This window comes from Apteryx mantelli, chromosome 25 (genome assembly GCF_036417845.1).
Source record: "Apteryx mantelli isolate bAptMan1 chromosome 25, bAptMan1.hap1, whole genome shotgun sequence".
NCBI lineage: Eukaryota > Metazoa > Chordata > Aves > Apterygiformes > Apterygidae > Apteryx > Apteryx mantelli.
The window spans coordinates 1,831,325-1,903,062 of record NC_090002.1 but is presented as its reverse complement, the minus strand read 5'-3'; the positions used below and the strand labels follow the sequence as shown (position 1 = coordinate 1,903,062).

The following is a 71,738-nucleotide window of genomic DNA, read 5'->3' as shown; positions in this document are numbered from 1 at the left end:
CTCCCTTCTCTTCCCCTTTGCTCTTCCCTCTTTTCTCATCTCCCCCTTTCCAGCCCCCCTTTCCCCCCCACCTTTTCTCTGCCTTTCTTTTCTCCCCCTTTTCTCTTCCTCCCCCCCCTTTTCCCCCTTCTTTCTTCCCCCTTCTTTCTTCCCTTTTTTCTCCCTTTCTTCTTTCTCCCCCTTTTCTTCTCCCCCCTTTTCTCCCCCTTCCTCCCCCTTTTTCTTCTCCCCCTTTTTTCTCCTCAGTTGCTCTCCCCCTTTTTCCTCTCTCCTTTTTTCTCCACTCTTTTCTCCATTTTTTCTACCTCTTTTTTCTCTCCCCCTTTTTTCTCTTGCTTTCTTATCTCCCCCTTTTTCCTCCCCTTTTGTCTTCCCCTCTTTTCTTCCCTCTTTTCTTTTCTCCCCCTTTCCCACCATTTTCCTCCCCGTCTCCCATTTTTCTTCTGCCTTCGCTTATTTTCTTCCTTTTTTCTCCCCCCTTTTTCTTCCCCCTTTTTCTCTCCCCGCTTTTCTCACCCTTTCTTCTCCACCTTTTCCTCTCCCCCTCCTCCCTCCCTCCCTCCCTTTTTTCTCCACCTTTTATCTCCCTTCTTTTTCTCCCCTCCTTTCTTTTCTCTCCATTTTTCCCCACCTTTTTTCTCCCCCCTTTTCTCCCCTGCTTTTGGTCCCCCTCTTTTTTGCTCCCCCTTTTTCTCTCACCCAGGGGACACTCTCCATTCCCAACAGGAGAAACACTACTGGTGATGTGCGGTTGTCCCATTCCCCTTTCTCCATGAATCACCAGCAGATCAAGGGAGGTGATCCTCCCCCTCTCCTCAGTCCTGGTGAGGCCACATCTAGAGTACTGTGTCCAGTTGTGGGCTCCCCAGTACAAGAGGGATGTGGCACTACTGGAGCAAGTCCAGCGAAGGGCTACAAAGGTGATAGGGGACTGGAACATCTCTCTTATTAGGAAAGACTAAGAGAGCTGGGCCTCTTTAGCCTGGAGAAGAGAAGGCTGAGAGGGGATCTTATTAATGTGCACAAGCATCTTAAGGGAGGGTGTCAAGAGGATGGGACCAGACTCTTTTCAGTGGTGTCCAGCGACAGGACGCGAGGCAACGGGCCCAAACTGAAACACAGGCAGTTCCATCTGAACGTGAGAAAAAACTTCTTCACCGTGAGGGTGACAGAGCACTGAAACAGGTTTCCCAGAGAGGTTGTGGAGTCTCCTTCTCTGGAGGTGTTCAAAACCTGCCTGGACGCGATCCTGGGCAATGTGCTCTAGGTGACGCTGCTTGAGCAGGGGGCTTGGACTAGATGATCTCCAGAGGTCCCTTCCAACCTCAACCATTCTGTGATCTGTGGTTACAGTTAATGCTGTTTTGCCGGGGGGAGGCGAAATGGGATGAAGTACCATATGTGGGTTGCTTCTTCACTTTACAAAATGATCATGAAGCCAGAAAAAAATGTAAACTGATGGATAATGATTCTAACGGTATATATGTCTTGGCTGATAAGGTGCAGAAGAAACGGAGACCGGAATGTTGTTCTGCATGTGATATTGGGAGAGGTTGTATTAAACAGTTTGAGGAAGCAGAGGAAGTGCAAATGTTAGTAGAAGTTGTATGAAATAAGGCAAGGGGGGGATGAAAACCCCTCACGATTCTATGAAAGATTTTCTGAAAGTGCTAGGAAATGGCCTGATTTGGATCCGGAGGATGAAGCCAACAGGAAAATGTTTAATATGTTGTTTACCGGGCAGTCAGCACCAGACATTAGGCGAAAGCTACAGAAAGTGGATGGCGTAGGAGGTATGTCCATTTCACAATTAATAGAAATAGCTTAACAATAGGGAGGAAGTAGAGAAGAGAGAAAAACTGAAAGAGAAACAGAAGGATCGATGGTGACAAGCTTCTCTGCTAGCAGCTGCTATTGCAGGAAATATGTTGTTTTGTAGAGGGCTGGGAAAATGGGGTGAAGTAATGTATGTAGATTTGTTTTTTGCATTAAGGGACCACCGTGAGTGGCAGAAAGATTGTGGGATGATTCCAAGGGATCCAATGGTACTAGCACTAGAGAAAGAGGGAACGGGTCAAAATTTGAAAAGGCGTTGTTGCGCTTGGAGTATTGGGAAAAGGTGTTTGAAGTGTGGACGGGAGGAGGAAGAAGATTTGGAATTGATGGTCGCTCCCCGACAGAGGTCTTTCAAAAAATATATGAAACTTCTCTGAGCTGCAGCTTTCTGCTTTTTACTGTCATCTTTACAATAATAGTTGTTTCATCTGCCAGGTTATGTTTTTTATATGACATTTGACAGCTATATATGCTGTTACATGTTAATGTATAACACTGGATAGTCACTAAATACAGAACTTTCCATATAACTTGTATCTAGTTCTTCTTCAATGATAAGTTTTGACCAAGGTAGATATTAAAAGGGTCCTTTACAACTTTTTTTCATGTAGTGACAATACAGAATTATACATGAATTATATCTGTGTTTGTCCTCATGTAGTGCATATTTGTTCTATCAAACATTTAGTTAAAAATCTTTCAAGGAGCCACTCAGGGAAACAAAGTCAAATACTGCTGAGTTGGCTAACACATTTAGAAGTACTTCTAGTGTTTTCATGCCTTTGGAAATACTCTGCAGGGAATAGAGACTTCAGGAAAATAAAAGGCTGTTGACTTTGGGAAGTCTGTTAGCAAAACTTGGCATGCATGCCCACGTATGAAAAATGTGGGACTAAAACATTACTGTTTGAGATTTGCATGTTTGTGTATACCTGTTATACAGAAATATATCTTGTGTGCGTTACTAGGTGTTATGTGAAATGCGTAACTAAGAGTGTGAGAAATGAGAAACAATCATAAAGCACCCTGAAGAAATCTTAATTTCTTGCGTGCAGCTAGGATATATAATGTGTTCCCCTTTTATATGCCTCATGTTTCTATGAAATGTAAAAGGCTGATGCCAGGCCAAAGAGCTTCCCTCCTTTTCCGTTTATTTTGACAGCAAATTTGCCTTTCCACGTCTGGTAGTGATGCAAGACGGCATGTGAGGACATCTTTGGTATCATCGTCTGAGGAAAACGGTCCTTCCTTGCCCGCTTTCACTTTCAAAAATGTCTCGAAGGGTTAATTGTCACATGTGCCTCTTGTGGATGGTAGGACTCAACTGCAGTGTTGATTGTACCCTGCCGTTAATCCTGCAGTTTGATGAATGGACCTTGAATAGGTGAAGAGAGTATATAGTGGGGATGTAACACAGGGTTAACTGTTCTTGCTGCTGTGACTTGCTGGAATAAATCACTGTATCTGTCTGCCGAGAAGTCCTGAGGGCTGACCCACCCTGTCTTTAGCTGGGCTCCTGCTCCTTCTGTCACCGAAATCGGGAGTAAAAGGCTTAAAAATGTAAACTTGCTGTACTTTTTTATGACTATTTAAATTAGCATACAGCGCACTTTTAAATGTGATTTTTTTTTTTTTCTGTGTTTGGCATAGCTGGTGTGTAATGCATTTAGAAAAGGAAGGTTTTTTGGTTTGGGTTTTTTTTTAATACTGCTTGTATTCTAAATATTACAGGATGTGTTGCTATACAGAATCACTTAGCTTTGGTAATTGTTTTTAGTTAGCAGCTGGATTTTGATTTGCCACACCATGTTAAAAACCAAAAATCCCCTCTACTACACCATCAGAGTGAAAGCCTGTATTTATTTTAACAGCATACCTGAGAGAAAATAGGGTGTTTTTTTGTTCCAAAGGTCAGATTTTTTTCAACAGTCCTTTTTCCCAAAAAAGGTTCTGTATATGCACTGACTGGACCCAAATCAGTTAAGTAACTGAGTAATTAATATTTATGTCAGTTGTTCACTACTGCTATTCTTTTCAAAGCTTGGTAATCTCTGAGCAACCATTAACCTTTTTCCATTATTCTTATCTTTTATTCCAAAATTAGAGTTTTTTCAAGTGCTCTCGAAGGCTGTTACTCCAGTTGTTACTTATTTTAGAACAGGTTATTAGGAATAAAACTGAGGATTTTGATCGTATCTGCTGTTTGATGTGAATGCACAGTTTCAGTAGAATCCTGAATTTATCATTGGTCAGATGTCACTAAAAATTACTGAATGTTAATTCTCAAGCAATGCAAAGATTTTATACCTGCAGGATCCGAGAGATTTCTGAACATCTGTAGCTAAATAGGTTATTTATGGGCAATAAGTAAGTTTATCTATTATTACAGCTTCACAGCAGATTTTATAGTGCAGTAATGCAAGTTTGGAAGGTCAAAGAAGTCAGAAAGCCTGTTCCTTCTTCAAAGTGAAATCATAACTGAGTTATTAATGATTTGAGGACTGATCGAGCGTGCCTTGGCAGGAGAGGAAGCTGTTTGCTGTAGTGAGAAGCTTGGGTTCAGATGCTTTTTTCCTGAAAACACTCATCCCAATTTCTCAAAGCATGTGATTGCACTGTTCTCGGTGGGACCTGTTCTGTATGGAAGGGCGTTTTAAAATTTTCTTTGTAGCCCAATCCTATACCTCTAGAAGCTGGCTGAAAAAATTTCTGTGGAGTTCAGTGGAAAAAGGTAGGAAGATTAGTCTCCTAATTAAATGTGCACAAAAAATGCTGGGACATATTAATTCTTTCTGCCCTAGCCAAATACTGTCTCTTTTATGTTATACATACTATTTGAATGTTTTTTGCTAGGAAAAATAAATGTTATTTGGACTTCTTTAATAAGTACATTCTGTAGAAACCTTAACAACAATTTTGTGATAGGAAATTGCTATGCAGGAGAATACTGAAATTTTCTAAGCTTTTAGTTGAATAGCTGCAACAAATTCCACAACGCATTTTTCAATTGTAATGGCTTGTAGCAGTGATCTAGCTCTCATTCTGTTCTCTGATTTATCCGATTATTGTTACTTTTTCCAAGAATGGCTTAATCTGAGAATTGAGTTGAGAGAGTTTTCTCCCCCCCCCCTTTTTTTCCCCAATACAGACCTGCAGGTAGCACAGCCCTTCCTTTTCCCTAACGTGTCCATATAGTAAGTCCATGGGCACTCTCTTGTTGCTGTGCATCCACAGCTGAGGGCCTTACAGTCCTTGTTTTGCAGTGTCAAGGGTGCTGCTCTGGCCTGCTCTTTGGTCGGCAAGCTTCTCATTAGTCCTGCAAAGCAAAGGAGCCCAAGCATGACAAGCTTCTTGGAAGTACCACTGCATGGAAATCCTTTCAGAGAACCATTTGGATATTGCGAGTGTTCCCGGGCGGTGGCGACGGGAGGTGTCGGATAGCTCTACAGGAGTTGTGCGTGCCAGATAGGCAGGGGCTGCATTCAGAGCTGGCGTGATGGGTGCTGGGTCAGCGTTTCTTCTCTGTACAGGCACAGAGGTACCTGCCGTGGCTGTAGCCACCAACTGCAGTGACGCCTGCAGAAAGTATGGTAGTATGTGAGAAAGTTAACTTTGGGATTGCCTCTATCAAAGGGCAATGGATTTACGCTTCTAGGACTGGGATATGTATGTCACTAGTTTCTCCTAGAGCCACCAAAATGTCTACATCTCAGCCTCCAAGAGGAGTTTCTGAAACAATGGTACGACAGAAGCTGTCTTGGCATTGTCTATGGCCATGATCTCTGAAGAAGCAGGAAGAAGCAGTGAGTTCATTGGCTTTAACCCTTCACTCTCCCTCATACGCTCTCAAGTTAGTGCTCTGGGCAAAAACTAGGTCTGGAACGTGTGTATACGCTCCAGCTGGAGACCACCCTTGGTTGTGCCTCCTCGCAGCCATGTGCACTTCCCAGGGGCTTCTGCTGGTATGACTTCACATCCATGGTGCTCTGAGACAGAGGAGGGGAGAACATCTCTTCATACTTAACTTCAGAAAAAGTCACCAAGGCCAAAAGTAATGGAAAAATTTAGCCAAGTCTGAACCTACCTAGCAAACCCTCAAGAGACTTGTGTTTAAAGTCAAACACAACTGTACAAACCTTTACCCTAATAAATATCTAAGCTATAAGCAACGCCTAGATAACAGCACAGATGGAGAACGTGGCTGTGCCAGCTGTTTGACTTGGGCTGCAGACTTAGCTCGCGTTTTTGTACCCGCTCTTGTGAGTTCAGGCAACAGCAAATGTGAACTTTGAAAAAATATCTGCCTGGGGTTTCTTGGCACAGAGGTGACGTCCCATCTAGGCTCTGAAAGATGAACATAGTTGGGCATCAGGCATCTGAGGGTGATAATTGAAAAGGAAGGTTCATCTGTATTTCTCTTGTTCAGACTTAGACCTTCTATTTGACTCAGCTCTCTACCTCTCCTGAAATCTTTCTGGCTTGGCTGGGAAAAGTAATAATTGCAGTTGACTCTGGTCAAAAATAACAATTTCACAGGCCGCTGTTCAAGCTTGCAAGCTTCGTTCAGTTATAAGTATGTGGTGGTGTATCGTTGTTCATTTTTTGTTGTTTTTTTTTTAATTGATGTGAACCTACCTATAGACTATAGAAATACATAGCATAGGAATACCTTGACTCATAAAGACTTCCAGCATTTTATTGTTTTCAGAGCGTTTTACTTTATTGTTTTATACACACTGAAACAAATAATTCTAAAAAGATTTTTGTACGCAGTTTTTACAAAATTGGGCTCTTTTTGTGGTATTGGAAAGCAAACTTGAGAAGCTTTTATGGAGCAAATTTAAGTAGCCTGTTCTCAAAAGTTTTACTAGGATTTTTAATCTCTTTAGGGGAGGAAGGCTTATGTGATTTGTGTTATCCTTTCTATCTCTCTACCCATCTCTTCTAGTGAAGATGGCAATCAGACAGAAGAGACACTCCCAAACTAGTGCTGCTGTTGTGCAAGGGTGGCCCACTCGGTTATTAAAAATTGGTGAGCCAGCTGCTGCCAAACAACTGTGCTCTTAGAGCACCTGGGTTAAACACAGGGTGTGATCTTTCCTGCCTGGTGGCAAAGGTCCTGATCAGTGTACTGTGATCGTGTATCAGGTTGTCTATCAGAAAAATGTCTCAGGCTCTCAGAAGAGGTGTCTCCTTTCTGAAGTCTCTAGCTTCCTAGCTGAGACCGGAGAAATCTCACGCTTCGGTCTCTCTGGCTCTTCATTTGTGTAGCGCTCCAACAGAAAGCCCAAAAGGCTTCTGGTTGTCCTGTCCTCCTTTTCTCCCACTCTGCACGTGGGCATGCACATGTTATTTGAAAACTGTCGTCTCCAATCTCTAGGCACTGAGGTGCTGTAGAGTCAAAGAGCAAAGAACAGGCTCCTCACTCTGGAGAGATGAGAACTTTGTGCCAAATTCAGATGAGCAGCAGCTAGGGCTGAACAGGGAGGTTGTGATGTGTCCTGAGTCGCCTGCCCAGCTGCGTCATGGACGGCAGAATCGCTGCTCCTGCCTATACTGAAAGTAGCTCTAAGGATATATGATACTGCAAGAAAGGAGGGGAAAACCCCCTCCAAAACCTCAAACCTACCAACATTAAAGAATATTCAAATTTGTGATTTCTTGTGTACTCATCTGCTGCAAAAAGGCTGATGCTTCTTTCAGTATTAAGCAGTGGAGATGTGCTACCATCCCATTTAATGCAGTGGGTTTTTTTCAGTGTATGGGTGTAACCCAGAGGCTGTTGAAGACAGAAATAAATAAAACTGTGATCAGCTCCCATTTGTATGTTTGAAAGGCTTTTCTGATTCCTAAGCTTTATTTAAATGAAGGCTCTCTCGATTTCTGTGTGTTTAAAATAATAATTGTTTTGTTTTACTGTGCTCAGTAAAACATGCTTGTTTATGGCAACTTCAGTTATCTGTTTTTCCCCCCCAAATTGCACCAGGATGGAAGCTGTCATGAAATGGGGACTCTGCTAGCCAGAATGAAATGGAGTAGCCAAGATTGTTGGAAGCTTGCAGCTAAAACAAGACGTGATCAGGAGCTCTGCATCCCCCCATGGGCTATCAGGAGTATTTTAACTCAGGCCTACAAAATCTGAAGTACCTAAGAACCTGAAGTATTTCAGTGGTCCTCTAAATGCTGAAGCTATTTGTATTGTGGAGCTGTTTCATGTTTTGTCAGCCAAAGTGCCAGCATCTTAGGGGATGAAGCCTGTTAGTTTTAGTGGTACAGGAGGAAACATAAATGGCGTGTTAAACACGATAGTGCAAGGTTGACGATGAGACATGGGCTCACAGAGCAGCTGCAACAGTTTCTAAACACCTGTGGGCACTGCAGCGGAAAAGACCTCTAGGGCAGGATTTGAGAGAATAATATTACAGCTTTCTGGATACTTACAGGGAACTCATTCCTGCCGTTTTCCTGCTAAAGAAGAGAGTTTAATAGTGCTCACACTGAAACAATCAATGTTGATGTGTTTGTGGAATGAAGTTCAGGTAGGTATCCCATTACTGCATAAAAGGTGGTGATAGAGCTGGGCTTGTCGTGAGGAACCCTGAAAGTCAAGTGTTGCAGTTTTGTGTGAAGTGAAACAGATGGAGCAGGAGACACCAAAATTGCTGTAGAGAGTTGTAGAGAAAGTGTGTATGGATGTGAGCATGCATCTATAGCTAGGTTTGAAGTGATGGTCTTAAAGACTCTTTGAATATGTACGAAAGGCAGGATGGGATTTGTTAAGGACCAGTGGGGAGAGGCTGTAGTATGCAAGGTGCATGATGATGAGGGTAAGGACGAGAGATTATCACTGTGAAACCTGCAATTTAGCTAAAGCTAAAAGCTGAGGAAGTTCTGTAATTTGGTTTCAAGTGCCCCTAGGAGTCTCAGGAGTAGTAGGTGTGAATGTAGTGTTTCAACTCTGTGCCCCTTGCAGTTCCAGACTGCAGGTGACATAGTCCTTGGGAAATTTTACTCTTTGTCTTGTGCGTCGTGCTTATATGCGTGATGAAGATCTGCTTTAGTCTGTGCTGTCTAGCTAGTGGGAGATCTAGGCAGCTTCGTATTGTTCAGAAATGCGTTTTGTGCATTTTGGCACTACGTTTCCTCTCCTTGTTTATGGAGAATCCTCTTAATTTCTCAAATCGGTATCTTTTCTAGACTGGGTTGAGCAGTGAAATGGAAATTGTCTCTCAGGAATGAAGAGGCATTTTCAGGTCACAAACTTGAGTGGTCATAAACATTTTACATTGCTGATAGGAAATTTAGGATAATTACAGGCTCTCAACACCCATGCATGGGGTGTTTTATTATTGAAACAGCAAGTGAAATGGTGACAAACATATGACGTATTATTCTTTCTCATGTAACTTTTAAAAGCATAGTATTAATTAGCCTAATGATTGTTAAGTAGTCATTTTGCTTTTTCAGTAAGTGCTGCTCAACTCCTTCTTTGAAAAGTAAGCCATAAAGACTGCAAATAGTTTGCTTGCTGAAGGATTTGTTCAGTTGAGGATATAGCAATTTTAAATATTTTTAATTACTGAATAACAATCTTTGACTTAGCATAGGTGTTAACATCACAAATATACTGTCTGTATATTTTATTGACATTTATTCCCTTTCTCAGTATCTGATACTCCTTTCTGAGTTACAAGTTTGTAAATGTTTGATATGCACATTTAATTTGCATTTTAATCGTATGTGCCAGTGGCTATGGGTTTACAAAACCTGTTTTTCGAAGTGACCATTTCACTGTGCAAGTCATGCACTTATCCTGTCCCAAACTCCTCTCGGGTTGATCGGTGATGACGCTTGGGGGTTTTATCTATAGATCCATGGCTCGACCAACTGTTTGGACTGTAGAGGTGACTAGTGGTGCTTTTGTGGCTGAAATGCTGGAGGAGGACTTGATGTCTCCCATCCCAGCGGGTTATACAGCTGTTGAGCAGTCAGCTGTATTACTTGTTTCAGTATCCCTGCATATTGTATTTCATTCTTGGATGCAAGGTTTTTTTGTTTTCTTTGGTTGTTTTCTTTTTTTAATGTTAGCAAAGTTTTTTTTTTTTTTCCCCCCTGTAAAATGGTTCAATATATTTGGCATTTAGATCTGGACTCTGGATTTGCTGTGCTCTGCATGACGTGTCTACTAAGATAATAAGTATGAGTGGAATGTCTGGTTACTTCTGGCAATCTTTGACTTAAGAACAACTTGAATGCAAAGTTCTACATTTTTTTTAACTAGCTAAAGCTCAGTACTGTTTTAATGTTAATGTAAAATGGAACTGAAGCTAAATTTTCTCACAGGAAGTGGGAAAAGAACTGGAAAAAAATTCATTGTTATGAAGCAGCCATTTGGTTATATTAAACCACTTTTTTTTTATTTTTACATCATCCTTACCAAGTGACCATACTGATTTATATGGATCTCTCCTCTCAGTAAGTGTTGAATCTGTTGTCTGATTTCCACTAATGTTGACATTGAAGGGAGTATGAATTGCTAAATATTTAATTAAAGTTGACAGCTAGATGGAAGAGAGAGATATAGATGTGTGTCCCCAGTGAGGGAGAGGCTGTAATAAGAGCAAAACAACGTAATCGAGTGAATACTTCAATATAAATTGGGTATTGAACAATACATAAACAGAAAACCCCTGGGGCTGCAGTGAGTGCAGCTGTGCTGTTTGACATCATAGTGCTCACGTTGGAAAGAGGTGTTGTGAAAGTCCTGCTGCAGGGAGAACTTCAGCTGAAGCTGATGCGGCACGAGGCAGTCCTGCCAAGGTGAAGCTGCTGAGATGCGAGGCAATCATGCCAGGAGGGTTGGAGCTGGAGGCAGCCAGGTTTCCTGAGTTCAGCTGCTCGCAGAGCTACTCGTTTGATCAGTGTCTTACCATAACATGCTTTGCTAGGGTCTCCACCTAAGCCGCCTCTTTCTTCTGATGATCTTTGTAATGGGCGCAGTTATCAGTTGTGCCAACCCATACAATGGCATAAAACCAAGCTGTGTCTTTTATGCCACGTGCCTTCCAGTATTCCTCCTTTTTTGGAGGCACAGGCAACCTCTGCTTCCTGACTGTTTCTCGCTGTCCCTTCCAGTTGCAGCCTCAGTCCACGGTTTCACCATGTGTTGTCTTTCCTGGCGGTACGATCTTAAGATATCGCCAGTGTCTCTCCTCTTCCTTGCCCAGGAACCATTTGTTGTAGTGCTGCAGAACTCTCTGGTAGTTTTGCTAGTGCCACCAGTTGTGTATCCATGCTGAGAATCGGCTCCCTGGTCTGATCTGGCACAAGCATTTCTTCGTCCCCTGCACAGCCTGGCTGTGCAATAGCTGTCAACAGAGATGAAGAGAGAACATGCCCTGGTGAAGGAGTGATAAGACCGGTGTCTTAATCCCCACTGAAGACAGCATATGTGACTGCAGCCTTGGTCTGAATTGGTTGTCGCTTGTTCTGCTGAGTCCTGAATATCCTGAACACCTATCCTGAAAGTGTGTCCATGTAATCATTAATTTTTAGGAAGATATGTACTTTGTAGGTAAAATTTCCGTGGGTAATTAGAAATGATGCCCCAGAACTTCAGCATCTGGGTTCATCCAGATCCTAAAATTCTTGCAGCTTCTGAAAATATGACATGTCAAATATTTTTTTGAAGGGAAGAAAAGAACAAGGTTCTTAACGGCCTCAGGATACGTGTTGCAGCACTGGGAACGAGAAAGCTCCAGGAGCTTTAAAGCCCTGTTCCCTCTTTCTGCGTTAAAAGTAAACTAAGTAAAAGGCTGAAACTCTGACAGGAAACAACTGTGTTGTTGGCAATAATAAAAGAGTGCTAAAGTTTGCCTTGTGATTTCTGTGGACTCTTCGTTTTGACGGACCAGATGAAAGATGCCCTTAACAAAAGTGGGTGTTGAATCTTAATTTAATCTGACTGTCAGCAAAAGCAATCAAAGTCATGTTGGCATATTAGCATTTTTGATAGTTACTAAAAGGAAATTTGAAATGTAGTAGAATAATTAATTATGTTAAAGAATAACATGGGATTGCTAGGGATTGATCTTTGTAGGAGAAGCATTACTAAGAATGTATTATTGACTGTTTAGGGAGGGTAATGACAGCAACTGTGGTGCGCTAAGGGAGATCAGAGGTGCAGCATGGTGGGAAACCTGATAATGATGGTAGACTTGCATCCCTCCCATGTAAACTGGATGAATGTCACGTCAGGACTCGTATCAAGACTGGATTTAGAGGTTGCTTTATCATGGAGCAGCTAATAAAGAAGGAGGCAAGAGGGGAAGCAGTTCTCAGCTTGGTCCTGAACAGCTCCAAGAGTCTCCTGCAAAATGTAATGATCAGAGCTGTTGTACAACAGAGATCATAATATAGCTCGAAGCACATCCTTGCAGGAGTGACCAAAGCCCTCCCCAAATCCACTGCAGTAGTGCCTGATTTCAAAGAGAAGAACTACGTAGAAATGGGGAGACTTGCTAAGGGGGTGCTAGGAAAAGTAGGACCTTTGCAGGTGATGTGTAGACTATTTCAGTTTGTGATTTTGGAGATGAGATGAATGCACACTGCCTGTTCAAAAGGCCTTGAGAGAGGGCCAGGGGACCACAGCATGATTAAATAGCAGAATAAGGGGCAGCAACTGGAATTACGTGGTCTCCTTCAAACAGCTGAAGCTGCTGCCAGATAGTGATAGTGTTGCTCATGTTGTGTAATAAAGCTTTGGAACATATTTTATATGTTAATATTTGGTCCTAAAAGCAATGGGAAAATTCAGGGGGACCCTTTCCCTCTGCCCATCTTACGGCATCCATTTTTTTATTCTCCGTTTTTATTAGTGGGAAACAGAAACAGAGAGGCAGAGCGATTTGCCAGCAACATGCCTGTCTGTGATGGGGTGAAGAATTTAGTTTAAATTTGCCTAGAAGTTCCTGTTCTTGCAGAAATATCTTTGAAAGACAGGCCTTGACAATTTTCAGAGAATGGCTAGATTATCACAGAACTGTTTTGCATTTGCACAGTACAATTCTCTCTTCAAACGCTTTCCAAACAGTTACGGTAAGGAATCAGCAGAAAATAAATGCATCATAAAAAGAGCAATAACGCAATGCAGAGCATAGAGAGCACAGGATTTAGCTACTAATACTTTAGGAATGCTGAGAGGCAGGCGAACACAAAATTCAACAGATCAGCAAGTACAAAACAAATGAGGGTTTCCCATGGTTTGATCCACTGCAGTTAAGGATGCCAAGAGGTTAATTCTCCGCTTTACTCTCCTCACCGTAACAACAGATCTTTTGGTAGAAGTGTGCATCTCTACGTCTTTCACGTGTGGTTCTGGGTTCAGTGCTCCCTGTTGACTACTGGACTTGTGAGCAATACCTAAAGAGCAGCATGTGTTAGGTACCAAACAGACCTTCATCAGAACGGTGCTGGGTAAATGACTGCATCTTCAGTGTATCGACTGCTTGAACTGTGCTTTCACGTGCAGAGTGGGTTTGACATTGTTTTTACCTTGAGACGTCCTGCTGGTTCACTGCGGGAAGAGCATTTCTTCACTTAACCGGGTCTGAAGTTGCTGTCAAAAACTGCTGACTCTAGAAGTTACCCGCAATAGTTGGTGAAGAAAAGTTGTGTTTGCAGTGAGATGATGGGGTTTATGTATGGTTGTACTTCTGATACGTGTCTATATCTTCAGATTAAAAATGTTGTGGCCTGCCATAGAAAAAGCAAAAATGCTTGCCTAAGTTGCAGAATTGGCAGTTCTGCAGGCTGCCCCTCAGCTGCAGAAATAGGAATGACCGAAAAAGGTTATGCGAAGAATGAGCTGTCCATGATCACTGGGGAAAAGCGTATGGGCAGCCCAGAGCAAAGCCAGTGCCCAGGCCGGCGGATGCTGAAGGAGATGGATCACTTTAGCTTGTATGTTGGCACATTAAAGCTTAAAAACCCCATTCTCTGTTTTCCAGACAGAAGCAGTCTCCGCCAGCCAAGAAACCAGCAAAAATATTTCACAATGGACGTAGACGATGAAGAAAACATGAGTAAGACGTGTTTATTTACACAGCAATAAATGATGTAATCGCTTCTGAAGGTGACTTTCTCTCCCTAGCACAGCGGGTGACTATGAAGAAATTTTGTAAGCACAAATTAAAACGGTTTCTTTGAATGTTTTAAATATGCTATAGAAGAATGAATCAGAGCTTTTGCACTAAAAGAACTTTTAAATACATATGGCTATATACTAATCTAGTTACCCTATGTGTGTTTCATATTTCTCTTCCAACACTTGGCTAATCATGCAAAATATTTATATTTCAAAATAGTCTGTAGTTTTGTAACATGACTCTTCCTACTTTGAACTGGCAATGAAATAATGATGACAGTTTTCTCACATTGATTAAACAGTTTGGTACACTGCAGCGATATCCCACATATGGGATTGACGCATCCCGCTGTGCTAGCGTAGGTAGCACAGAAAACCCTTTCTGTGCCCTGGCTCTGTACTGTGTGTCCCGGCTTTCCGGCTGCTCTTCTGCAAATTCCTCACCTCCCAAAAGACCCGCAGGTAGGGTTGCAGGTCGCCTTGTCCTTGAGCTAGGTGAGATTAGTTCAAGAGCAGATTTTGTGCGAGGTTTCCAATCCAGGTGAGAGCCTTTTGTGCAGTTTTAGTAGGCAGGTCATTAGGAGGCTTCCTGGAAATAAAGATCGTGATTACATGAGATGGTGAGGGAAGAGTACTGATTTGAAAGGTCAAAGGCCTGCCCCAAGTGTGTACAGTGCCTCAAGCAAAGATGTTGAAGTCAGGACCATTTCTGTAGTCCTTAGTGCACAAACCATGCTAATGGTGGCCAGCATCGTTCTGGGCTTCTTGGGCTTTTTCACTTAGAATGACTGCAGTGTTTGTGGTTTGCTTCTTGCCAGGGGTGTTAGTTATGCAATGCAAGATACCTCCGCGTTCTGCCATCACAGCTTTCATGCTGGCAGAGAGGTAAGAAGAGACCACTGGAAGAAGAAAAACAATCTGGAAGAGGGAGAAACGCTGGAAGTGCAGATGATAAGCATTAGGGTGCAGTTAGAGGTCAGGATGGGCAGACTCAGGGGGAGAAGGGAGAAATGAAGGAGGCTGAATCAACATACATAAAGTAAGTGGGGGAGAGCAGAAGCTGGAAGAAGGAAAAGCAAAAGGAGGAGCTGAAAAAAATCACAGTGCTCAGCTCACCACGTATCTTGGATGCCTGATTGTTCTCATTAGACAGCTAATTGTTCCAACCCTGGCCTAGTGAAGTGTTTAAATATATGTTTAAGCACAAAAAGAGTCAAATATAGTGACCATCTTAATGAATACGTTGGTGAAGTGCTGTGAGGCTGCTAATCCTGCGGTAGAATTTAAGATCCAATAACTTATGGAGAAAAGCGTTCTCACTAAAATATTGTTAAAAAATATTTTAAAGATTTTTGGCCTTTCAACTATTGATTTATTTTTGGTGTGTGAATGAGAGAAATGTTTTGTTGCTGCTATGCTTATGTGCCATGCTTGACTGTAATTTATTATAGAAAATGTAATAACAAACATGTGCTTATTCCCTCTGAATGACAGTGGCTAAATGCTACATCTCTCGCAATGTTTTTGAAGCCCAGCACTATAGGAGGCTTTAGAAGAGAACAGGTGAAATTCAGTTTGAAGAAGTTACAACACCTTTTTCTTGGGAAATGTTGTATTATCATGAAAAGAAAACTAAAAACCTTAATTGGTTTCGAATGCATCATTTTTCTTCAGCTGAAAGAGTGAACTTGCCTGGAATGGGTCTGCTACCACTTTCTTTTTGGTATAAAAGAAATTTCTTCAGGTGGATGCTAAGAACACGTTAGCTGTTTGTTTAAGTGGCCTCCCTAAGGAGGACTTTAGAGAGGTAAGAGATGTAATTGGGGAATTCACATAATTTGAAGATAATTGTCAGATAAAACATGCTATATTCCAGTAAGGAGTAAATCTGAGCATGAACAAAAGGTGCCTTGCTGAGCTGAAGAAAATACAATCTCTTCAACAGTGACATTCTGTAAATGTCTTCTTAAAAAATATTCAGTTTTTGTCTGCTTCTGTGTGTTTTTTTTTTTTTTTTTAATGTTAGTGCATTCAGATAAGAAACTGTTTGGATTTATTGAGCTTTTTATCTTGTCAGGAGTCTGCCTCCATGGAGTTGGTTGCAGGTTTGGGCCATGCAGTTGTGAAAATTTAGTTGTCTCCCAGAAGCACATTTTCAGATGCCTTTTCTGTACTGTATTTTCTAAGGGAAGCTAAAATAACAACATATACTTGGATGAACCCATATAATAGAAGGTATAAGAAGGCTCTCATGCATCTGTATGTCCACACAAATAACATGAATTTGAAATGTTATCAAATTTATGGGAGAAATCCAAATTCTTAAGTTTGTCACCCTTGATTTTTGCAAAGATTTTTCTACTTTGTATCTTTTTATATTTTTATATCCTTTGAGATTGCAGAGTGTGGTATCAGAAGCTGGCTGTTAAAACTTGTATTGTTTTATGTAGCTCCTTTTTGGGGGAAGTATCATAAGGAAAAGAAGGTAGACATAAGCAATATTTGTAGATTGTAGTTATAAAGTTAGAATTTCTCTGCAGAAGCTAGAATTCAAATTGTATTCATTCTGCAGAAATTTAAGGCAATGACGATGTTACATTAACTCCCTTGAGAAAATACAATTTTTCAGACCACGGGTTTTAAGTACCTTCTCCTTTTCCTGTTGAACACAGAGAAGATGTGGCAAGAGATTTAGGGTTTTCTGTTGCTTGGCATTAAAGGTATTTTTGCAGCATTCTGAGTTTCCTAGAATCTTTTTCAAGAGTGTCTCCAGATATTATCTCAGTGTCAAATCAGATACCCCTGCAGTCGCTTCAGTACAACAGAAGTAATCTGCTTGACATAAATTCACATTTTGGCCTGTTCTTATCCATTACCTTATGGGGAAGGGAGAAGTGGTGGATTTTGCAGAACGCTTGGGATACTAGTGAGTGACTGAATTAACCTTTTTCTTTGATTATGTTTCCCATATTTTTTCTCTAAAAAGATTCTCGCAAGAAATGCCGTGATTTTGCTCTACCTCTGTTTTATCTGGAAAAACTGACTTTTATAGAATTTCCCCAGGCCAGTAAATGAGAGCAGCAGTATACAGGGTGGATAGAAACATCCTTCCCACTGTGGTTCAGCTAAGAGTCATCTAAATTTAATTAAGTGTGCTCCATATCAGACAGACAGAGTGGGGAGAATGTTACCTCTCAGCAAGTAAGGGAAGTTCCCCAGTGGATAAAGCATCTTACTTAAAGGCACTTTTTAATTACAGGGGGGAAAAAAAAAAGACCAAAACCAAAAACCAACACACTCAGCCAGAATGTTTCTTTACTAGCATAAAAGTTTTTATCCATCTTTCCCTTTTAGAAGGTTCTCAGCTTAGTAAATATCTGGAAACAAAATGTTTTCGTGGCAGAATTTATTTTTTCCACTGGAGATGTCGGCATGTGATACTGTCAGAAATGATTTTTGCCAAGGCACCTTCCATAGACATCAGTGAAACCTCTAGTTCAAACTGCCAACTGTTTTTAGTGTCTGGAGAATAAACTAGTCTTATAAAGAATGTCTTATTCTTAAGTTAAAGGTAGTGTTAACGTTTTAAAAAGCTGGATCCTGTTGTCAAGTGCTTATATCTCTATTTAGACCACTTTAAAATGCTGGATACACAACAGCTGTTATGGACCTCAAAGGATTCTCCAAAGTATTCATTACTTTTAAAGATTTGAAAACTTATTTAAAAACTAGTATTGGTCTCTGAAATTCTTGACTTTTGTGTTTGTTTCCCACTGAAAGCTGTATGACCTTACAAGGGCAAGACATATGAAGATAGCATATGGTCACTTGTCAACCACAATAAAAGTTAAAAAAAAAAAAGAAAAAAAAGAAAGAAAATGGATAATGAAAAGCATCCATTACTGAACGCAGAGATTTTTTTAATAGTTCAGACTGTAAATTTTTCTCCTGCCAGCTCTCTCCTATGCATTGCTAATAGTGTTTTAGCATTTACAGTTCTAAGTTTCTTGCCTTATTTTACCTGTTATTTTGTTGAAAGCTATGATACCAGCAGCAAAGGCGTTAATACTGGGCTTCGAATCAGATGGACAGAACTTGAAAAGAGCGAAGCTGGCTTTTAGAACGTACATGGAGCAGTCCACATCTTCCATGAGTTCTGCTTTGGAGCAGTGAAATTTTATTCCCTTTGAGTACTGCTGTTCCTAACTAGAGTCACGACGGGATTCTCAATCAGCGAGAGCTTTCAGGGGTCAGGCTGCCCCTTCTCATTTTCTCTGAAGTGAGCAAAAGACTCCTGAAGGCTTCTGGTCTCTAAAACAATGTTACCAAAACCAAAAAAAAAAAAATTGCAAGGGTACATCCACAGTGCATCTGGTTCTTTACTACTGTCTGTGGGGCTGCTTCTCCCGTGTCCAGAAGCGCACAGTGGAAATAAAGGGATACTGAGAGAAGAACTAAAGGGAGAACAGAATGAATAAGTACAGGTTAGAGTTTTTCAGTATGAGAAGGCCTGACAAGGTTGCAGTATTACAGAGATCTGTAAAATCATGAGCAGCATGGGGTGTTCATCTAGTATTGATGCTGCAGATGGTGGGTTCAAAACAAGCACGGGGAGATGTTTTCATGCAACATGTAATGAACCCAAGGAACTCATTGCCCAAGACTTGGAGGATGCTGAAGTGGTTTACATGGTCTTGAAAAGCGATTAGAAAAATTAATGGAAGAACAACCCATCAGAGGCACACTATCACTCTCTCTCAGGACACCCCAAAGCTGCAGCTCACTGCAAGCTGAGAGGTTGTTCTGGGGAAGTATCGCTATGTCCTTGCTCTGCTTTCATACCCTTCTCTTGGTGTCTGCTTTTGGCCCTTGTCAGACATGGGATATTGGGCTGGGTGAGCGTGAGCTAGCAAGGCCGTTCTTCAGCTCTGCGCTGGGTTGAGAGGCCTTGAAAAGAGCCATTTCTGAATGGTGGGGAAGGGCTGGGTTGGAGGAGTTATTAGACATTGGAATATGGAAGAGGGTTGAACAAGATGACTTCTCTCTGACTTTCTCCCTAACAGGTGGTGGTAGTAAATCTTACTTTTTGACTAGTCTGTCAGCTGTTCTTCAGTTCTAAGATAATCAGGGGAACTCACAACTGCTGGGCAAGACAGGCTAAGGAGAAGGACTGAAAGCAAATCTTCACCCTCATCCTGGGAAGCAGCTGTCCTTTCTTCCGGTCCCATGATTTTTGGTGACTTTGTGGGTTGAAACAGATCAGAGTCCCTTCTGCTTCTCGAGGGAAGTCTTGTCCTTTCCATCACATCCGAGGCTTGGATTTGGATCTCCTTTGTGTTGTACGAGTTTGCCTACTCTCATAGTCTCCCAGCTTTGCCTCAGGCTGCTAGCTTGCTTTCTCTCCTAGTTTCTTCCATCCTGCAGGTTCTCCAAAGCTAAAGTGCCCCATAACTCAAAGGCAAGGAGTAGTTTTCTTCCCTTCCTTTTGTTTTTTTTCCTGAGACAAGGGAAGCATGCAAGTTTCTTTCCTGCTCCCTACAAATCCCACCTCTTTGACAAGACATTGTTTCCCATGTGTAGGTAAAGAAGTGGATTTAATAGTTCCTCCGACTGCTGTACTCTGTACAAATTTCTGTTTTTAATGTTCAGTTGGCATATATTCAATTCATGTTTTCCTCTTCTGTTTTCCACAGATGTTGGTCCTATTGTTAGCAGTCTTAATTAAAAAAAAAGAAAGATACAAATGGAGGCTATGGTGTAATGTTAATTAAATGACTTCCATTTTAGCGTAGAAGTTGCATTGTTTGCTAGCAGACTCCTGATGCTGCTAATAAGAACAATGTTCCAAAATTGTGGGCTTAGATAAGATATAATTTTTAGAGATCACAGCTTCAGGTAAGAAACTCACTCTAAGCCAAATTTTAATGTTTTGTTTTATTTTACTTAAATTCCTTCAACGTAGTACAATGAAGAATATTCATGCATGAACACTCTGTGTTGACTGTTGCGGTCCTATAGTATTCATTTTGCGGACAATATAATTTGCGATTGAACACTACAAATGATTACTAAATTAAGGACATTTCTAGTGATGAAGCACTTTAGAGTATTTAGTGTTTCACTGTTATATTGATTTGAATTTAGCATTCAGTACTGTACAATTCTTTGCTATACCATCGCGACGTAACAAAATGTGTTCCTACTTTGGCTTTTTCTTTTGATCGTCTTTTTTTTTTTTTTCTCCCTCCCTCCCTCTCTCTCTCTTTGAGCACCGAAAGGAGTGACCTATCGAGCTTTTGCTGGAGGATGTTATAAATGAAAATTTAGTAACCATTCCATCAGCTTTGTAACCTGGGCGAAGTGGTGTGTGCACTTTAGCTATTCTTAGGGAAAGGTTATAGTGTGTTGGAAATTCATCGCTGTGAAAAAGAATTTCCACCTTGGTTTGCTCTAAGTTTGATTAATATTTATCACCTGTGAACTGTGTGGATGTATTATAGTACTAGATATTTTGAAGTCCTGGAACAGAGAAGTTGGAAACACTTGACCTACTAAATTTGCCTTTTCACTTGTGTATGCCAATATAAAGCACAAATAATTCATTTAAGCAGTTTCTTTACAGGGTAAAACCGAGGTCTTTGCAGTTGTAGCAAAAATAATTCTTAGAATATATGTGTGACATCATTACTCAAGCTTTCTACTTTAGGAAGTAAATCATTAAATTAATATAACGATGTCACATTGCTTTTCCATTAAAGATATCATCATTGTGATTATGCAACATTTGTCACACGTCTTGTGTTCTGTATAGCCTTAATGAAGGATCTTTATCATTATGATCTTTGGTTTTATCACTCTGGAATACCAGTTGATTTTTACTTTGCAAGGAATTGCAAAATTGCATGTAAATAACAAATACAATGTTTCTCAATAGCTGGCTTTGTGCAGACATATAGTCTTGTGGCACAGCTGAACTTAAGCATAGAACTTAAGCATTTTTTACAGCTGTTTTTCTGAGGAAAGATGGAATATATCTGTGGCAAATTTTAGTTCAAAATCTAAGACCATCTATCCAGAGAGAAGCTGAAGCTAAGTTTAGCGCGCTCTACTCTGCATTGCACTGCATCCTTGCAGCCTTATTTAAGAGCCTTTTTGATGCACAGAAAGGATGAGTATGTGTTTGGGTTCAGTGCAGATGAGCTCGGGCTGTTCCAAGGTCAGATTTTCTGGGAGAAGGATTCTGCTCTGTTGGGCATTCTGCCGGAATTAAACTGTTCTTGTTGCTGCCGCGTGGCGGGAAGTCAGCTGCTACTGAGAAAGCGGGCAGCCGTAGCTCCTTAGCAAATTATGGTGCGGATGAACATTGAGGAAGAATGTCGAAAAGAATTGAATGCAGAATCTGTAGTAGCTAAAGAGAAATATAAGAATATTGGTGCACCTTCTGGTCAAGGTGCCTACAAAAGAGCTTAACTTTTCTTGACTCAGACTTTATTTATGTCATTTCTCAATTTGAGCAAATAAAATCACTGAAGAAAAACTGTAGCCGGAATAAAATAAAAGAATTTAATATCAATTTCCTGATTTTGGTCTTCAGCATCTGTTTTTATTTTACTTGTGGTAGTTTTTTGTTTTATAGGTGTATATTGCAAATAGTATAAACTGTATTTCTGGTCTAAAGCCTTTTTCAGGCCAAATGTAATTTATGAGTAAAAGTTTTGTTCCAGTGTGATTTGAATGCAAAATAAAAGCTTCGGTGTTTTATTGCTGTAGGAAGATACCAAATGCATAGTTCAGAAATCTCTCTTGAATGTTATTCCTTGAATTATTAGGAGATCTAGCTCTCCGTTTGTACTGCAGAAACATTAGCCTGTGAGCACACATCACTTAACCAGTTACAAAGATAGATAAAGGAATCTATAAATTTTGCATTTACAAGATCCTGCAACGAAGGCATTGTAAGTTACTCTTTCTGGGCACCACAGGTTCAAGCAGCACTGATGTTAAAGAAAACCGCAACATGGACAACGTTCCCCCTAAGGATGGCAGTGTGCAAGGCCCCGGGGAGGGGACTCAGCTCTCCAACGGTGGTAGCAGCAGCAGCAGCAGAAAGCGTCCTTTGGAGGAGGGCAACAATGGCCACTCCAAATTTCGCCCGAAGAAGAGGAAGAAAGCACCGGGCCCCGTTTTGCCAAAGAATGCCCTGATGCAGCTTAATGAGATAAAACCTGGTTTACAGTACAAACTTCTGTCCCAGACGGGTCCGGTTCATGCCCCCATGTTTGTGATGGCGGTCGAAGTTAACGGACAGGTCTTTGAGGGGTCCAGCCCTACGAAAAAGAAAGCAAAGCTCCACGCCGCTGAGAAGGCTCTGCAGTCTTTCGTGCAGTTTCCAAACGCCTCTGAAGCACATCTAGCAATGGGGAGGACTCTGTCCGTGAACACAGACTTTACGTCTGACCAAGCAGACTTTCCAGACATGCTTTTCAATGGATTTGAAACTCCAGTTCCTTCCGATGCTTCCTTTTATTTAGGGTCCAATGGCGATGGATCCTTTAGCTCTAGTGGGGACTACGGTTTGTCGACGTCTACTGTAACTAGTAGTCTTATGCAGTCACCTCTCCCTGCACCATCACCGTATCCATCCACAAGTGGAAAGAACCCTGTAATGATCTTGAACGAGCTGCGGCCAGGGCTGAAGTACGAGTTTCTCTCAGAAAGTGGGGAAAGCCATGCTAAAAACTTTGTCATGGCAGTGGCGGTGGATGGTCAGACTTTTGAAGGATCAGGAAGGAATAAAAAGCTCGCAAAAGCTCGGGCTGCTCAGTCAGCTCTGGCATCCTTATTTAACATGCAGCTGGACCAGACTCCATCTCAACAACCCATCCCTAGCGAGGGGCTCCAATTACATTTACCGCAGGTGAGGAGCCCATTTGCTTTTTGTTCATATATTTCGGTGACTGCCAAGAGTATCCGAGTCATTTGTTTTGAATCAGCTTAAAGCATATTTCTGATGTTTACACCGCTTGCGTGTTTTGTTGGGTGATTTATCCACTTACGGCTTCTGTCAGCGACGTGAAATCATTGTATTCTGAAATCCTTCTGTTCCGTTGGACAGCAAAGAGGTTTTGTTTGTTGATCCTTTCAGCCTTAATCACATCACGTAATAAAATGCAAAGCATAGCTTAGTGCCCGCTTAAATTACAGTTTTTATCAGGGGAAAAATTGAATCATGGCTTTCTCGTGTGAGGCAGCTGTGCACAGATGGAGTTCAAGTCAGGATTTTACTGCTTTAAATAATTTGATTATCTGATACAACAGTTTTTACTAGAGAAGAAAATCATTCTCTCCTGCAAACCGAAATTGTTGGCATGAACGGTGCTGAACAGCGAATGTCAAGGACAGGTTAAGTGAGGCCAGCGCAGTGGTCCCTTGCAGCCAGTACTTGAATAAAAGCCAGACTTTCAGTGCGTGTATCCAAGAAATGTGTGAAGAGTTTTAAATAACTGTCAGCTAAAGGATGATGCACTAATCAAATCAGTTAATTGAAATTTATAATTATTTTAGTCGACAAATATGTGAAAATTACTTTGGCAAGTAAATCTGGTAAGAAATAGTTTAAATCAAATAATAGATGAATTAGGCAAAGTATTGAACATATCAGACATAGACAAGAAATGTAAAGTAGCTAGAATGGAGTAAATTTTTAATCAAGAAAAATTCCCCCTTATTTATGTACTTTTGTTTTTCCCCAGTCAGACACCAGTAATCATTTTTCAAATGACCTCTTTCTAGTGCATCCATTGGCCTTTTTATATTAACATTACATATGCTTATCTCAATTCCAATACTTGCCTATTATTTTCTTGCACCTTTCTACATGCTTTTTTTAATGAGACTTTCAAGGCTTTGACCTTTGCTATCCCCAAGGATGGTTTTAGAGTTTGTTAAAAATATAAAATATTATTGTCTAAATCAATGCATCATTCAAGAAAGTGGGATTAAAGAACATAATTTGAGGTTGTGAATATTTTAGGTACATTTTTCCCTCAAAATGCTTGGACAATTTGCATCATTTGGAAACTCATATATGCTGTCTTTTTATGTTGCACAATTATTGCATTATCGATGAACGTTTCCTGCATTTTCAAATCTAGGACTGTGATATTTCATCTAGTTATTTCTGTTTATGATTTCTCAGTAGTTTCAGTTAATTCAGACCACATTCTTTGTAGAGCTTTTTAAAAAGCCTGTGGCACCAGCCGCTAAAGTGGTTCACTCTAGTGATTTGCACAGTATTAGTTCTTGAATCAGTAAAATGGTCAAAATTGGAACTGCCATAAGAAGTGGGGAAGAATTATTCAGAGTAGCTTCGGATAGGTTTTAATCTTCATTCCTGATGTTGTGAATCACTATCAGCTGTCTTAGCCTACTGCACCGTAAAACCGACTATTGCTATGGGTACGCTTGCCCTTATGCAGGAGATGGCCAGGACATTCGAGCCTTGGGCTGCGTTTTTAAATAACAAAACAGCAACACATACAATCATTTTTTTTGCAGTGCTCCTATGCTGACCTTCATATCTATATTGTATAGAACAAAGGGTCCTTTAGGACCAGATTGCGTTTTACATCTGTTACAGGTGTGCAAAGGAATAGGCTACTCGGCTGTGGAATTACCCTGACACAGAGCATGGCATAAACTCAAGAGCGCCCAGCAGGCTTTAGAAGTAGTTCAGAAGTCTTTTGATCAGCTTGTAGTCAGGAATTTATTGTCCTTTCTTCACTTTGGTGTGTTGTATTAATGTGCTTTTAATTACAATTGGAATTAGCTGTCAAGTTATTGGAATTGTATCAAGGAAGAATTCAGTCTGTTAGTAGTTAGTAGTTAATAAGGGACTTCAGCATTTGTGGGACTTTTTAAGGGTTTGTATTAGGTCTTGCTTTATTTATCTTCTTTATACTCTTTGTGGGTTGTTCTTTTTTTACACAGTGCTTATTCAGTATGTGTAAAGATGATAAATTTGGAGATAATCCTAAAATGAGCAAAGCTGCAAACACTGGAGAGCACAGAAGTGACGTCAAAGGGATAGGATGTGTTATAACCCTTAGACCAAATAAAATGGTAACTGGGTTGGAAAAATCGGAAGCTCGATGCATGCAAGGGGAGAAAAATCCAAGATACCAAATGTTCAATGGAAAGAGTAAAGGTATGATGTAGTCATGCCAATAAAGATGTTGGAATTTACTGTCTGAGTGGCAGGTTCAAAATGAATTTTCAGTTCAGAGCTGTGCGGTAAAAAGGACAGGACAATTCAAGATGCATAGTCTGAGAGAGCATTACATTATGGATCTGAGAGTCAGTGGTCATCCTCTGCACAAGTCTAAGACATCTCTAATACGCTGTAGATTAGCTATATACATAGTTAATACGTTATGGTTAATTTGTGGTGCCTCATGAGAAAAACTGATAGAGTGCAAAGAATTTAGAGGAGAGAAAAGATTATTATTACTCTGGAGCTGATTGTAAATATTGGATGAAATGCATATCAGTTATTACACACCTGATAGCTGCAGACACTGTGGAGGAAGTTAAATTTGGAGATACATGCGTAAGTTATCAAATGAAACAAGGAAAGTTTGCATTGGAAATGAGCTTATAAAAAGGACATTGGTATAGTCTTTTGGGCCGTGGAGTGGATTATCAAAGTGCTAATCCAGTGGCTTAATACATTTAAAATCAGTCTGTGCAAAGCAAGCATATCTGCTTATTTCCAGCTTGACCTTTTGTGAGGGATGAAGCAAGGTTGCCAGTGGTGTGGAGAATCTCTTTGCTGAGAAAGTGGCTTAAAACCAGTAAGTCGCTTAATATAATGTGCCTCAGAACAGATGAAGAAGTCCTGACGAAAATCAGGCCTCGTGTATGTATTGCCTTGGCATCCAATGTGTTAACGTGGAAGAGATTTCATCAGTCTTGCATACAGGGCTTTACTTTTCCAAAACAAAGAAATCAATCCGGTGAAACCTTCTGTATTAGCAGTAACAGAAAGCATATACCAAGGACTCCAAAATGTGCGCTCTTCCACTCCTTGCCGTGGAAGAAAATTAAATGTTTCAACACATCTAGGTTAATGTTGTTAAAATGTTTAAGATCCATGTTTAAGGCTTATCATGGATCTATAGAGTCTGTAGGCACTTAAGGTTGATGGGAACTGAATAGAGAAGACAGAGAAAGGTGAACAGTATTTTAAAATCTGCTCTGAAGACAAATGTGTCATGTGTTTATAGATGAAGTGTGGTAGCTATTGCAACCAGGTGTTTGCAAATTGTCCACGTAAAGTCCAAATCAGGTTACTGAAGAAAGGAGTATTTTGGAGGCACTGAACCCCAGGAAGAGCCATAGTGAGCCGGACCAAAGCTTCTTCTCGCCCATCGGCCTATCCCTGGTGCCAAATCGTCCTTTGCTGTCCCAGAGATCACTTGTTTTCTCTACTTTTTTTTTCTTTTCCCTTAGACATTCCCTGCTTCCCAAGAGGGCTGCAAGGGTTTGAAAGAGGTGGGCTGATGCTGTCACTAAAAGCAAAATCAAGCATGGACGGTGGCCAATACCAAATGCCTTGAGAAAACTGAGAACAGGGCATATCTCTAGCAACACTCCCCCAGCATATTCTTCCAAACTCAAGAATTTTCTTAGCCAAAAACGGCATTTTTCCATTTAAGAGCCCTTGATGGATTAGGACACCCTCCCTCCCCCCGCAAGAATTTCAGTTCTTTCTTGAACTTTTGTAAACTTTTAGCTTCCACAGCACCTTGTAGTATTAGATGTGGATTATGGGAAGAAGCATCTCAGCTTGTTGGTTTTGAACCTGCTGCAATGCATTCTGGTGTGCCCCAGTAATTCTGCTGCCTCCTAGTAATGCACTTTTCCAGGCGCTTGGTACTTTTTCCTGCAGTGTTTCCAGTGCATATTGTGCACTTTGTGACTTCTAGTAAAGTCTGCTGGTCCAGGCAACACCTGCTGCCAGTGGTTGTGATGGAAACTGTTCTGCCAGGGTAGGTATCCTCTCGGGGCCACTGGTGGCTGGGGTTGGGAAAACCTTCATAGAAGCTTATCATGATATTTCCCAGATTTCCTCAAACTGTTGACTTAAAAAGATAGCTAATGAGTTGTGATGCAAAGGGGAAGCACTGCTGGGTCTGGAAACAACTGAAGAGATAGGAATGAGGGAATTGAAATTGTAAATATTGAATCTTACGGAAAGAGTTATTTAGATTAGTGAAAGCTGGAGAAGTTGTGAGAGAAGGCAACAAACTAAATAAATAAGCAGCATAATTGCAGATGAAAATAATTAAAACATCCACTAGAGGGAATACTTTTAATTATTCACCTCATTTATTGCAAATTCAACTTAGGGCAAAAAGAGCTTGTGCATCATTATGGACATACGTGCAAACAAAATGTTACACGGAAAAAATTGAGTGAGATCCAATAGTGTGATGGGTATTTTCACTTGAGGTACAATATTTAATCCTGGTCTAATTTGGGGCAGGCAGGGAATAAAAAAGAAGTATTAAAAAACAGAAACGATGTACAAGTAAGTGATGCAAGGGATCAAAGGTCTGGGAAGACTTCCTCTGGAGAGATGCTGAAGACACCTAGAGTGTTTAGTGAAATATGTTCAATGTATAAAGTTGAATAAGAATGTAAGAAATTCAGACCTGGTAGAAAGATCATACTGAATATGTTCATAGGAATTCGTGAGTAATGTCTTGAATTAATTGTGGTGGAATTAAAAGAGATAAAAAGATACATTTGTGTAAGTAATGAGAGAATTTACTGCCTGATTGGAGTTTCTTTAAATAAATATAAGAAACTTTTTTATCATGGAGAACTAGAAAATAACTACCGTGTTTTATTAGCATAGATATGTTTGCACTTTCTCTGAGTTGTGTATGCTGATCACTGTCAGAGGAGAGAGAATGTGCCAGGCTGACCCCGATTTTGCCTACTGTGGACACTGCCAGTGCTCATCAGCTTGTGAGAAAGTTCACATGAGCCCTAAACTGTAAAGGTAAGAAGAAATAAACCTGAGGGAGAACATTTGTGCTTGAGAGGAAGAGGAAAGATCCCTAGCGCTCCAAAGAGTGCCCAGAAGTTTGGGAAGTTTTGGGTCAGTTCCCCGCTCAGATCCAAGAGTGCTGTCAACCCCTGAAGCGCCCTTGGTCCACCACTGCTTCAGTACTTACCAGCATTTATCTAGATGGAACAGCTGTTTTTGGTAGGAGTGATCTCCTGCTGAGATCTTCCTTCAGATCCAGACAGACCTGAACATTTTAAGGTTCAGAATATTTTAAAACATAGATTTTCAGGGTTTTTTTCTTTTTCTGAAACATTGCTGTAAAATATTTATTAACTGAAATTGTTTTGTATATGTGGAAAAGAACTGGTTTCACTGTAACTTCCACCAGAGAAAGGAACGATGCACCCAAAATAGCTTTGAGCTCACATGCCTCAATGAGCAAACTGTCATCTATTTTGGGTCTTTCCTTGTTTGAATTGTCCGACTTTGAATAAATGAGTTAATACAGGAGAGGGTGGTAGAGAAACTGTATGTGTCTCATGTTAGGGCACTTCCTGAGAATGGGAGAGAAAAGTTCAAATTCTGCTTCAATTAATGTTTATTTATATGAGATGGAATAGATCCCGAAAGAGATATGACAGATCCACCCCCCAGACAGGTCAGTGGTCTGGGCTTGATGGGGAGGCAGAGCTTCAAGTCCTTGGATTTTTTTCTTCCAGAACCTGACATTTTTATCAGCCCCAAAACAAATTTGAGGTCTGCAAACTATTAAGTTTAAGTATGAAGGCAACTCTGAAGTTGTCTGGTCAGTTAGAGAAGTTCAGAGATTTCTAACGCAGTGTATTTATGGGTGCATTGGGAATGCCCGCATAACTACTTATTAAGCAGTTATTGTTAAGCAGCTGTTTTGTATCTCATTTTTACTTCTTCCTTAGGCTTATCAAGAATAACAGGCGTTGAGGATTACAGCCTTTAAAGTATATTTCATTTAATGAAGTGATTTTCATCTGGTGTCCTTGTCTTTAAACTGACCTGTTAAACGAGGTAGTAAAACAAGAGGGAATATGTCTTTGGAAAGAGAAAAATCTTCATGGTTGTTTCTGGAGGCGATCCAAAGCGGTTGGAGGAGGAAAAGTTGAGCGTTGTGGCCTCTTTGCTTCCAGCGGCCAGGTTCCTTGGCAGGCTTCCGCTGCGCCTTTCCTCACCCACCTCCAGCCTTCATTTCAGAGACATCCTGCACCATTTGCTTCAGTTTGCGCCCCTTGTTACCTTTGATAATTCCTTTGCAATAGTAAGGTTCAGCTCTGTCAGGCTCCTTCCCTTCTGCTCTCTTCTGTCTCTCCTTCCACCTCCTTTCTCAGAATCCCTTTTATAAAATTGAATTCAGAGTATATCCTTATTAATTGTAGAAGCCATAAAAAGGGTCACTGAGGAAAGAGTTTCCTTTTCTTCTTCTTCTTTTTTCTTTTTTTTAATTCAGGAGACTAGCAGTTTAAAAATATTACTATGGATTTGAGAAAATGGAACAGTTAACCTCAGTAAGCTCATATGTTACATATAGACTTCAACTGTTACTGTTTTTACTCTGCTTTTGTGAGACTATTTTAGAGTGTGCACCCAATATAATAATAATAAGCGTATTCAGGTTCTAGGAAACATACGAAAAACCATAAAATTGATTGGCTAGTACAAGCTTGCTTTCTTCAAAACTTTTAAGAATCGCTGAAAAGATTTTCTGTCCCTAAGTCTGCAAATATATATGCAAAAAGCTTCTCTAGTGTTTGCCCAGAGATCAGCTTCGAGGCTATAGTAGCCTTAAATTAAGGAGAACAGAAAACGTTTTCCCACATGTAGCGTTGTCTCTTCTGTCTCTGCTGTACTGCCATAGCATCTGTCCGAAACTGGTTTTGCCCAGGTTGAAACTGCTAGCGATAAATGGTGATGGCCTGAGGATTTTCCATGCTTGTTTGAGCTGAAAATAAGATAACAAAAAATTATTGTCTAATCTGGATCTATTCCCTGATCATAATGTAGCTCATAGGGTAAACACTCGTGCTGGTATCACCTAGAAAGTTTATTCCCCAAAACCCAGGAGCTGAAGTGGACTGTAAGAAGGTAGGAAGAGCTTAACCCAGTGTTGTTCCCAAAGAAGGTACCTTTTGAAACGACAGCTTTAAACTGTTGTACCTGAATCTGTCAATCTTGATTGCCATGGAGGAGAGCCCAACTGTCTGCACAGTGTTTTTAGGGGAGCAGCTATCTCACCATTTTGAAATACAGAGGTTGGTCAAAGTTTTTTCATCACAAAACTATCCTGTTGGGGTATCTCAGGTTACCCCCAACCAAGTGTACCAGGAAATACTGCAGCTTGGAGTAGAGCGTTCTTGGATACCTGACAGTAAAGGCAGACTTTTTTCCAGCTATCTTTGTTAGATGAATGAATTTGCAAGTATTAAAGGTTGATTCTTCCCTTCCCTCCACGCCTTATGATCCACAGAGGCAAACATCTTTATCTAAAATATTTTCCAAAAGCAGCATCGACCTTTAATCGAAATCAAACCACTAGACTTGTAGTTTCCCTTTCCAGGACATTGTTTCACTATGGGAACACTACTTGCATATCTTAGGTGCCGTGATGTTTTTGTGGTTCAGTTGGATGTGGGGGCATGGGATGTAGAAGACTATGGGGGGAATGTCTAGGCTTTGATAATTAGTCCAGAGGAGTTCCATTTCCTGTGGTGTGTGTCCATGAGGGTTGCATTTTGTATCCAGGCAGATTTTTATTTTATTTATTTATTTATTTATTTATTTATTTTTGCGGAGAAGCTTGAGGGAAACTATGGGTGGTCCCATTCCACAATTGCATATTTACAAAGCACTCTTTCTTCAATGTGACATTTTGCTGGGGACAGTTGAGCAATGTCGTTTAGTAAAAATCACACTTTCCTGAAAGTTTACCAGTCTCTTGCAAGCATTAATATGCAGCAAAGATATTCTGAAGTAATAATACTTACTGATTAAAAAAAAGAATCTTCTTTTATTGGGAGCTCGTGATTAGAAGTATATGACTATGGCAACTAATCCTTCAAGTTCCCTATCACATCAGCTCATATTTACACACAGTCCCATAAATGAGCTTCTCCTTTCTAATCTCTTCTGTGACAGAAGTGAGTTTGAAGTATCTCTAGTAGGGTACTCCACTCTTGACAACATGGCCCCTATGACAGATAGATAAACAGAAAGAAAACACCGTTGATTCTTTTTCTTTATTCTTTAGGAGCCCTCCTCCCCTGCCCCAGCATCAGCAAAAGTGCCTGCAGAGAAAAAGCGAGCGATAGGCAATAAAAACACGACATCTGGTTTTTATCTTGTGTTTAGCATGAAGGAAGTGCTTGTCCTGGATTACTTCCTCCTTGATTTCAAGGTCCCTGGAGCATCTCTCTTATGAGGAAAGGCTGAGAGAGCTGGGCCTGTTTAGCCTGGAGAAGAGAAGACTGAGAGGAGATCTTATCAATGTGTACAAGTTTCTTAAGGGAGGGTGTCAAGAGGACGGAGCCAGACTCTTTTCAGTGGTGCCCAGCGACAGGACGCGAGGCAACGGGCCCAAACTGAAACACAGGCAGGTCCATCTGAACATGAGAAAAAACTTCTTCACCGTGAGGGTGACAGAGCACTGGCACAGGTTGCCCAGAGAGGTTGTGGAGTCTCCTTCTCTGGAGATATTCAGAACCTGCCTGGACGCAATCCTGGGCAACGTGCTCTAGGTGACCCTGCTTGAGCAGGGGGGGTTGGACTAGATGATCTCCAGAGGTCCCTTCCAACCTCAACCATTCTGTGATTCTGTGATGATCTATCGCTATTCCTTGACTCTGCAGAGCTAGTGAGGCAGCACATTTCTAAGCTCTTCTGAGGAAAGTTACTGCTCATCAGTAGCAGAGGCTGTCTCCTTGAGCTGCTCAGCCAGCTGTGTCCCTGTAGTTTACATGTTTTTGAGACATGAAGATGATGGTAAGAAAACAGGCAGCAAAAGTTCCAGATGAATCAGATTGGTTGTGTCATAAATAAAGAGTTTTTGACTTACAGTGTTATGGGAAACGGTGAGATTTTTGTTGCCATGACCATTATAGTTTCAGTAAAATCTCAGTCAGTGGACTTTTATTACTATTTTTAATATTTTGAAGGGCAGACAAATAGGCAAGTCCCAGCAGTTATTGCCAGACTTGAGTCCTCATCTAATGAGAAGATAATTTATTGACAAAAGCATGTCTATTCAGGCTAAAAAGTCTGATTCTCTAATTGTCAAATGTAACCTAAAGCAGATAAACACTCCATCTTTTCCGGTGGAAGTCAGGTGGGAAAAGGCTTTGCGGTGCTGTGAGGAAGTGGCGTGTCTAGAGTGGTGAGACAAATCTGAAATACAAAGTACTGCAATTTTGCAGGACTTGTTCTTTGTCGTCCTGCTGCTCTTCTGCCCACCTGAGGTATGTCCAGGAGATCTAGGGGAAACATGTTTGTAGGTGAGGTGGTATCTTTGTTGAGGTGATTGGAAAAAATGCATGAATTTTGTGCACCGATTCCCTTTATTGACTTACTGAGCCATAGCAAGCCACATGAAATGCATAAATAGACACAAGTGCTCTTAAAGAATCTACTATTTTAATGGAATAGACTGCTTGAGAGAAAAAGATAGTTCATATCTAGTTTATTGGGTAAGTATTCCGCAGTTTCAAACCTATACAAGACCAAAATCTTGACAACTTAATCTGTAGACATTTAATAGTGCTTATTTCTCACCATGCACCTGTTTTTATGCAACTTGGATATCAGATCAATAACATCTTTTATATATTAACCTGTTTCTATCAGTAAAATTCTTTTCTTTTTTCCCTCCCTCACAGTTTCTTCTGTGTTGTTCACATCTCTAGTGGACATTTTTGTCTAGCTTGAGTTCTGCTTAGTTCTTCTTATCAACGCTCTCCAGGGTCTTATTTTATAATTCATTCAAGCGTTTTTAGGTTTCTTTGCCAGCAGCTTAGTTCCACGTTGTTTGAGATGCAGCCCCATCCTTCTGCATAAGCTTACATTTTCCCAGAAGGACTCACCGTGTTCTCATTTGTATACTAACACTGTGGTTATATCTACTTCACCAATTATGTAAGAAATAATCTTGTCAGAAAAAGCTATATATACATATATATATATATACACATACATACACACACACACATATATATATAAACCCTATATATGAGCATTCCACTCAATTACTTGTCAAGTAGCTATCGGAGCCTGTAATACCCTTTTATCAGCAGTACTGGCAGATAACTTGTCCATGGGTATATTCCCAGAAATGCCTAGAAGTTTGAGTTCCTGCCCCATGACAAAAAGCCTCATCAAGCGGTGCTGGTTCCCTATGAAATGGGGAGATTACAGGCCTCTGCAGATCAGCCTCCATTTAGCCATCTGGACTGAGGAGCTACATAAGGAAGCAATGTTCAGAGATCCTGAAAGAAGCATTTCTGTACCTTTCCCTTTTACTACCGGTGGTTTTTGGCTCAAGGTTTTGTGAGCGCCATTTCTGATACGCGGCATTTTTATGTAGGCAAGTGTTTGAGAAGACTCTTTCAGACCACGCTTAATTTTTACAAAGAAGGAATAATCCATATTTTTTGTTACCTGAACAGCAAGCCTTTCTGGCATGCTGATGCTTTGGTTCAACATGCTGTCCCTGAAGCATCTGTTCTGTTTGTGGTTAGGGTACATCAGTATTCGGAGAAGTTTTTCACTACTTCTGCAATAATATGTTCTCTCGTAACATTGATCTGCATGGTTATGCGTTGCTTGATAGCTGGTCAGCTACCAGCCATATTCTCCTGGAAGCTCCAGTATGTCTGATGTAAAGCACAGTAGAAAATTAGGTATGATTTTTTAGAAATGAGAGCATGAAACTTGCAACTAGGAAGCATTATCAGCAAGCTACGCAGCGGGTTTGTGGCTAAAGTGTTGGAATGGGACTCTGATCTTTGTTCAGTTCTTTTCCCCGCGGTGGTCTGCCATGTAGCTGTAGGCAGGTTAATTATTTAAGCTACGTGTGTCTTAATTTTCCATTTCTAATACCAAGATGAGTATAGAACTGTTGGCATTTACTGTTTTGCTTCTTGTATATTTATTTACCTTATAGTCTTTCATCCTGCAAAGTTTCACTCTTATTTACTGCATTATATAAGTGCCGGGACTGGCACAATTAAATTTTGTGTCATTTGATCATGATGCTATCGTAGCACAGATTATGACAGAATTTTGGGTCCAGCGTCAGAAATACTTTGTTTGCATTAGTGAGATAAGAGTTTCTGAGTTGTAGTCTATTCAAATGCATCATGAAAATTCGTAGTTGGAGTGTTGGGGCTCTTAAAACCTGCAAACTGTGCAATGCAAAACATTGACTGAAGCTTAAGATAAATGCGACCTCTGTCACCGCTGACTACTAGTCTTTGTTTCCAGTAGGCTTCTGGAAAAAGCCGTAGAGCTCGGAAATTATGACACACAGGCTGTAGCTATTTCTTCCTTGGCTGCTAAAGCTCTCCCAGAAGGGAGTTAACATTGAGAATTCCTTCACGTTGTTTCCGGGCTGTCAGCTCTTACGGGCTTTGCAAAGATGATGGTGGAGAATCGAGCTGACAGTCTTGCAGCCCTCTGGTTTTTTTGACCCTGGCAATGTGTTTTTAGATCCGATTATGTTTAAGTTTTTGTTTAGATTCAACTGGATCCCTCCACACAGATCTGTGTACTGTTGCCCATCAGCACTGTTGGTTTGCCTTGGACCCTATCTAGGAGGAAGGAGAACGGTGATTTTCTTCCATTACTGAAGGGGCCCAAAGGTAGTTAGTAAGCAGAATCTTCTCAGTCTCAAGAGTCCTTTTGGGCTTGATTTACTTGCCCACGCATGTGTTTAGCACCACATTCGATGCTCTTGGATACCAAAGACATCTGCATAGCACTGGCAGATAAGACACAGGACCTGTGTTCTTCTAGAGCATCGTGGGCCAGGTGGTTACCGCACAGCATCTCGGGTACCGCTGGGGGCAACACATGGACAACCGAACTGAGCTCTTTATACCTGGGACTCCAGCGATGGGATTTGGCTCCAAACTATAGACTGCTACACGTAGTCAAAAATATTAAGCCTAGGTGTTTCTGTGTTCATGAGTGTCCGAGCTGCCGTTATAGTCAATGGAGAGCTGATCAGTGAAGTCTGGAGGGTGGCTCAGCTGATCAAATACAGGCAGTCTGTTGAGGGAGAGCTGAATGGTCCACCATGGTGACTGCATCTCTGTTGACTGTAACAAGAGCTTAGCTAGCAGCTTACAGCTGGACACCCATCTGCAGGGGTCCGTGGTCTGGACTGGGTTCCTTCCCCAGCTCTCAGTTCTCCCTCTCTCTTTGGATCCTGATGCTGATCCTGGTGGGAGACAGGTGAGAATGAGCTGCCACATCTCCCGTACTAGCTTTGGGCTTCTTTCTTCGTGCCTGGGTGGTGTGATGGTGTCTGAAACAGCCCAATCAGCCTTAAAGAGCCTGTTTTAATGGGCATTCCTACTTCCTCTAAATAAGAGGAAGACGCCTAAGAAGGTTTTTCTCTTTCTTTATGTATCTAGATTACAGCTGTTTCTTTTTGAACATGTAACTTGCCATACTCAGCCATTTCTTTTGGAATAAATAACTGTGCTGCCATGCACACTGCTGGGGTATTGCGCTTCATGGAGTGCGTGTGAAAACCACTTAGCCAGTACCAAGTACAGTCATTAACCAGTGTTTTTCCTCAAAGGCAATGTTGTTGCATGGTTTGCCCTGGTTTTCAGTTTCTTTTCAGGTGAAAATTCAAGATTTTGATTTTGACTCATTTCCTCTAGCTGTTATGGTTCCAACCGCCTTAAGAACATCAGGTGAGATTAGCTGCAGTGTTGAACTGAACCATCGGCAGAGTTCAACAAAAGCAGGACTGGTATTTTGAAGTTTCCCTTAATATTAGAAATTATTCACCCTTACAGTATGACCTATGTTGCTTGCCAACCCTGTTGGCAAATTATAAGGATGTATCTATTATTCAAGTTTTCCCGAAGGTGAGAGAGATGAATCTTCCTAATTTTTGATGGCTTGTTTTGGGTTATATGTTGACATTTTCCATTCCTAAATTTGCATATGTCTTGTAAAAATAAAAATAAAAAATTTAACTACTGTTGAAAATGGATTCATTCTTATTTATGTAATAACTGCATAATTAATTCCATGGTTATAAAAGGTTTATATGATGGTTTGAAGAGGCTGGTTTTTGCACTTCAATCCTCTTGTCAGGTCCAATGTTTAGGATACTGGACTGATGTGTTTTGAGGTTTGAGCATGAAAATATTGACTCAACTGTCTATTCAGTTGTTCTCATAAGCCTCAAATGTTCATAACAGTCATGAACATTAGCTGTTTTGATTCTTGGCTTAAGGCTGTCTGACCCTGTTTTTATAGATGCAGACACACAGAGCTCCAGTTTAGCCTACAGAGAGCTATGAGAGTTCAGTATAACTGAAAATTGGACCCTAGATAGCTCCTGGACGCACTGCAGAACTTGAAAATCTTTGTCCCATCAATCTTCTAAAAATGAACGATGCAAACTCTTTTAATCTATTATGTCAAATCAGTACAAGTGCAGATCTTTATAACCTAGTGGTTTTATTATTTGTTTAATTTCCTAACGTGCATTTCTGTGATTTTACAGGTTTTAGCTGATGCTGTTGCACGCTTGGTTGTAGATAAATTCAGTGATTTGACAGAAAATTTCACATCTCCACGTGCACGGAGGAAAGTCCTTGCTGGAATTGTGATGACAACAGGCAAAAAAAAAAAACCCACACACCCACCCACACCATTTTAACTGCTTAAATACCAGAACTCTGGATGTATTCTAAGAAACCGTATCTTTTCTTCACTCAACCAGTATTGAAATATATTACTATTTAATCTTCAAACTGTTCTATTTAAGGCACTCGGATCTTGGTTAAATGTGATTACAAGAAAATTCTACCTGCGAATACTTCTATTTCAACAAAGTTCCTATATTCTGTACAGGTAGAGATGTCTGAGACTTCTGAGATATTTGAGACTTCTAATTGAGACTTCTGAGATAAATCGTATTCTATAAAACACATGTATCTTTTGAAATGAATTATGCACCTTTTTGGAAATAAATGTAAACATAACAATCACCACATTAGTCACATAGACAGTATCTTCTGTTTTGGCATATAATGTTATAAATTATGCTTGCTTTCCAAGTCCTTAGGACTTTGCGCTTTATTTAGTTATTCTTGCAATATTTCTTTCTTGGTGCTTAGTGTCTCGGTCATTTTAGTAAAAATACTTGCTGAAAGCAGCTTCTGTTTCAGCAGCTGACACTAGTGTGCACGTACAACCAGCAGCAAGGTTGTGCTTTTGTGATTGCTCACATGAGATCTGTGCTCTGCCAGATCACTTGGATCAAAAGTGAAATTCCACCGTAAGCTGATCTGCATCCGTGCTGCTGCTGAATTTTCCTTATGTTAAGATTTATCCTTGCCTTTAGTCCAGTTGGTCACTTGATTGGACTGAAGTTCATTTTGGACCTGTCATGAAATACCCTATTAGCTGTACAAGTCAGAGCAAGATCTCCTCTCCCACCATGTTTGAATTGTCATTTTTATTCTTCTCCTCCTTCTTGGAAGAAATGAGATTGCTTTATAACAAAGGATAGTCCCACAGACTGCTTCACAGAATTTTCGAGGTATCCGGGAGCTTTGGCCGCATCCCCATTTAGGATGCACTAAGACTTCTTGCAGTTGGGGCAGTTCATTCGTGGTTATTCTTGTCCTCTTTGTAGGCTCATCATAGTCTTTTTCAGGCCTCTGGGATTCACACTTGTGTGCATTCAGGAGGCTGCTGCTGTGAAGGTAGTGCTCCTTGGGCTCTCAGTGCTGACCCCTCTTATCTGGGTTTCCCCAGGACCTGAGCAGGTCCAGTACTCCTGCTGGCATCTCAATGGGCTGCATTTGTGAATCCACCTGACAAGCACGTGGAACCGGCAGAAGGGCTGATGGCTTCACTGTGCAGAACCTAATGGAGAGCGGTGCGCGTGTGTTAGCAAATTGGGCATTGCTTCTGTCAGAGTGAAGGTTTTGTACAGATTGCTGCCAGTAAAGTTATTTTGTACTGGTTCAGCTGCTTTGCCTCACGTGGCTATGACGTTTTCGGTCTGGTATTCTGCATCCTAACCATAAGCCTCGGAGACTACACTGGTAAATGCAAGAAACTGCTTGAAAGCCTGGCAAGTCTAAGAGAAGGAAACTTGATGGGTTTGACCATTTCTAAAATTAATTTAAAAAACACTGAATTATCTTTAGTGCCAGAAGAGATCATTCTGCCCTAACCTTTATGACGTCCCAAATTCTCATGAAGTATTATGTGATCCAGAAAGTAAGGGGTTCGGTTTTAGTACAGGTGCTTAAACATAAGCTCATCAAAGATCCCTTCCACGCACATACTTTGTGCTCCAAGTAAATACAAAGTATAAGTGAGGTAAAACTGTTCCCCAAAGTCTGTCCAGTGAGACATTGCTAGTCCCTCATCCTGATGATCTATCTGTGAAGAACATGCTGTAGTTTTATTTTAGATTATTGTATAATGTTGAAAAAGTTGTTACTGTAATTACAGCCCTGTGTCCAAGATTCCCAGAGGAGCCATGTGCCCAAAGAATCAAAAGCCTTAATTAACCTGTGACTACATTTTGATTAACTGAAGAAATAGCTTTGCACATTATTAGAAAACGGCTTTGTATGGATGTGTTAAGTGTCTGGGGAATCCCTAGAATTAGGTGACCCTGACGCCCAGCCTTAGAGAACAGCTTCCCCTGACATGAGACACTGAATATCCCGAACAGGAATGCCGTTGGCCATGATGGCTCATAGCAGGGGAGCCTGTACCAGCTTGTGCTGCCGACGGCCAGCAGGGCAACTGCTGAAGTTCTCGTAATGTCACTGTTCCCTTCATAAATCTCCACCTGGATTTGTTCTGTTCCCTGTGTTAGACCTCAGAAAAACGCTAGGAAATTTCTGCACGAGTTCAAGGTTTTCAGATTAAAAATAGCCTCTGCAAAGCCACAGTGAACACACAGAGAAGAGAGGTACCTGTCGCTACACGGGGGCATCAGGATGACTTGGGCTGAAGACTTTGTCCGATACTTTCATTTCGCTCGGCCCCTTTCTTTTCATTTGAAAGTGCCAAGTTTTTGATCTGCTGCGTGTTTTATTTGAACATTTCTTCTCTTGGCTGTTCGGTAAATAACAAAAAAGTAAATTCTATCAAAATGCCAGCTGACTAAAATGAACCTTGAGCTAACTAAGCTACGTTTCTCTAGATAGTGACTCTAGTAAGTATTTGGCAGAAATATATGCTTAGAAAATACAAAGGCTGTATGTTTCGCTACAATATCTGGGACCAGACTCTCCCCTGGAGCTGGTACGTATCACGGACGAGTCCCACCAGGGAGCTGGTTATGGCTTCTTGATTCTCAAGTGACTAACCATGGCCCCTTCCACACGTTAAGCTTTATTTCTACTGATTTTGAGGTGGTGAAGCACCTCCCCATCTCTCCTCCTTGGTTTTATCTCAGCCCCATAGGAGGGCAAGCTGGGCTGGTATTCATTTTTGCGAAGGCTGTACTTCGGTTAGGATTTATTTCATCAACAGTGACAGCTCAAACAACCCGTCCTGTTCCGTGCCACTCATCCCCTTACTAATTACTTGTTCTGCCCCGTATATTGGCACTGCCATAGGGCAATCAGGTGGTGAACAGTACTAGGGCCCTGAATTGCATTCAAAACAACGGCTATCTTCCCCATCCAGCTCACCGCATGTTTGCCCAGAGGTGTGCCAGCAGTACAGGAGTGCGAACAAGCCGCTCCAGAGCCAGAGCTGGCACAGCTGTGGATGGGACGTGCATCACATCTGGCTCTACACTGTAGCAGGCTCCCTCTGTATAGGCACCCCTAGGAACTGAGCTCATATTAAGGGGAGGATCCTAAGCCTTAGGTGCCTAAAGTCCGGTTAAATCTGTTTTGGGGTCGGTGTGTAGAATGTGGTTTCTCGGCTTTTACTTACTCTAATAACTATTCTGCGGCAGGAAGATAGCAGAGGGCATTTGGCAGGGCTGGCCGCTTTCTGCCTCTGCTGATCAAGCATTGTGAACTTCGAAGGAATTAGCGTGTGGCTTGTTGGGGCTTTTTGCTCTGTTTTGCTAGAGGGATGTAACATTTTGGACCTGCCTTTCTGAATTCTTCATACAGCTGACCTCTATTTTTTGTGACAGAGACAGTTTTCTGACTATAAAACACAAAATATTTTTAAAGATTTCACATCTAGTTGTTCTGTGCAGAATTATTTAACATCAAGGACTATATCTCTAGAAATATTATACTGCTGATAAGCTTTGCAGCGGTTTAAGCATTTAATCTTTCTTCCTACTGTAGTTCTACCTTTTCTGTTCTTGGCTTAATACCCAATCAAAATTTGTTGTTTTTTAATAAATCAGTGCCTTTTAATAAGACAAATTTCTAAAATCACAGTGGATATCTGCATATGTAGCCAAGAGGTATGTGCTGCAAGCTAGCGGGCCAACCGTGTCTCAGAAAAAAGCAGTGTCTTTGGAGTTCAGACTTTAATATCTCTTCCTGAAGCAGCAATGTTTTCCTTGCAAGTTTTCAATTTCTAACTAGTCTGAACTCCGAAATGAAGAACTCACGTGAACCATAGACCATGCTGGTATAGGCGCAGGGAGGATAGGTCTGACTGAAGCTTTTGCTATAAAGAAAGTATTGGAAAAAGAACCAATTTTTTTGAAAGGAAAACGCAGAAAGAAGCATTGTTTGAATTTTGCGGGAAGAAATCTCTTGCTAGAATGACTGTGATTTTTAATTGCCGAAATTAAAATTTTGAAATTTTGTTTTGCAGGTACAGATGTGAAAGACGCTCTGGTAATAAGTGTTTCTACAGGAACAAAATGCATCAATGGTGAATATATGAGCGATCGTGGTCTTGCATTAAATGATTGCCATGCAGAAATTGTATCTCGCCGGTGCCTGCTTAAATTTCTATATACTCAACTTGAGCTTTATCTAAGGTAAGCTTAACAAAATGTGTATTCAACTAGGTGTGAACCTGGGGAGGGAAGCGTGGAAAAAAGTATTTGGGAATCTTTTTGTAAGCTATAAACATGTAAATCAAAATAATCTGGGCTAGCAAATATGTGATGTTTCATTTCCTGATAAGTCTCTAAAAGTTCACTGGGAACGTCGAGGGCTCTCTCTTTCTTGTCTCTAGTGTCTCTTCATTTTGTTATTTCTAATAACTGTTAGAGTTATAACCATGTCTAGACATACTGTAATCATTTTAATGTCTATTGAGACTGAGCAGTTTACATTACTTATGTGTTTATTTCAGTTTTGACTATAGCTTTCTTCTCTATTTCAGCAATAAAGAAGATCAGCAAAAATCCATTTTTATCAAATCTGAACGCGGCGGGTTTAAACTGAAGGAGAATGTGCAGTTTCATCTCTATATCAGTACGTCTCCTTGTGGCGATGCTAGGATTTTCTCACCCCATGAAGCAGCACAAGAGGGTATGACAGCAATCATATTAAAGCTGTGGAGTCTAAAGCGTATTTGATCACATACAAGTGGCACAGTTAGAGCTTAGGTGTCTTCTTTCCTTTTTGTGTAGATGTGTGTTAGAAAAAGGTCTCTCCAGAAAATCCGAGTAATTCTTCCTGTATCACAGAAGTTAAGTATAGGCAGATCAACCACCTGGGCTTGAAGAGGCTGAAAATTAGTAAAGATAAGCCAGCGTGTCAGCAAGTATCCTTACAGAACTAACCAGGCCATTTTAATATTGCTGTCTCTTAATGGTTGTTGTCTGCCTGCTCATTTCTTGATCTGCTGCTTGACTTCATTCTAATACTATAATGTGCAGAACAGAATTTAAGAACTACCTGCTACATATTAATTGTTCCTTCATGGAAAGCTGGTTTAATTGCGAATGCATTTTAGGAGACACGGTGTACAAGAGAGATGTTTGATGCTGTAGCTAAATTGAAAGGAGCAATAGAAATTGTTACGCAAGTTAACAATTATGCAGGCAAGTGTCTTTAATTGACTGTTCTTATTTTAATGCCATATATAAAGTATGTTGAGAGTATTTCTGAGTTGATGGTGAGCACTTTTTGTCATATAGATCAAGGGGACAGACTTCCAAACCGCAAAGCAAGAGGACAGCTACGGACAAAAATCGAATCTGGGGAAGGGACAATTCCTGTGAGATCTACTACCACTATCCAGACGTGGGATGGAGTATTGCAAGGAGAAAGGCTACTTACCATGTCATGCAGCGACAAGATAGCTAGGTGAGATATTAGTAATTGGTCTCTGTAGTATTGTTTTTTTTATTGCTGAATAAAAAAGGCAGGTGTGCATGACATGTGCAATGAATGTGCAGGTTATCAATGGGTTTCACTGCTTAAGTGTAGTGCGAGGGGGGCTATAACCATTAATAAAGCTCTGATTCTTCACCTGCGATTGGTGTCAGACCTTCTGCTGGCTTCATAGGTGGGGCGGAAAAATTATCTGTCATTCCAGCCACTTAAAGTCAGGACAGCTTTGTTTTGTGTTTATATCACTGGAAAATATCAGAGGAATGTTTTTGGGTTTTTTTTGGCCTAACATAATACGGCATTAGCAAAACAGTGCAATAAGTACATTACACAAGTCATATTGGATAACTGCCTCTGATGTATTTACATCTTTGTATATTAGAGATACATGTGTGTTCCATGGATGGATTTAGAATTATATTGTTTCATACAAGGAAGAAATGTTTCAGTTAAAAACATGTTAATTGATGGGCACTTTTAAATTGTAACTTGAAAATGATTTAAATTTTATTTGAAATGTTTTTACTTAAATGGTTGAACTGTAATTAAAATAATATGTTTTCTAACATTAGTTCTTTTATGTACATTTATCTGATTTATTCTTTTTTCTTTTATTATTTAATTTTTCAGTTTTCTTTTTAATTGGGCATAGACAAAAGATTCACCTACAATTTAGCAAGTGTCCTTTAAATAGTATCAGAAGCATGGGAGACTTTCTAGAAAATTGTAGCATGATTTTTCAAAATGAGTCTGTATGTTTTCAGCCTCTCTATGCTTTCATAAAATGTGTAAGAGAAATGCCAAGTTTTTCAGCTGATGTTTTTAGCTTAATTTTTAATAAAAATAGCTATGCATTTTTGTCAAGTCACGGTTAGTTTGATTCAAAATTTATTGAGCATATTTTAACACAGAAAATAAGTCAGAACTTATTTGTTGTACACTGTGTATACCAAATTAACGATACAGGGTGAAGGTTATGTAATTGTTTTTTTCCTCTAGTCTTGTCTCAAGCAATCAACATCTCTACTGAATAAAGACATTTTTCTTTGTTATTTTTAAATCCCTCTGACATAAATGGCCAGGGCCTTTTTGAAGTGAGGACAGTGGGTTGTTGAAAAATAATTCTATAAAAATGGCATTTAAGTTTCTTTTAGAATTTTATCAATAACTCACCAAGCAGGTTTGCCAGCTTCACATCAGTGACTTCTTTCAGCCGTCCAATATGGTAATCATGCTGCATTCATTTGACTTCTTTTATCACGTCATCATTGCTATTAGTGAAAATAAAAAATGAAGCGAGTTCTTGAGCTAGAACACATTTGACTATTTTGTTGATTTTGTGTGATGCAGAACAGAATCCATCTCACGCTTGCCTAGCTAGCTGTCACCTCTCCTTGGGGCTAATGGGAATAATTTTGTTTGTGCCAGTGAAGGAAGCAAATAGAATCCTTTGACACAGAGCAAAGACTATATGACGGGTAAGGAGGCCCAAATTTTCATATTCTTTTTTCTTTTTTTTTTCCATCTCCTCCTTCTTCATCTTCTTCTGCTTTTTTTTTTTAATTTCCCTGACACTTATGATCATGTTTTGTCCATTTAAATTTGAAAGAATGCATTGCTATGTAGTTTCCAATATTCAGTACTGCAGAACAATTTAGCCCTTTCAGGTGTCACTAAATTTTCGATCAGGCTAAGTTGCTCCTATGGCACAGAAATAATTTCTTTAATAAAAACCTACTAAGTACCTCTTAAGTCAAACTCACGGTCAAACCAAAGCTTTATTTTGCTAAAGATTGCATTTCTTTGCACAATAAATCTTCCAGCCTAGACAATATAGGGGTAAATTCTCTTTGTGCAGGATTACGTGGGGAATCCAGTGTATTAAAATTATTGATTTCTGAACAGCTCCCTTGTATAATCCAACCTATTACTTCAAGCCTCTGAGTGCTTTGTTGCAGCCTGTTGTCTACCCCATCCTGAGCCGGTTAGGAGTATCTAAGGAACTTGCAACCTTTCTGTTATACTTCTCCGTTCCAGTGAAGAGTTGCTGACAAGTACAGGCTCTCCAGCGGCTGCTTTCCACTGCGGTGGAGTGCCAAGCCCACCGGTAGTAAGGGGATGAGCTTTGATACTCATCTGTGGGCTCCCTCTGGTTTCTCTTTACGTTCTGACTGCATGTTGGCAAACTTAAATTCACGAAGCTCTGGGTTGGATTCTGCCATGGCCTGGGATAGGACTCATGAAATGGGCTTTGGGTGTAGAATGATGTTGGTCTGCTGTTTTCCCCGAGAGCTCAGCTCGCCTTTTCTTCCCTGGCTTCTCCAGTGGCGGATACTCAGCACTCCTTACGCCACCAAAACATCCTCCTGAAGGGACAGTCCTGCTGTTCTCTGCCAGTCTTCTCTCATTATCGCAGTGGTAAAGGCAAGGTGGTGGTTTAGCTCCCTTCCCAGTCACCTGGGAAGTGAGAGAGCAAGAAGTTGTGAAACAGCCCTGTAGATTTTGCCTCAGAAAGTCCTCGCTTTACTCTGACTGCTCATCTCCTTCTGTTCTTGCTTTTGTAACCTTCTTTCACCTCGTGCTTGTGTTGGGAGAATGCTGGAGAGGTAGGGGAGAAAAGACAAAAACGATCAAGAAATCTGAAAGTTCTGCTTTAGGGAGGAAGGAGTGGTGGGGGGTCCCTGCCAGGGCACCAAACTCTAACCTGTAGTGATATCATGTGGTGTAAACCTGGAGAACAGCAAAAGGTCTGTATATGTAACAGTAGATGTAAGCCCACCTTGGATCAGAAGCATTCGAACTGGATTATTCCTAATGTGTTTAGCACGTGATGTCATTCGAGGGCAGTGTTACGGTGATTTCTATGACCAGAATAATTGGTTTGGAACATTAGTATTCATAGATTTGTTTTAAATGTATCCTGAATTTGTTCCATATATGTGTATTTTGGCTTCAGATAATTGCTTGAAGTTCTCATAAAACATTCCAGTCATAGATGGAGTATGTTTTATTGTCTTGCTGAGAAGAACAGAATGTTTTTCTCCGTGTTTTATTCCTAGGAATGATCCAGGAATTGAGAAGTGGTTTAACGTTAGATCCAGTTACTAAGGGGGAAGTCGCTTGTTCCCTTTTTGTCCAAAAGGGGAAAAATAATTATTTCTGATAATCTGTTGAGTGAAAGAACACCGCCTGCCTACACATTGGCCTTTTCTTGTCTTGTGTTTATTCAGAGTAGAAGATCCGAATGGAAGTTCCTAACTCAGTCTTTATGTCCATCTCTTGAATGGCTTTGCTCACCAAAGGCTGTGTATTCTGCAGTTATATTCATTCTCGTCCAGTATTTTTCTGGTTCGAAAGTGATTTCCAAAAGGAGAGCTTCACAGCTGAGTTAGTATGATCTCTGAATAGCAGTAGAAAGAACAATCTTCTCATCAATTCTCAATCAAAATAACAGTGGTCTATTTGAATGTATTAATTTTGATATGTGGTGACTGTGTGGCACCTAGATTAAAAAAAAAAAAAAAAAAAAAAAAAAACCACCTCAGGGAAAGTGGAAAGAAACAACTACCCAAGATGAGGTATCTAAGTCCTAACCAGTAAGACCAGTGACCTGAGTCCTGGCTCAGGCTTGGCAGCATGCAGCAAACCCAGGCAACAGCAGAAAAGATGGGACAAGTCAGAGCATTGTGGTTGCCAGCCTAGATTCAGCTGCAGCTTTCCGATTTAGCTAACTGAAAATGTGACCGCAGCATGAATAAAAAGATCTTTGCAAGGAATCCTACCGTCAAAGAACATGGACTTCTGGCATTAGTTGATTTATAGTGTGGGCTGCTACCTGACCCACTTGAACTGGAAAAGAAAAGAAACTCTGACTGCACTCCACATGCAGATGTTGCTGCCTGTTTGTGCTGCGGCTCATGGAAGGAAAGCACTGATCGTAGAGATTCAAATAATCTCTTAGACAAGGAAGCAAAGAGAAATCAGGAGTTTAGATTTGACCGAAAGAGAAATGAAAAGGTGATTCGATCAGTGAAGTCTGCTACAGTCCGCTCTGGCTGTTCCTTCTGCCAGGTAATGAAAGCGAAGTCCAGCTAGACAGGTGCCCACAGCAAGCAGATCATGACCTATGCAGCGTGAGTCTGGATTTGACTTGAAGAGCAGGAGTGTCCCTGTGCGTGAATGATGAACCACAGTGAATGGTGAACACGTCCGTTATGATGAGGCAACAAATGAGCGCACTAAGAGCCAAATGCTGGGATATTCAGTCAGATCCACTTCGGAGACACAGAGGTGAAGACTAACACAGAGGGTTCTGCAAGCATCTCTGGGGATGATGCCCGCCTTAAACTTGGCAGGCTGATCGTAGCAGTCACAGAAAGTAGAAATAAGCAGAAAAACCATGAACATAGCTAGTGCAAACACGAGCACCTTCTGTTCAGAGATAGCTAGAAACACAATCTTTAGGTTCCTAAGTTTGCAAGGTAGGAAGCAAGTCCTCTCACACCTTGGATGCACGATCATCAGGAGGGGCTCCTGGTTCACAGGGCAATTCAGAAGGCCTCAAAATCTTGTTGGTATCACAGTAGGCAAAGCCTACCTTTGAGATTATGGCCTGAGAGAGCTGCCATCTGGGCTGCAAGCCTTTGTCGTGGAGGAGGGCAGAAGATTCATATGACAAGGGAAAACACTTTCCAGGGATGGTCTGACATCTTCTCACATCTTGCAGCTTGCCCCAACCCCTCCCAGAGAGGAGTGCCCCAGAAGATACAACATGCCTCTTACTTGTCCTTTCATTGTGCTTTTTGTCTTTTTTTGAAGAAAGGAGATTTGACTGAGGCCTGTGAAAACAGAAATTAAATTGCATGAAAATATAGTTGTTACTTTGCATTATATAAAATTTCCATCCTTAGTCCCTTGCCTTTGGGTGCAAGTAAAAGCTTGACATAAACAAAATGTCTACTAAATCATTTTCCTTTTCCCATATTTATTGCTGTTTATAAATGATATTAATAAGAGTAGCTCTTTGAACTGTAACTTGTTTTTTCTCAGGATTTGCAGTCTATCATAAATATAGTTTCATTTTTCAACAGACAATTCATTTTGGTAGTTGCAGAGGATTCAGTATTCATTTTTCTGTGATAAGTTCTGACACCAATTCCATATGCACTGTTTAAAATGCAATGAGTAATGACTCAGCTCTTGCATACTTCCGTTTGCATAAAAATAAATGAGTGGTGCTGAGACACTGGTATCAACGTCATGCTTTATCGCTTACTGCTGTTAGGCTCCCTTCACTTCTGTGGTCTCTCTAAAACAGTATAAATAATGAAATTTATATGCAATTTGGGTTTGGAAAGTTCAGAGGTGAGTTTTTAACTGCAGCCTGTATTTTCAGCAAGAAGTGCACTAGCAAAGTCTGTGCTAAGGTATTGCTGCAGAGTTAAATTTTATGTTTTTTTTTCCCCATGTATTCAGAGTTGTAAAATGAGCTGTACATCATGAAGACATTAACAGACCAATAGGCATCCTTATAGGTGTTCACCATAGATGTCCTTGCCTCTGAGCACGTATTAGTCCAAAGCAGAAGTCTGACAACATAGAAAGGAAAACAGGACTCCTCTTGATTTAAAGTCAGTGTTGAGTTTCTTTGTCCTCTTTTTTAATGTAGCATAACTGAAAACTGCAAAAAGCTTAAAAGGTGTGCATTAGCCTCCAGCTTGTTAGCATCTAAGCAGTGAATATAGATTAAGGAAACCAGTAGGTATGATAATTCTGGAAAAATCAGATTTCCCTGACGTGGTGCTCATCTGTAAAATTGTAGCTCTCAGGTGAGCCCGCTGCACAGAGAATGTTCTCTCTATAAATTTCAGATTTTGAACACAATTCACGTGCAACTTCATTGCCAAACCAAAAGCTGTATGTGAATTTATGGATACTTAAGTGCAGGTGTGGCAGAACCTGAAACTGGTTACATCTGTAGGAACTGTTGCCGTGCTCTCGCCCGGACCCACGGTGCCACCAGGGGAGCGCTGCAGCCTCCTCTACTGCAGGGTCACAAAGCACAGGCCTCAATGTGAGAGATGCTAAAATGGCGTTTATTCTGGGCTGCGTGCAAGCTTACATACAGGTGCACTTCGTTTCCACCCCTAGGCTGCGCGTCACACCACGTGATCTTCCGCTACGCCTAGTCTACCACTTCTCATGCAAATATCTTGTCTATGCAGTTTCCCAAGATCCACCACATCTCCCCCCCTTTCTAGAACCTCTTTTTCCTGTACTATTAATTGATATACTCTACACTCATGTCTATCAAGCAGTTAAGCCGTACATGCCGTAAGCAATAATTCAGAATTAGCAAGCCGCAGCATATCACTATTACTACTGTGAGTGCTATCAAGCCTAGTGTTATAAGCCATTTCTAATCAAACCATGACAAGATCCACGCCCCTGTGTTGACTTGTTCCCTGTCAGGAAAGTCTCTGTCGGCCCCGCCTCGGGGTTGAACGGGATGCAGTAGTGAGCTGCTCCGTGCGCCTGTGCTCATCTCCTCCAGTATGACTCTGCGGTCCCCGGAATCATGAAGCCGGCGATAAACATCAATGCAGCCATGCAGCAGCATCCCGTCTGGCGTTGCCCTGTTCAGGATGGAATCTCACCAAGAATGATTAGTTACACCCCAGACCCTTTCGTACGTGCATTTAAGTCAGGTTTTATGCATTTCATTGGAACCCACCTTATCTGCTCCTCCCGTTTTATCGCGGCATACCCTCTTCCCTGTGATATCAGTTCCCATCCTGTCTCCCACTCCCCTTCCCCTGGGAAGCGGACCTTCACACCTGGACCCGTCGAGGGCGGTAGGTGCCCCCAATGTCTCCTCACTGGCTCCATGTGGCAATCCCCTCTGCTGTGATGGTTCAGCACATAGAGCGCGCGATGCAGTAGCATCGCCTGTTTCTCAGGAGGGATGCCTCCCCCACAGCCTTCTGCCTCAGCTAGGGATTTTATTTTACTTTTCAGTGTTTGATTGGCCCGTTCTACGATTGCCTGGCCTGTGGAGTTATAGGGCAGGCCTCTGAGTAGAACAATTCCCCATAGCTGTGCCCATTCGGCTGTGCTCTGAGAGATAAAACAGGGCCCGTTGTCCGTCTTTATCTTCGCTGGCACCCCTAGCCACGCAATGGCTAGGTTCCAGTGGCTCTGTGCCGCTCGGGCCGTCTGCTTCTGATGCTGTGTTGCGATGATCACAGTGCTACAGGTGTCTATTGTTACCGCCAGCCAAGGCTGTGGCTTGAACTCCGGGAAGTAGGTAAAGTCCGTCTGCCATATCTCATTCCCTTTTAGACCCCGGGGGTTCACCCCCGCCTCCCACAGCGGTGTTTTCTGACAATATGGGCATGCCGCGACAATTTCGCGTGCTCTGGCCAGAGGAATGCCTGAGTGCTTTGCCAGCGCGCGAGGCCCCAAATGAAGGAAGTCGTGCACCTCCTTCACCTCGGTCATCGTCCATATTCCCTTGGCGGCCCCGTCGGCAAGGCTGTTTCCTTCGTAGAAGAACCCAGGTAGCGATTGATGGCTGTTGACACGCATTATAGTGCAGGGCGCAGTCCGGCTCTGCAGCGCCTCTTCTAACATCATGCAGATATCGCTTCCTACGAATCCAGGCTGGGCCATCCTGTTTACCAGATTGTGAACGAAGACGGAATCCGTGGTGATGTTTGCATGGCTATTTGGTCCTAGCGCCAGGGCCATGCAGACCGCTTTCGCTTCCAGCCACTGAACGCTGGCTTCCTGCTGCCACGTAGCCTTGTGCCACTGCTCATCCTTATACCAAACTACTGCTGCTGTAGAGGTTCGCGACGAGGCATCCGTGAAGAACGTCGGACCCGGCTGGGGCTGTGGAAGTACCCTCGGCTTAATCTCTGGAAAGCAATGCTGAAGGCTCTCTAACAGCGCAGGGGTTTTTCCGTGCTGAAGCACTCCTCCGAAGGTATGTAGTGCCAAGACAACCTCCTCGTCTTGGGCAAAATAAGCATTCCAGGTTGCCTTAGGTATAGATGTCGCGATGACGTCCGGGTCCTTACCGAAATGCCGACAGCAAGCCTTCCGTGCTTTGGTGATTACCTTAGCGGTTGCCGCAGTGATGGGTAAGAACGCTGTACCGACTTGGTTGGAGAATAGCCACAGTAGTATCCTCACTTTAGCTGCTTCGTTCTGCGCAAGGGCCCCTATAAGGCCTGCCTTGGTTACCTTCAGCATAGCGGTGATAGGGGCCTGCGGATCCCACCTTCCCAATCCAGCTGTGGCCATTCGTTGCTCTATGTTGCGAAGACTCTTCTGGGCCTCTGGCGTAAGGTGTCTGGGCTCCCAGGGTGCCTTCCCCTTTAACAGATCGTGGAGGGGGCTCATCTCCTGCGGCATTATGCCAATGATAGGCCTCAGCCACTGCAACGCACCTACTAATTTTTGTACATCGTGTAGGGTAGTCACCTTCGGGTTCAATTCTATTCTCAGGGGCCGCACCTCCGTGGGGCTGATGCAGCACCCCAAGTACTTGATGTCGCTTCCTCGTTGGAGCTTCGCTTCTGACAGTTGCAGTCCTGCCTCCTCCAAATTCTGTTTGACCTCTTGGAGGGCTTGTTCTAAATGCTTGTCCTCTTCTGCCGCCAGGAGTATATCATCCATGTAGTGAATAATTTTCATGTCCGGCCAGTGGTCACGCACCGGCTGCAGGGCTCTGGCAACATAAGTTTGGCATAAGGCGGGCGAGTTCTTCATGCCCTGCGGTAAGACCGTCCATTGGTACCGCTTTGCAGGGGCATCCAGATTGGTATGTGGTACGGTGAACGCAAATCTACGGCAATCGTCCGGGTGCAGAGGAATCGAGAAAAAACAGTCCTTAATGTCCAATGCCACTGCTGGCCATCCTCTCGGAATCGTGGAGATCAGTGGAAGTCCGGGCTGGAATGATCCCATGCCCATCATTTGGCTATTAGCGGCTCTGAGATCATGAAGAAGTCGAAACTTCCCAGACGCCTTCTTCTTAATCACGAATATGGGAGTGTTCCAGGGGCTATAGCTCTCTTGTAAGTGTCCTGCTTGTAGCTCATGGTCTACTATTTCTCTGGCGGCTTTCAATTTTTCTTCCGTAAGGGGCCACTGCTCTATCCACACAGGTTCTTCCATTTTCCAAGTGATCTTCACGCCGCCTCCAGCAGTGGCCCTCATACTAAATTTGTGAGCTTGAGCCTCATTTGCGCCATGGCATCTCGGCCTAACAGTGAGTCAGGGATGTGCGTGACGTACGGCCAGACCCGAGCTATCAGCTCGTCGCCATCGTCGTCCTGCACGCGGATCTCCACCGGCATCATACTCCTGTACGTACTAGCCATTCCTCCAACTCCGGTTATGTAACCAGCATCCATCAAGGGCCAGCTCTCAGGCCACTGGGCGTGTGCTATGCACGTCACGTCCGCTCCGGAGTCCGCCAGCATGGTTATTATCCTCCTCCCCTCGTCACTACATCCTCCCAAGCTCAGCGTCGCCCGCACCACCGGGCGGTCACCTAATTTTACTGCCAGAGCCACGTTGGGACGTCTTCCTCTTGGACCTCTGCCACTGTCGGGCCAACTCCGGTCACACTCCTGTGCAGGGCCAAGATCTACGGGAGGGACGCCCCTTTGCGATGTCCCCCCCGCCCCCCGTTTCCCGGCAGTTTCCGCTGTTGATTTTGGGGACACTCTCGGGCTACATGCCCGTACTGCCCACAAGCCCAGCATGACCCTCGGCCTTGCCACGAGATCGGCCGGCCCTGCCACTGACAGTGTGCGCTAATATGCCCTAATCTGCCACAAGAGAAGCATCGCTGTGGTCCCTTTCTCATCTGGTCCACCGCCGAGACAAGAGCCTGTGCTGCCGCTGTTCCCTGGTTCTGTTTTTGCAGTACTGTGCGGATGACAACCGAAAGTGGTGCTCCTTTAGGGATCGTTTTCATGATGTCCTGCGTCATGGCGTTACTCTGCTGCCAGAGGCACTCCATCATGACCGGACCCTGGGCCTCAGGGGGCAAGTCTGACTCTGCAATGGCCCGTTGGAGCCTGTCACAGAATTCAGTGAAGCTCTCTGCGTGTGTCTGTTTTATCTTTGTCCAGGGTGGCTCTACCTTTACTAGCTTCCCGAGTTCTTCATACGCGGCCCGCGAAGCCTCTGTTGTGGCCATGACCTCCCGGCCTCTGAGAGCTGTCGCTTGCTGGTTCGGGGATGCGAGGTTTGCACCTCGCCCCACCAAGCGATCCAGTGTGGTACCTGCTAGGTGGTGGTTCGGGTTCCCGGCGGCAGCTGCAGCAAGGGCGGCACAACGGCCTTGCCATGCCTCCTTCCACAGCATCCAATGCGTGGGTGACAGTACCGCCCTCGCCAGCTGCCGTAGGTCGTAAGGCGTACACGCCTGGGCATGCTCACTATCCAACAACATCTGAGTTTGCTGATGTTTCAGCCCGTTCTCTTTCACCAAGGTCATCAGCCCCTGTACTATCTTGGGCTCGAGCACCACCCACTGGACCCCTTCCCCCGGTACTGCCCTTACGGGACAGACTTGCGGCACTTGCTCGAACCGTAAGCCCTGAAGGGCACATGAATCGGCTATTAGCTGCCAGTCAGTGAGTGGTATGGACTTGGCAGGGGCCGCTCCCCTTTTTGCTCCGCTGAGCAGGTCCCTCTGTTTTTCGACCTCCCGCCTTATTTCCTCTAATGCACGCAATAGGGTGTCGACCGGGGATGTTGTTACTTCTTCTCCGCCCTTCGGCTTCCCTTTCGGCTGTGTCTCTCCTATTGCACACCCCCGCAGCCTGCGCGTAACTTCTCGCAAGCCCCCGCCTTCCTCGTCGCTGCTATCTTCTCCGCTCTCCTCCTCAACCGGCAATCTCACCCGAACCTTCCTCCCTCCTTTCAAGGTCGAACTCTGGTCTCTCCGCTCTGACTGGCCGTTACCCTTCCTCCCTCGCTGCAGTGCCTGACTCTCCCCGCCTACAGCACCCTCCTCTGCCGGGGCCCACGGCAGCAGGGTCCTATCTTCCGCACTAAGCGTCTTCCTCAAAACTGCGCCAGGCACGCAATCCTCGGGTTCGGTCCCGTTGACCCCCCATCCCTCTCTGTCTTGTGCGAGATCTTGCCAGGGATACACCGGAGGCGGCTCCTGGGATTCCACTGGTAGGATCACTGGAACCTCCCCGCCCCCACTCTCCCGTTCTTTCGCCGGGGCCTCCCTCGCGCTCCGCAGGAGCATTCTTATCAGCCCCCACACCTTTAACTCCCTCGCGGATCCCCCGTCCATCGGGAACTCCGCCAGCACTGCTGTGCATTGCAGCCACAGTTCCTCCCGCAGAATCTCCATAGGAGAAGTAATCGCTCCCTCCTTTACGAGCCTCTCTACACACGCTCGTATCGCGCTCGCCTTCAGCGGCGCCCGCCATTCCTTGGCGCAGGCCATCACTACCTTACATATGGCCTCCATGGTTCCGGATCCGGATCCCTTCCTCACGCTCCCAGCGCCTGCGCCGGCCGAGCCGCCTCCTCGGTATCACGTCGGGGTCACCACTTGTTACCGTTCTCGTTCTTACTGAGGAGGCACGGGGCCTTCTCCCCAGACCCCGGACCATCACCACACAGACACCAATATGAGGAGTGGCAAAATGGCGTTTAATGAAGCGTGTCCTGCTCTTTTATAATGCTGTAAAGCCCCGCCTTCTTCTCCGGCAGCAGTGCTCCGCCCGTTACGACCTTCCCATGTTCCGCCCCGCAGTGCCTCCCTGCTCATCCTTTTTCCTCCACAGGGGTGAAAGGTTTTAATTGCTGAATTGGAGATGACAGAGTTGTCTTCCATTATCGCTTTCTTGGGACATCAAGTGCTCCGAAATAAGTGTTACACCTTGGCCGGAGTCTGCATGCTCTGCTACAGCGTGGCATTGCAGTGGAAAGGTTCATTTCTGTGTTATAAACTCAGTCTGAGAACTGGGAGATTGGAATTTGTACTAGACTTAAGTCACTTCAGTTACTTAACCCTTTCTGCTATTACTTTATGTATTAATGTGAAGAAAAAAGCTTTTACTCAGTTTTTTTCACTGGCTTGACTCAAAAGGCAGCACAGACTTTATTAAAATTTTCTGGAATAAATTTTGCTCCCTGCTGTGCACCTCAGTTTGTAGTGAACCTATACAGAACTTGGCCCGCTAACTTCAAAATAGGTTGTGATTTCACTAAACAATGTTTTTGGCCTTTTGAAAATTGATACATGGTGTTGATATAGTTTCTTTTCAGTTCATATCCATCAGCCTGATTTCTAGTACTTGTGCTAATGGAGGTGAGAAACTGTCGTTTAGCCAGGAGGAAGTATAGTGTAGAAAGGAACAACAAGAAAAGTCTCTGTGTAATCCTGCCTCTCTGACTCAGTTACAATCTACAGATCTTCACTGGGTTTTATGTTTCTCTCTGAGTTACTGCAAAACATTATGATACAAAACTAACTTAACTTTGCAGTACGTCTGCAGGTGATTTCTGATATAGGTATATTTTCCTGTGGATAACTGTATGTAATCTTATTGTAGCATTTGAAATTTAAACCTGATTTTAAAAGCCTAACAACCATCCGACCCTGCCTAAGCAATTTTAAGAGCGTGAGGTTTTGGTCATGTAAATGGATTCTGCAAACCCTGTGCTTGCAGAGAGCCAGCTGCTCCGAACCCAGTGCCCACGAGCATGTCCTTCAAATGGTGAATGCGACACAAGTGACCTTGGCAAAACCAGCACGTGTTGGGCAGTTACTGCAGAGTGGTGATGTTGTAATGCAAGCTCCTACAGTTTGTCCTGCAGATGCTTATTCAGCTGTCCAAGCTCTTCTTTTTGAGTTAATCAATATAATTTTACCAGGACAAGCTTCATCTTTCATTTTCTGTGCCAGGGAAGGGTACCAAGTTTGGGAGGTGTGTGTGGGAAAACCAGCAAAACACAAGCTCTAGAAATATTGCAATTGGTATCAATAAAAAGGCCCTGCAAAGCTTACAAAGGTTTTCTTTGGGGAACTAGGGGTTGCCGGAGGAGCACTTTGGCCTTCTGTAAAATATCTGTCCATCGCTCAAGTACTGTTCCTGAAAAGTAAAATGAAATAGGCTTAACTTGAGGAAGCTTAATTTGTGTGTCTGCAAGTTTCAGATACGGTTGTAAGACCACAATTTGCAATGCTTAGACTTGAATTCTTTCCAGATGTTTCTTCCGTAATATTATCTGTAACTGTAGTAGTCCATATGCTTCTCTATTCTTGATGTAGGTAATACTGCAAATAACAAGAAAATACCATTGAGATTTATTTGGCACTTGAAATACGTGACTGTGCTTACAAAATTCTAGTCATGATAAAGTCCTTAGAAAGGCATCTAGGCCCTGGTAAGCAATAATTTTTCACCTGATACCTTTAATCTGATGGTTTCTTATTGTTTGGCTGTTGATTGCATTTTCAGTGTTATACAAAATATGCCTTTATTCAATGTAAACTATGCCTTAAATTTTATTAGTACAGAATTTCTACTCGTTCATTAAACCCAACTTTTTTAATGACAGGTGAGTAAGCTAATGCACATTGCCTCCATTTTCATACTCAGTAAAGGTTTGCAAATAAGTTGTTTACTTGGGCTGCAATTTTTTTTTAAACCTTTTTCAAATCTTGTAGCCGGTCAAAATATGTAGTCCAGTTTCTAGCAGTAGCTAAGCAGTTGTGCTACACAGTTTCTAGCCTGAGCTGATGGTGAGGTGGAGCTGTGTCATCCCTGCCCAAGCTCCGAGAAACACTGTTAGCAAGGGTCGGATTTCCCTCTCTTTTTGTAGGGGAACTTTGCATCCGTATTAGGATGGGGCTTTTGCTAATGATGACCGTTTCGTATGAGTACAAGATCTTCCATTGTGCTAATTTTTCTTTTTTTCAAGCACCAAAAGACATTTTCCTGCTGCTTGTGCACCCAGTTGTCTAGGTGTTGCAGTTATACTCAGATATGCTGTGTTAATTGTGCAAAACTGTTTGCAAGTATACCTCAAAAAAGAGGACAGTGGAAATACCCTGCAGTAGGCTTTGAGGTTCAACAAAGTGTTTCATGATCGTCACGTACAGATTAAGAGTTGAAACTCGATCAAATGAGCAGAGCTACTAAACCCATTCATCATTTTGCTCCTGTACAGGCTAGGTGCCTACACTGAACCTGTACCAGTGTAGGCTGTAACGGTGCAGGCAGGGATTTATGGTTGGAATCTATGAAATGGCTAAAGTGAGCAAAGAATATATGCACCTGGATTTCTGGAGATTCAGTTTTCTCTCTGCCTGTGGATATTGCAAGCAATGACAAATATCTTTTTTGGCGGCAGCAGCATGTGGACCGCTTGGCTAGGATGTAAAGGAAAAACATTCTCTTGTGATGATGAGGCCTTGCAGACCCAATCCTTCTTGTATTCTGGGAAAGACAGTTTGCCCACTGCCAGGTGTGTTTTGGAGGCATTAGCTGCTGTTTCTGGCTGAGGATCTTGCAGTTTGGCTCTTTCTCTGACTGAGTGATCCCGTCCATGTCTGACCCTAGGAGGCTTCGAAAATGCATCACCAGATACATTAGTGGGGAGGTGAAGTTATGGAATCTGCTCCTGATATTGATGCTGACTGTAGACCTGTTGGTAAGGGTCATCTTACTCAGGATACCATTGAGCATCCCATAAGCTGATCTCTAAAATTCTCTCAGGTGTCACAGCTATGCTACCATAGTCACACTCTAGGCATGAGGAAGAGTTTGAAGTCTAGTCCATTGTGATTGACTGCTATTATGTCTGGCAGATGTTACTTGTTCCATTAAAAAGAAAGTGTTTTTTTTGTTTTTTTGTTTTGTTTTTCCCTCCCTCTTAGGTGGAACGTATTGGGTATTCAAGGAGCCTTACTTAGCCTCTTTGTGGAGCCAATTTACTTCTCTAGCATCATCTTGGGGAGTTTATATCATGGGGATCATCTATCCAGAGCCGTATACCAGAGGGTAGCAGAGATAGAAGATCTGCCACCTCTTTATACACTCAACAGACCTTTACTTAGTGGCAAGTATCTAATGGAGAAGGCTGTACCGGTAACTAAGTCTGTTCCAGTAGCATTGTGATTTTGCAATTCTCAAAAACCTTGTGAATTATGTACTGTGAGTAAATTGCTTTGTGGTTACAACACAGAAGTTCCAGTCTAAACCTAAATCAGATATTCAGTCAGAAATACCAGAGCAAGGAGCCTTCATGAGTTAAAAGGTCCCAGTAAGAACTGGGGTGTGATCCTTTTAATGTGGTTTCACGCAATTGCTGTCTGGAATGTGCCCTAGCGATACGTGAGGCAAGTTGAAAGCCTGGGCTTGGTAAAATCTCTTCCCATCCTTACAATAGCGTTAGATCTCACTGTTACTTCTCTTGCCATTGCAGATATGTGTTGAACGGCTGCATCTTTTAGCAGTGTGCCAAGATACACACATTTGGGTCACAATTTCTAGATCAATAACCACCTAAAAATGGATGGAGAGAACTTCTCAGCTGCCATTGGTTGTATTTTCTTTCTGTCATCAATCTCTGTTGGATGCAGCATTGGCTTTAATTAGCATGGCACCCAACTTGTTTGCATGATCCGATTATCATAATACTTTCATTTCCACTTTGTAGTTTAATGCTGCATTCAGAGCCTGGTGGCACGTCCTTTAGGAATGTTTTTGTAGAGTATTAGATACCTCTGACAGACAGCAATACAGCAATCCCCAGCAGGCGCAGTGAGCGGTTGTCTTCTGCAGCTGCTATTGAACCTTTAAGTCCTGTTCTTTAGTTTTGTGTTGATCTTAGAATCTAGTGGTGCTAAGAGGAATGGCAGCGTTTGAATTAACAGGTCTTAACTTCTGATTGAGCCGTGACTTAAAGGAAAGTTCTAAAATACTAAAAAAACCAAAAAACAAACACCCCCCCCCCCAAAAAAAACTTAAACTGCTAGTTACGGTAATGTGGTGAAAGTTTTAAAAGTGAAATCTCTTATCCTCCCTATCATTGTGTGCACTGCTTTGTTCTGTAGAGCTTGGCTTCTGGCATGTGTCTGTTTATTTTCCAGGAAAGAAAGATCAGTATTTTAAAGCATGTTCAAAGTATGACATGAATTTTACAAATAGATGTAGGGAATGGGGAGAAGGTGTATCAAACAACCAGCAATTCTTTAGAAAAGAAAGCTAATTAGTAAGGATTCCCTGAACCAGGACATACTAAAATGTTAAGTGATGGATTTGTCCATGTATTAGCATGTAAGTAAGAGTTATAGCACTCATAATTCCAAATATATAACTGGTTTATGAGCATAGTAGCAGATGCATGGACTGTTGCTGCCTGATTTCTGGGGATTTTTATCAATTCTTCAAAACAGCAGGTTGCGGGGGGGACAGTTTTTGTGTTGTTATTTTCAGAACATGTGACAGCACCTTGGCTTCTTAAAAGCCAAAAGCTGAAATATTGTGTTCATCTATTTGGTAGGAAATAGCACCATCTGTTTTACGAGTTCAGCCAGAACTCACTGAGCAGTAGAGAGAATTCAGAAATGTTCTCAACTGTTAAGTTTTTGTGAAAATACACACATCTCAGAATGTACAAGAAGCTTGTTTGGGAGGGAGAAAGGAGGAAAATTCTTATTATTATTATTATTTTTTTTAACTGAGAGGATTAGTCTTCAAAGCCTGTGTTTTGATCCATGTTATTGGATTCAGCTGGGGCACTTTTGTAGCTACAGATTTATTCTTTGATTCACGCCTTTTACAGTGGATTCCTATTTGGAAATACTGCTGAAGCACGACAGAAATAACTGTCCCCAATTCTATGTTCCTCCTGATCCTGCATATGCAATTCTATAATGATTGCTCATTTCTAACCGGGATATGAAATAAAATAACATCTGTTGAGTTATGGCATTCCGTATTTCCCCACTGTCTCACCTATTTATCTGAGAAAGCACTAAACACTGAGGTTTTTTTCCTCTTATAAGATGATTTTTTTTGTCTGCAGGGACAGTTGCATTAAGTTGAAGTCAGACTGAGTTATTGTTATCTACTGTACCGTTCAAAACTGTCTTTGCATCAAATGTTCTTTCTTTCTCCATAAAAGATTTTCTGCTTATACTTCCTTTTTTTTTTAAGCTAGTTAAATGCAAACATGCATATCAGAGCAGCTGCTTTGCAGTCAGTGAGTGCAAGAAACCCATATGTTGGTAGAATACTCCCACCCAATATCAGCTCCCGGGATTCTTGATTCAAGGAGCCAACCTTTCAGCATGCCGTTAGCGCCATGGCACGGAGGGACCATGAGCTCTCACAAAAAAATTGGGCTTTTCAGTTTGAGAGAAGAGAGGTTGTGAATTTCTAGAGTAATCTGAAAAGGGACCAATTTCTCGATCAAGCTTTGAGAGTGGGAGCAGATAACAGACTGCCAGTGTGCAAGGGAATCTGCACAGATTCTTTCTGGAGTCATTGATGGAGATTAGCATGAAGGAGTTACCGAGTGCAAAAAGCAGAGTAACAAAAACTCAGCAAATATGCCATTTAGAAAAACAGTCCTTGAAAATCCTTGTTAGAAGAAGTCATTAAATACAAAAGAGAAGGCATTACATATAAAAGGCAAGCTCTTCTTTAGCAGAGGCAATTAGTATGAAGAGAAGTTCATTAAACATCTGTCTTTATGGTTCCCATTGCTGGTGTCCGTCATTCCCTTCTTTCTGTGAGGGCTACTAAGCCAAACCCTGCAGTAGTCTCTGCTTTTCTGGACAGTGCATTTTTTCTTAACTTTGAATAAAACATTTAACACAGCCTACCTTCTCCCTGTTTTGACGTCTAGTGTTACGCTTTAGTTTGTGTATGGTCTCCTGTTTTTTACCAGCGTATTGTCAGAAATGAAGTTGTTGGGGGTTTTGACCAATTCCTCATGGTACTGACATGGTCTTCCTCTGTTTTGTTTCTTGGATAAAACATCCTGGAGCAGTGTCACATCTTCCAATTACCTGTCACCAGCATAAAAACGGTTTTAAATAAGACTGAGGTCTTAGGGTAAGGTCCGTCTAGCCTAGTACTATTCTCCCACTGGTAATTACGCAGCGAAAAGTAGGAGTAAATGGTAAGCCCGTAGAGATGCTTCCAGAGAACAGCAGTAGTAATCTGTGGCTCAGGGACTTTCCGAGTCAGGGGTGAAGAGTCTTTGTATTTAAAAATTCTTAATGGATCTTTCACTCATCGACTCCTGTATTTGCTTGTTGGATTAGTGTAAACTTTTTAGCATCCAAGCATCTTCAGTAAGGCAGTCCATAGGATGTGTAAAGATTTGTGCAATGGAATTTACTTTCTGCTAATATAATTAGATGCTTCTTAGTTCTTTGCTCAAAATAGGTAATAAGCAGTTTTTCCATATCACTTTCATCATGCCACTCAGTTTTCTAGACCTCTATGATGTTCCAACTTAGTCATCTTTTTTCCCAGATAGAGTCTTCTTGCACTTTTTTGTTCCTTGTATGGAAACCATTCCACATAAGGATCATCCTTTCCATTTCTCTGTAGTCTTTTTGAGCTAGAGAGCACCTGATAATCGAGATAAGGCAGCAGTACTGATTTCTATGGTGACATCGTGATGTTCTGTTCCGTTCTGTATTCCTTTAATAATTATTCCTAACATTTTCTTTGCCTTTTTTGATTGCTGTTGATTTTTGACCTGACATTTTGATAGAACTGAGTATTAGAAACCAAAGCCTGGTTCCTGAATGCTAATAACCAGCTCCAAGTCCAGCACTTTTTATGTAAAATTGATTGTTTTTTACCTTGTGTATTACCTTATATTTATCTAGAATGAATTTCATCTTCCGTTTTATTGCCCAGTCACTCAGTGTTGCAGGTTTTTTCTGCTACTTTTTGCAATTGCTTCTCATCTATACTATCTTGAATAATTTAGTGTCTTCAACAATCTTTCCCCAGTTTTTCCCCCACCACTCCATTTCAGGTCTTCAAGGTGCCAGCACAGACCTTGAGGCTCTCCAGTAGTGACCTGCCTCCACTGCGAGAATGAGCTGTTCAGTCCTGTCTTTGAGTCCCTGTCTTCTGACCAGCTCAGTGACCTTCCTCCCACTCAGTGACCTTCCCTCTTGTCTCAGGATTGTGTAGTTTCTTTAGAAACCTTTCATGAGAAATCCTGATAAATGATCTCTAGAAATCTGTGTAAAACCTTGTAAGTCAAATAGCCACTGTCCCCATTTGTTGACTACTTCAGAAGGCTCCAGTGCACTTGTGAGGCTGGGCTTCCTTTTTCCAGAGCTGGGTTGGCTCTTTCCAAGGAGACTGTATTCATCCAGATGTCCATTAATCCTGTTCTTTAAGGCAGACATCAGGCAAACAGGCCTTCTGCTTCCCTAGATCTCCCCTGGCTCTCTAAGAATTAGTGTTACACTGGCCATCCTCCATCTTCAAATACTAAGGCAGTTTTTTGTTGACTCCTTCCCAATATTGTCATATCTCCACATGTGCCTGTTAGTTCCTACCAATCTGCCTGGTAAAGATGTTAGGTTTATTGAGTGATAGTTCTCTGGCACGCCTCTGAACTCCTTTTTAAAAACTGGAGTCACCAGCTACCTTCTGGCCTGGGAAGACTACTGTTTCTGCTGTCACATCTTTGATTTCCTCCAACGCAGCTGAATACTATCTGGGTGCTGTAACTGGTGTTTGTTCACTTTGTAGGTTTATCCTAGAACTATTTTTACTGGCACCTCAATTTGAGATGTGTCCTCTGACATATTGCCGGTAAAAGGGGCTCAGGCCTTGGAACCTATCCCGGCTCCTTAACAGGGAAACTGGATGCAAAAATTCATTCAGTTTTTCACAATATCATCTTCTTTCTTCTCTGAATGCTCCTTCTATAGCTTGGCCAGCTGTTGGCAAAACTGATTTCCTGTTGCTGCGATGTTCAATGGATTTATTGTTAATTTTTATGCCTTTTGCAAGCTGTTTCTCAGACTCTCTTTTTGGGCTGACTTACCATGTGTTTACATTAAACTTGTCATTTTACAGTCCTTCCCATGTACGTCCTTTGAAGCTAGCTTCAGCTTTTTGGAATATGCCATTTTGCATTTTATAGCCTTCCTTACCCTGCTGTTTAGACACACGGGCTTTATTTTGGTCTTTCTAAAGTGTTTCTGGCTGGGTGGCGTGCATTTGCTCTGAGCTTCCGGTTTGCCTTCAGATATTCTCCGTGCTGCCTGCCAGGTTTTTACTATTAGCTGCCCTTGTCCTGACCTCCTCTGTAACGAGATTGGGAGTAGGAGAAAGAACTCCCTCGCTGAACGCTTTTGTACAGACTGGCTAGGTTGAAAGGAGTGGTTCTTGCTGCAGGCCGCAACTCTTGGCCACGGCTTGTCTCCGTGTTAGAGTAGCTAATCACCATACCTTCTCCTGGTTTAAACTGGGTCAGGTTGTGTCAATTGGTAGAGAAGCTCTCCCAGCAAACCCTGACCACACGGCATGCGCAGTAGCCAATGCTGGAAGTCTCAGAGGGAGTAACACAGCTCCAGCCCTTTGGTTTCTCTAAATGGAGCTGAGCACAACAATCATGGAGCTCACCTTTGAAACTGGTAAGCTTCTCTACTGTTTTTTGCTGTGCGACTGTGTCCGCACTCCAGTCCCCCTGGAGTGCATGATCGTTGGACTGTTGACTGCTTGTAGTCAGGAATGGCCAACTTCCAAGTTGTCGGGGAAGATGCACATGCCATCGCAAGTTGCCTTTCACTGTTAGGTTTGATAGAAAATTTGAAAGCCTAGTAGAATCCGTTGGGAATTTTCCTATACTAGGCCTTTCTTCGCTTTTTTTTTTTTTTTTTTTTTTAATTTTTGGAAACCTGAATTGCAGTTACATGGGTTTGGTCAGTCCTGAACTTAAGTAAAGATTCCTTCTGTTGTCCAAGTCTTTGAAAAATGCCTCTTCTGTCCTGTGGAAGCACGTGTGTCTTCCACTGATTCCTGTGATACAAGGAATGGATTCAAGTTGCAGAACTGAAAGCAATATCTGAACTATTGTATCCTCAGCAGACCTTCTCTACCAAGATCTTATGAATATTTCAGTGCATCTTCTCCTGTCACCTGCTTTGCCACACAGGATCCCAGAAGAATGCATAGAGGCTAACCCAGGCCTGCCTTATTTTTATTTAACAGTCTGGATGCCAGTCAGATCATGTCCAACAGACAAAAGGGACTGGTTGAAAGCAAGAATATGCTGCTCAAATATATTGTAGGAACACTTTATTATACCCCCAAAGTATTTATGGGCTCTGATTGGACAATCAGGCTGTATTCTCACATTGGATCCCAAAGTGTGTAGGTACATCTTAGAAGTTTGACAGGATCTTATTTCACTAATATTCAGGGAAACTGAGCAGCTTCTTTGAGGAATGACCCTGTTCTGAATTTTGTACGCTGGCTTCACAGAGGAAGGAGCCCTGCTGCCTCTTTGCTGAAATCACTGTCACTCTTTGTATCTCATATTTTGTTAGGAAGATGCGCAGAAGAAGCATTTGTCATGGTAAGTGACTGAAGTGCTTATAAATTATAAGGGAAGAGGATTCTCAGCCTGCAGACCTGGCCATGCAAACTTCAGAAGCCGCCTCCATTAGGTGGGGCAGGGTGGCACTACAGGGGATGGGGAGTGATTCGGGACAGGGTTGTACACAAGATGTCAGTCACCAACATAGGACTTGATAAAGATTTTTCAATGAACATGCATCAGCACTCTTCTGAAGAACTGCTGTCTGCATAATCTTTTTCCTTTTTTTTTTTTTTAATATATCCTTCAACATGATTTTGGCAGTTTCCTTGGTACCTAATCCTTCCATTCATATTTGTGTTTTTCAGCCCTCTGTGTCCTTTCTAATGAAACTTGTCTGTGGGTTCTGTCCTCAGAGAACTGGCAGGCTTGATTATTTATGTAAGCACTGGAACGAGGATGCTGTGACCTTTGCTTTCATGTGTTAGACCTGCTTATAGTAATGTCCACAAATAAATTCTGAGCGGTGTCCTTGAAATAGCTTACTTACACCAGTTTTCAAAGGAGGATAAAACATCTTCCTTTCTACCCTAGTTTTCTCTCCCATTACTAGTTCCAGCTTATTGTGCCCTGATCACATCTAGATTTTGAGGGAGAAGATATGATCCACCTTAAGTGTTATCAGATGCTTTTCTTTTGAGATGACCTTTATTCCCTGTTTGGGCTGCCTGTGATTCGCCTTCAGGGACTCCTGTGGCATCTCTGCAAGGTTTATGCAGATAACAAAGCAGCTGAACAAGGTGTTGTCATTTAAGTATATCTGAAATTCTGAGTCCATATATGTACTTTTTTTTTTAAGTTAATACAGCAAAGTAACCTAAGGAGTGTGACTGTACAAGTGCCATGGAAATGTAATGTGTACTTGAGTGTGCAGCTTCCTCGTCCTTCTTTGCAAATCCCCTCTGTAGCATTACAGTGTTCACCACATCGGTATGGAAGGAGCATGAGCAAGCCCTATGGGGAAGCGTAAGCTATTATTTGCTGAAAGAGATGCATGCAGCCTAAATATCTTGGTCTTGGAGGGAATCATTCACTGAAGGAAAACTTAAGGCAACATTTTTCTTTCTGGAATGGAGAGAGTGGCCTTAAATAATAAAGGGAAAAAAGGTCTTTTGCAGTACTTCATGAACGATATCTGATCACTGTACTTCTTCAGTAGTGTACGAAACAAAAGCCAAGGTAATCATAGAGATATTTTTAAGTTAAATAAAAAGTACAACTGACCCACTTGTAATATGGTGGCATTTTTTTAACCCCCTTGCCTCAGTAGTTTTGATAAATGGGTTTTGAATTAAGAGTATCATCAGTATGCCATCTTAAACAGATGGGTCTGTTCCATGCAAGCTTCATGGAAAGAGCCTAGATCTCTGTGCTTTTTGAGAATCACTTAAAGAGCTTGGATTCCTTTTGGGCACACCAGCAATTTGTAATTTGTTAGGTTTTCAGGCGCAGGCCTTCTGTTGTGTGACTCACAGAGTAACAGGGTTTATTTGCTCTGCAGCATTTGGACTTTAATGGCACAGGAAGGGTTTTGTTTTGCATGATCAGCTCCAGTTTTCGTGGCTTAATGAGTTTTGCATCACTGCAAACTGAGACTTACGATGCTCGTGTTCATTGCCGACCACTAAGAACGACAGCAGAAGTTGTGCTGAGGTGCTTCCTGCTTTCCTCTTGTCAGAAAATCCTGTTCTTATTGGGTCTTCCTCAAGTATTACTTGTGTGATATTCTTGATGGTACCTGTGTTTTTAGTATTCAAGATTAAAATTTGAACGTTGTGAATGGGAATGGAAATTCCCTCCTCTGCTCTTTTCCTTTCATATAAAGCAAGATTGAGGCTTTTTTGGCGGGGGAGAGCTTATATCTGTTCCAGTCTATCTTAGTGCGCGGAAAAATCTTTATTTTGGGGGTTTGCTTTTCTGATGTTACTTTTCTCGGAAGCATTTGTTCCTTTTTCTCAGGTTGGATCTTTCTTATGCTGATGGCCCTAAAATTGTTTGTGTTTCAGTGGGCCTTTTCATGGGCCAGTCGAGCTAGTAGCTCTGATTTCAGATGTGATAAACATTTGTGAGGCTGTGCACTGGTGACTTCGATACGTGCTTACCCAGTTGAGCCTCCGTAGTTTTGGTGACTGTTGGTAAGGTAGCTTCTCCTGTTTCCAAATTTCATCTGTCCCTAGTCTGCTGGCTTCATTGCTGTTTGCAAGAGGATTTAGAAGTTGGAATGGATTCCCCTGTTCACGATGACAACGTCCTCTTTATGCTGATCAGTTTGTTGATCCCACATTCGTCTTGTTCACACATTTGCAGATGAAGGGAGTTAGATCTGTGGCATCGCATGGATGAGGTAGATTGCTTTGGTGCATGTCAGCTCCTGGATGCCTCTTTCCTGAAAGAAATCAGAAGAGATCTCTTCAGGAAACCTTTGTTCAGGTTCTCCATTTTTTCAACTTACCTTTTAAGAAAATGGTGAACGGCAGGGTTTTTTTTTCTATTTACTCAGCACATTATTATGTATCAGTCATATTAACCAGGCTGACATAAAACAAGAATAAAAATAAAACAGTATCAGGAAGTTGGGTAGGGTTGATATTTCAAAATGTTAGTTTGTTTGGAAGAATTGAGCACAGTAAGCAACTGAGTTTTATTGTATCCAGCCACGATGTCATTCAGGATTTAAGGAAGACCTCACACGCTTGCAGTGCTGGTCCTTCCAGGCTGCAGCTGGGGAGCTACTGCTGTGTGGGGCCGTAAGCTCCTCGCTCAGCCTCACAGCCAGCAAGCAGGGCATGCAGTCAGCGGGCCATAGACCTGGAGGAGGTGTCGCAGCGGCGAGGCTGGCGTCGAGTGAGCGAGTCTTGCAGTCATGTGGCTTGGATTGGTGTAGCCTCATTTATTAGATTGTATTTCAGGTATCAGCAAAAAAAGCATTCTGCTGCAGTGCTTATGCTCAGTTTTTATAAATTCACTAAATTTTACGAAGTTTAGGACCTAACAGAGATTGTCGTAATCTGAAAATAAATTTGAAAGAGGCTTTAAATGAGAATTGCATTAAAGTAAAAAATGGGGCTTATTATTTATTAGAAAGAAGAAAACCATGTGTTTATCTGCTCTCTTCCAATGAGATAACTGAGACATGTCAAAGGTAACATTTTAGATTAACAATTTTGCAGCCTGTATAACATCTGCCGGGTCTGTGATTAAATGACAGAATGCAGGATCAAAGCCAATGTGTTGTACAGCTTTTTCATAGTGCGCATAACCTAAAACACTTGCTATACTAATAGCTCGGGAGTTCAGCCTGGCAGCTGTCTTAGAGCACTGAGCAAGTACTGAGAGCTCTGCTGATGCATCCGTGGGAGATCTGTTGCCTATGGGTGGTAGCACCTCTCAGGAGCCTTCGATACTGTACGGTGGCTATATACTGCGTGGCGCTGGAGTGCCGTGGGGGAATCCATCCTGCTCCAGGCAGCTGGCTTCTGTTCACGCTTGGGTTATACTTGCAGTTGCTTTGCTTCTCCGTAGGTAGAGATAAAGTAGTATTTGAGAGGTGCTGTAAAATTTCACGTTGGAGCAAAATAGTCTGAATTCTCTCCTAAAACTTGAGTCTGGCAGATTACTGTTTCTGGGCATCTTAGGTATTAATGGGCAAAGCTTCACAGAGCGTGTTAAGTGGGCAGATGGTTGTAGCATGGACAGGTTAAAGCTGAAAGATTCGATCTTCTGCTAATTTTCGTTTTTTGCACAGGATGCTGAGGTTGGGGCTCGCTTTGTCTAACGCGGGCACCCGCAGCATGGGCGCTAGTCAGGTGCTAGTCCCTGGACAGCTGGTAAGCAGAAGGAGGTGCTCTAGCATAAATGAGAAACATCCTGTGCTGAGGAATGACAAAATAGGTCAGATCCCCCCAAAAGTACTCATTCCTTTGCGGTCTGTAAGGAGAGATCAAAAATAAATAAAGGTATAAAGAAAGAATTGACCGTTGCTGGTTGCCAGCTTGCCTTTTGGGCCCTGAGGCTCACATCATAGCTTGACAATTTAGGGGCGTTTAGGTGAACAGCCTGGCATCGAACACAAAAAGGCTGTAGCAGATCTGATGTAAAACCCGCTCTGCAAGACCAGTCTTTCTTTGCCTCTCGCTGATGACTTTGTTGACTACGCTGTTACCTGTTCCTCAGTGGAGGAAGTAGAGCTCTTAGCCTCTTGTAGGATACAGCATCTCAAAAGCAAGGCTGAATGAGTTAGAAGTACCGGGAAAAAATTAATGTGTAGTAACCACTGTGCATCTGAATGTCTGTAAACACAGGAAGAGAGGAAGAAATAAGTTTGTGTGAAGTGCTTCAATTTTGCCACTTCCTAGTTTTTACATTTCCTGATTTGCAAGACTGTACTTTGAAGGTAGTCAGGCTTTTGTAGCAATAGATCAGTAGCCTTTAATGAAGTGCATTTAATATCATCTCTATCACTCTAAAGCTACTGAAATGTAGACATGGTCATGTCTTGGTTTGCGAAACAACAGGCCTAACTCCATTTTTATGAAGGAAAGTGAAAAAGCGCATTGTGGGCGCTTCTAAATAAGTATGACTTCTCCAGTTAAAGCTGTAGTGGGAATTTGTTGTCCAAATTGTAATTACATGCGTTGAAGCGTGACCAGGATTCATATTTTTACAAGAATTGTGATGATGGGATCATTACTCATTTGGAAATGAGGTATTAAATACACACCTAAACTTTTACAGCAGTGCAGGGAAAGGAGAATGTTTAGACAGTTACAGCTGGCAAAACTTTGCTAAATCTGCTCTTTCCTATATTCGGCTAGTGCCATTACCGAATGCATTTTGAGACCGGTGGTTTCTTGTGCAGGAGCGGAGCAGCTTTATTTCTATTTCATAGTTATCTGCGGGTTGACCACTGATTCGTTCGTTTGTCATATCAGCTAAGCCAGATCCTCCTGAGATGCATGGGGCAAGGCTCCAATATTACTTTCCACGTGGGGCTCCTTGCTACCGGTCTCACCATAATCCCCTCCCTCTTGGGCCCGAGGGGAGGATGTTTTCCCAGAGCTCTGGCGATGCTCTGTTAGGAATCACAGAACGAATAAGAGAGCGTTTTAGCCCCGGTGAGAATGCAATATGCATGGCGAAACCCCTAGGATTCAGCTGAAATTCTGTAGGAGAAGGTTCTCATAAGCAAAGAATTGCTTATAAGATTGCCTAGCAATAAGATCTCAGTAACGTTGCTGTATGGCTTATTCCCCAATAAAAAGAACAATCAAGAGTTAAGATGTATCGTTGTCATTAAATAACTCTTCTCTTTCAGGTATTAGCAATGCGGAAGCCCGCCGGCCAGGGAAAGCGCCAAACTTCAGTGTAAACTGGACAGTAGGAGACACTGGTCTCAAAGTTATTAATGCTACAACCGGCAAAGATGAAATGGGTCGTGCATCTCGCCTTTGTAAGCATGCTTTGTACAGCCGCTGGATGCGTATTCACGCAAAGGTATTCAAAAGTGCAAGATTTTCCACTTCTGTTTTATTCATAATGAAATACCTTCGTGTGTGCTGCTTTCTGTGCTCGGAAAACACTTTCTGAGCCTGTTATAAGCTCAACCTGATATTAGGTATTGGTCTGTGTAGTAGTGGAAAAGAGTCTTTGGTTGGCTTATTCTTTAATTTTATAATGTCTAGTCCCAAATTTATGCAAGGATCTAAAAATTCTTGTTATAACTAAGTAAACAAAGGGTGTTAACTCCTTTGAGCTTGCCTTCTCATTTTAATTTATTTGGAAAGATAATCTGAATAGGTTCGATTTTAGTAGAAGTGGGATTTCACCCTGTCCTTTCTTAGGAAGGCAAGATACCAGGAAGCATCAGTTAGTGCTTTTTCGGTGTCTAGACTTCTTCTGCCAAAGCAAGCTGATAGTTCAGGAAAAGGATGGCTGGGAGGGAGAGTACGCAGTGCTGTTTTCCTTTCAGCTCTGCCTACTGGGCCAGCTTTGCCTCCTTCCGCTTCCTGAAGGTTAGGTTTAATAGTTCGTGCCTTTGCTTAAAAATATCTGGTTTAATAACCGCTTTGCTCCTGAACTGTTTGGTTTAAGAGTTCAGTCTCTCATCTTTTCTTCTCTTTTTCGATCCATGCAGCTTTCGTCCAGCTTACGCTCAAAGATCATCAAGCCTAACCTGTACCACGAAACGAAGCAAGGAGCCACCGAGTATCAAACTGCCAAAGAGTGTTTGTTCAAAGCGTTCCTGAAGGCAGGACTCGGAGCCTGGGTGGAGAAACCGACAGAGCAGGATCAATTTTCTCTTACTGTCTAATTCACAGACTGCACATCACTTTGGAAAGGGGGTTGTTCTGGAAATCCTGGTGTCCAGCATCGCTTTCTGGCATCTCTACAGCAGACGAAACATCTTTTTACTCTTTTTTTTTTTTTTTTTTCGGAAACTTAACTTGTAGATGTTTCTGTTTTGCCTAAGTATTGAAACTCGATGATTATCAGATCCATAATTCTATATTTTGTTATGGGAAAGTCATTTTTGGTGTCTTTCTAGAAATACTTTTACTCTACAAAATTTGCAGTAAGGCTGTCCTTATAGTACAAGATGACTCATTTTTTCTGGGTTAAAATAATAATTTTTTTTTAATTCAATGTCATCAAGTGCATGAGAAAATGGAAGTTGCTTTAGGTTTTACACCACACTTTTAGTAGGAAGTAGCTTAATTTTTAAAAAGAAAATAGATGACAAAGTTGATTCTACTCCTCTATTAACTTGTTTTTGAACTGCAGATATTTCTACCATATAGACCACAAAGCCAGAATGGAGTCTGGACAGCTAGTTTTTCCCCACTTCCTTGCTCTTTAAAACCAGCTGCTGAAAATTTCATGTCTTTGATGTATGTATTTATTAGTCTGTGACCCAGTTTTTAACATGCAGCTTTTTATTCTGTTTTTAAAAATACATTTGCCTCCCATTTACACACATTGTGAAGTCTTTGTTTTTTTACCGTTGTAAACTGGAAACAAACAGTTATTTGTAAGTTAGGAAGTTTAGTCTCTAATGTGCAGAAATCTGTTTAGCACTAGGTGATTTGTTTATCCCAGGAGCTCATCAGAATATAATCGTAACTGTAACAGTAATGTGGAAGCTTCCAAAAAAAAATTGCTCATTTTAAGAGCACGAAACCTGAATTGCCAAAAACAATCTACTCATTGAGTATTAATTGCTCTCTCCTCAAGGAAATGAAAAGCTCTTCTATGGGCAAAAACTTGTTAAAGCTTCTTTCTTGTGAGTTATATCTCTTTTCACTGGAGTTATTGTGTCCCTTTGAGGTTTCATTGCCTTTGGCCTTTACGTATGTGGTGGTCTTTATGAAGCTAATTAGGTAAGTTACTCTCAAATGTGCTTTTATTCACTCTGATAATTATTTAGAAAAGTGTTTTTTTCACAAAGGTGTAGACACTTTCACATCTGCTTTATATAAAAATGAAAGATAGGAGGGAAATACTGTAAGATCTGTTAGATCGACTGGTGTGTTGTCGG

General features: G+C 42.0%; 1 protein-coding gene across 1 annotated transcript; it reads left to right on the top strand.

Moving 5' to 3' along the window:
* The first annotated feature begins 13,848 nt into the window (after positions 1–13,848).
* Positions 13,849–70,917, top strand: LOC136994184 (double-stranded RNA-specific editase 1-like). Its single transcript, XM_067310505.1, has 9 exons — positions 13,849–13,919; positions 21,964–22,898; positions 36,826–36,940; positions 41,088–41,256; positions 41,607–41,755; positions 42,367–42,535; positions 57,492–57,673; positions 69,519–69,697; positions 70,338–70,917. Exons 1-9 carry the CDS (start codon positions 13,892–13,894, stop codon positions 70,512–70,514), a joined length of 2,103 nt encoding a protein of 700 aa, XP_067166606.1. The 5' UTR covers positions 13,849–13,891; the 3' UTR covers positions 70,515–70,917.
* Positions 70,918–71,738: the final 821 nt, after the last annotated feature.

Excerpts from the sequence above, each read along its gene's own strand:
- LOC136994184 (XM_067310505.1), top strand. The coding sequence starts at position 13,892 with ATGGACGTAGACGATGAAGAAAACATGA. Across the intron at positions 41,257-41,606 it reads CAACTTGAGCTTTATCTAAG|CAATAAAGAAGATCAGCAAA; the intron begins GTAAGCTTAACA and ends TCTCTATTTCAG. Across the intron at positions 42,536-57,491 it reads TGCAGCGACAAGATAGCTAG|GTGGAACGTATTGGGTATTC; the intron begins GTGAGATATTAG and ends CCTCCCTCTTAG.